This window comes from Monodon monoceros, unplaced genomic scaffold, assembly GCF_005190385.1.
Source record: "Monodon monoceros isolate NGI ecotype Baffin Bay Population unplaced genomic scaffold, NGI_Narwhal_1 Super_Scaffold_13, whole genome shotgun sequence".
In the NCBI taxonomy this organism is placed as follows: Eukaryota; Metazoa; Chordata; class Mammalia; order Artiodactyla; family Monodontidae; genus Monodon; species Monodon monoceros.
The window spans coordinates 6,185,403-6,255,178 of record NW_021703769.1 but is presented as its reverse complement, the minus strand read 5'-3'; the positions used below and the strand labels follow the sequence as shown (position 1 = coordinate 6,255,178).

General features: G+C 45.6%; 4 protein-coding genes across 9 annotated transcripts in view; 3 read left to right on the top strand and 1 right to left on the bottom strand.

Annotated features, from left to right (window-relative positions):
* CASS4 (Cas scaffold protein family member 4) overlaps positions 1-3,546 on the top strand; it is a 47,333-nt gene extending 43,787 nt beyond the window's left edge. For all 3 annotated transcript variants that reach the window (XM_029221976.1, XM_029221975.1, XM_029221974.1), the window contains one exon: positions 2,281-3,546. In XM_029221976.1, coding sequence (XP_029077809.1) covers positions 2,281-2,691 — 411 coding nt within the window. In that variant the 3' untranslated portion in view covers positions 2,692-3,546. The remainder of the gene's footprint in view (positions 1-2,280) is intronic.
* Positions 3,547-11,170: 7,624 nt separating this feature from the next.
* On the top strand, positions 11,171-51,189 carry RTF2 (replication termination factor 2). Of its 2 annotated transcripts, none has more exons than XM_029220446.1 (9): positions 11,171-11,340; positions 15,054-15,148; positions 15,986-16,079; positions 17,812-17,951; positions 21,594-21,672; positions 46,827-46,940; positions 49,742-49,796; positions 49,904-49,999; positions 50,813-51,189. In XM_029220446.1, the coding sequence occupies exons 1-9, from the start codon at positions 11,272-11,274 to the stop codon at positions 50,986-50,988; spliced, it is 918 nt and encodes a 305-aa protein (XP_029076279.1). In that variant the 5' UTR covers positions 11,171-11,271; the 3' UTR covers positions 50,989-51,189. The 2 variants fall into 2 exon arrangements, with proteins under 2 accessions (XP_029076279.1, XP_029076278.1); XM_029220445.1 differs by having other exon boundaries at positions 11,192-11,340; positions 50,810-51,189.
* Positions 22,105-41,241, bottom strand: GCNT7 (glucosaminyl (N-acetyl) transferase family member 7). Of its 3 annotated transcripts, XM_029220443.1 has the most exons (4): positions 41,180-41,241; positions 35,041-36,069; positions 34,009-34,104; positions 22,105-30,172 (listed from the first exon to the last, which is right to left on the bottom strand). In XM_029220443.1, exons 2-4 carry the CDS (start codon positions 36,008-36,010, stop codon positions 29,949-29,951), a joined length of 1,290 nt encoding a protein of 429 aa, XP_029076276.1. In that variant the 5' UTR covers positions 36,011-36,069; positions 41,180-41,241; the 3' UTR covers positions 22,105-29,948. The 3 variants fall into 3 exon arrangements, 2 of the variants coding, with proteins under 2 accessions (XP_029076276.1, XP_029076277.1); XM_029220444.1 differs by lacking the exon at positions 41,180-41,241 and having other exon boundaries at positions 35,041-36,267; XR_003793123.1 differs by lacking the exon at positions 22,105-30,172 and having other exon boundaries at positions 32,772-34,104; positions 34,318-36,069.
* A 1,828-nt stretch (positions 51,190-53,017) lies between the features above and the next one.
* On the top strand, positions 53,018-55,493 carry LOC114894121 (protein FAM209B-like). Its single transcript, XM_029220447.1, has 2 exons — positions 53,018-54,083; positions 55,013-55,493. The coding sequence occupies exons 1-2, from the start codon at positions 53,577-53,579 to the stop codon at positions 55,277-55,279; spliced, it is 774 nt and encodes a 257-aa protein (XP_029076280.1). The 5' UTR covers positions 53,018-53,576; the 3' UTR covers positions 55,280-55,493.
* Positions 55,494-69,776: the final 14,283 nt, after the last annotated feature.

Below are 69,776 nucleotides of genomic sequence, written 5' to 3'. Positions count from 1 at the left end.
AAGTTAAGAGGAAGGTAGAAAGGGCATAATGTGTGAAGGTTTTCTTTGAATAACTGAAGCCTGGGAACCAATGAACCCATTCAACCTCCTGGCTGATGGGGGCTGGGGAGGGCAGCATGGGCGAGAAGGGACAGAGATATCCAATGATGTGGACAAGATTGTTTGCCTTCTCAGAGGCCAACTAAGATAATAACCCAGGCGTCCTGATGCTTCGTTCTTCAAACCCCAAACCCAAAACTTGGGGCCTGTCAGATTGCTAAAAGTCATGCTATTTTGTTCAGCACGAAGTATGCCTTGGACCAGTGGTTCTAAAACCTGAGAGTGTGTCATAGTTTCCTATAGAGCTTGCTAAAACCCAGAGGGCTGGACCCCACCCCAGAGTTTCTGATTCAGTAGGTCTACGGAAGGGCCTGAGAATTTTCTTTTCTAACAAGTTCCCAGGTGCTGGAGGTCCAAGGATCACTCTTGGAAAAACCCTGCTTTAAACTGACTGCTTCTCAGTGGGGGTGGCAGGGGGACCACTGACCATCAGGTGGGCAGTTCTTCACTGCGTGGTACAGACTGTTCAGCATCCCTAGCCCCCTGTCCACTGGTAGCCTGTAGTGTTCCCTGGTCAATGTGGCAACCAAAGATACCTCCAGAGATTTCCAACAGCCCAGAATAAAAATCATAGTACATTTTTGTTTACCTACAGGTAATACTCCCAAGCCAAGATGCCAATATTCCAATGTCCAGATGGTTGCTCCTCATTTCTAGCCTCTGATGCATTCTTCTCATGGTCCCTGCCCCCCGAGAGTCCATCTCAACCAACACCCCAGGCTTTTCTTCCCTTTACCTGTCTATCTTAATCTGTTTGTGCTGCTACAACAAAGTACCATAGGCTGGGTGGCTTATAAACAACAGAAATGTATTTCTCACAGTCCTAGAGGCTAGGAATCCAAGATCAGGGTGCTAGCAGGGTCAGATTCTGGTGAGAGCCCTCTTCCAGGCTGCAGACTGCCCACTTCTCATTGTATCCTCACCTGGCAGAGAGCAGAGGGTGGAAGCAAGCTCTCGGGCAACCCTTGGAAGAGCACTAACCCCATTCCTGGGGGCCCCACCCACATGACCTCATCTAGTGCTGGTCACCTCCCAAAGGCCCCATCTCCCAATAACTTCACACTGAGGGGTAGAGTTTCATGATATGAATTTTGGGGAGACACAGTCAACTATAACACTGTCTGAGTGCTTCTGAGCTGGGTGTTTTAAGACCGTAGGTTGATAAGAGTGCACAGTTTAATAGAAAGAATGAGAGTTTCAGACTTGCTGACTAGGCTAAGAGCTCCAGATCTTTATTTTGCTAGTAGAGTGACCCTAGGCAGCCTCTTCTCTTCCAGAAGCCTCAGTCTCCTCACCTATAACCTAACAAAGGGGCTTTTTTTTTAAACTTTTTATTTTATATTATAGTTGATAAAAATGTTGTGTTAGTTTCAGGTGTACACAAAGTGATTCAGTTATACACATACATGTATCTATTCTTTTTCAAATTCTTTTCCTATTTAGGTTGTTATATAATATTGAGCAGAGTTCCCCGTGCTGTACAGTAGGTCCTTGTTGGTTATCCAATTTAAATATAGCAGTGTGTTTTATTATTACCTGGAGTAGGATTTCCACTAAGTTTGATGCTGAGAATCTTTCAACAGTGAACAGGCTTTGGTTCCACATTCCAGAAAATAAAATTCATGAAAGTAAACTTCTAAATAAAACTTTAATTAGCAAGTAAGATAAATATTTTAATCTTAAAGCAGATAAGTCAGTATATTTTTATTTCTTCTGGAAATTTGGGGGATTCAGATTTACCTCTGACACTGGAACTAGGAAGGGTTTTTTAAATGCTTTAAAACCTGTTCTTTGAGTAAATTTTTAAATCTCACCATCAAGTTTTCTGCATTTTTTTTTAAGTTATAAATTTAGTCATTGTCAACGAGTTTCTTAGAATGGGTTTCTAACAGTTTGTAGAGAGGATTGAATACGATTTTATATCTATCTAATATGAATGATTTTATATATATAATGCAATATATAAAATTATATACCTGAGAGATAATTTATATGTAACAGTGCTTTGAAAACCTTAACATTAATTTCTTAGGCAAATGTTGCACTGTGGGGCTTCCCAAACAAAACTGTACTTTTTCTTACAAAAAGGCTAGCAAATTGAGCAAAAACAGGAAAAGAGAGACAACCACAGCCTGTTGATCGAATCTCTCTCTTATCCATTGTTTCCTTTCTCTTCTCTAGAATCCTAGCTCCCTTAGCCCCCGACCTTTGAGTCAGCAGAATCCTGAGAAGAAAATCTGCCTTTCTGAACACTGCCGCCTCTATTTCGGGGCGCTCTTCAAAGCCATCGGCGTGTTGCACAGCAGTCTCGGCAACGGCCAGCCCCCCGAGATCTTCATCGCGCAGAGCAAGCTAGTCATCATGGTCGGGCAGAAGCTGGTGGACACGCTGTGCCAGGAGACCCAGGAGAGGGACGTGCGCAACGAGATCTTGCACGGCAGCAGCCACCTCTGCAGCCTGCTCAAGGACCTGGCGCTGGCCACCAAGCACGCCGTACTCCAGCATCCCAGCCCCGCCGCCCTGCAGCACCTCCAGGCTGAGGCCAAGAAGCTGGAGCGGCACACGCAGCAATTCAGGGGGATGTTGGAATGAGCCTCCTTCCTCCTTCCTTCTCCGTGTTAACTTCTTCGCTTCAGCTTCACACCCACAACCTGTGCAAGTCTATGCTCTGGGAAAAGCCAGCCTGGGGATACACCAAGGGGTGGCAACAGCCATGGTGCCCAAACCTGGTATTACCAAGTGGCTGAGCAACCCCAGGACATTGGCTTATCCCACAGAGAGTCAGGGAAGAGAATCAGGTGTGAACTAAGGACCAAAGTTTTTAGCCTATCATGTAGGGCCAGTGTGTGAAATGAAGTTATAGAAATCAATTTTTATATTGGCTAAATGTGTGCCTGTTTTAAACTCATTCATTCAGTACTTACTTATTGGGTACCTATTATATGTCAAATTCTAGGTGCTGGGCATATAGCACTGAATCAGACTGAGGCTTTGCCCTCAAGGAGCTTACAATCTAATGGGGAGACAGACAAATGATGAAGAAATACATACACAATGTATTAGGTGCTAGGGAGAAAATAAGTAGGAGAAGTGGGGAGAGATTATTTTCAAACAATTTCTGTTGCATCTGATAGAAAATATAATAAGTTTTTCATTTTGGATTAAACTAATTCTGTGAGATTGGTACAAATTATGTATCTGCATCTGACACCAAAAAAAATATATATATATATATATTGCTATTTTATCTGAACCTAGTAAAACAGGCATGTTATAAGTAGCAGTAAATTTGCAACATAACATGTTCTGTTGGGTTCCTTATTAATTTATTTTGTACATTATAGGTTCTGTGTTGATAAATTCAGTATGTTGGATCATAAAAGGTTTATACCTCAGTGGTCTCAAATGTGTTACCATTTATAATATTATGTAAATACAGTCATGAATTGCAACATCCTTTGTAGCAATCTTTTCTTTGGAAGAGTCTTTGATCCGTGTCAGTTGGGTTCTGGTACCAAAGCAACATGTTTACTTGTGTCATTTAAACGCTTCTCCCCAAAGTGTTCAAGGAGCTACAGAAGAGGCCAAGTTCGCATGCGCAAGGCTAGCTCAGGAAAAGCAAAGCCAGGAAGTGTGGTATAAACAGGATCCTTATCGCCGGGCACAGATCTGAGAGGGGCCCAGAGCTCCCCCCGCCACCCCCGCAAGTCAAACCACCTCCTCTTCCTCTCCTTGTAGCTGGGACTTTAGCTTACATTGCTATGGTTACATCATCACTTCAAGTCTTCATGTCTCCTACATGCACCTCAGCCGCTAAGCATCTCCAGGCTGGAAATCACCTGAAATGGTACTAGCTCCGGTTCCTATCTGCTACTTAGTAAGCTCTTTTAAATTGTTGACTGCCAAAAGACTAATTATTTTCATTGAGTTAGTCTCAGGGTCCCTAAAGAAGGACCCCATCTTTTTGAGGCTTGGTTCCCTACACTAGAATGGAGAGATCCACATTCTGGGAGCAGCTGTGATCTGTATCAGCTACGACTCCTTCTGTTACAAGGGATCAAAAACCATATCCACTCTCTCTTAAGCAATAAAGGGAATTTATTGACTCAAGTATCTTAAATTAATCCAGGGGCAGGCTGGCTTCAAGAACAGCTGGTTTTAGCAATCCCACTATTGGGCATATACCCAGAGAAAACCATAACTCAAAAGACACATGCACCCCAATGTTCATTGGAGCACTATTTACAATAGCCAGGTCATGGAAGCAACCTAAATGCCCATCAACAGACAAATGGATAAAGAAGGTGTGGTACATATATACAATGGAATATTACTCAGCCATAAAAAGGAACGAAATTGGGTCATTTGCAGAGACGTGGATGGACTTAGAGACTGTTATACAGAGTGAAGTAAGTCAGAAAGAGAAAAACAAATATCGTATATTAATGCATGTATGTGGAATCTAGAAAAATGGTACAGATGAACCGTTTTGCAAGGCAGAAATAGAGCCACAGATGTAGAGAACAAACATATGGACACCAAGGGGGGAAAGTGGGGGGGGATGAACTGGGAGATTGGGATTGACATGTATACACTAATATGTATAAAATAGATAACTAATAAGAACCTGCTGTATAAAACATTTTTTTTAATTTAAAACATTTTTAAAAAGAACAGCTGATTTTGGGTCCTCCAGCAGAATCATCAAGGCCCAATTTCTCAGTCCCACTCTCTCTGTGTTAACTCTCATGGTTGCAGGGTGGCTGCCCTGAGTTATGTCCTTCTTGGTTTGTGGCCAATGGGGAAGAGTCTTGATTTTTGCTTGGACTAGTTTAGATCAGATGCCTGCCCCTGAAAGCTCCATGATGAGAAGGGCATGTAATACCCAAGTTGTCCTAGACCTGGAATTCACCCCTACACACACATGCACACACACATGCACGCAAACACACACACACATGCACACAAACACACATGCACACACGCACACACGCACACACACACACTCCCATGTGTCCCGAGAGAGGTAAGGAGATGGATCTGACAAGAACTGTGACATGTCTGAGATTTTCTCCTACTTCAAATTCACAAGTTAGCCTGTGACAGTTTCATGAATGCTGAGAGAAGACACGAGACTCTGAGGTCAGAGGCTATGTCAGGGTCCCCAAGACGAGGTCCAGTGATTCGATAGGAGGATTCACACGTTCCCACATATAGCTGTGCTCACAGCTCTGAGCCATCACAGTGAAAGGAGACAAAGCAAAATCGACAAAGGGAAAGCGCACAGGTGGTGGGGGGTGAAGTAGCAAGGAAACCAGGCTCAAGCTGCTGAGAGTCCCCTCCCAGAGGTCACAAAGGGCACCCTTAATTCCTCCAGCAGCGAGCTGTGACAAACACATGGGCAATGTTGCCGGTTAGGGCAACTCTTGAGAGCCTGGCCCCCAGGGTCTTCACTGGGGCCGATCATGCAGGCAGCCTCTGTGTGGCCTGGACCAAAATTCCAGACTCTCCAAAGGAGAGCAAGCATCCAGCATGAATCACATCACTTGTACAAACAGTTTAGGCCCTGAACCATTCTTATCAACTCTGGGGATGGTGAAAACCCTCCTCAAATCCAAATTCCTATCCAAGCACCAAAGCCAACCTTGCAAGCAGGACTTTCTAGGGAGATTAGTCAGGCCTGTTATGTCAACTCTCCTGCACAGTCAAGGGGCTTTTCTTACAGCCTCAAAAGCAGCTTGTTTCATCTTTGCATCATTTCCTCACATCCCTCAAGTCCCAGGGGCAATGCAAAGGTGGGCCCATGTGATGCTGTGCACACAGTGGGTTTGCATCAAAGCCAAAGAAAAAAAACCCTGAACGTAGGAAGCCCCAATCTTTTACAGTATCTGTGTAAACCTGACCAAGCTTTGCCTCAGAGGGAGACTTTATCTTTACGATATTGGACAGCAAACAATCCCGCCCTTCTGCTCTGGAGGGAGAGGTTATCTCTGTCTTCCAAGGGAGTTTGTTACAAACATCCTGGAAAGGATAGCCTAGAAAAAAATGTCAAGTCAATGCCTCTGCTCAGAAGATGTGCAGAAACACGAGAGACCCTTGGAGCGCTGTGTCCCAGCTGGAGCCCCTAGCAAAGTTAGCAATGGTGTTAGGAGGAGGGGTTGCTCCAGGGAGACACCAATAATTGTTTACTCCAGGGGGCAAAATGATGTTTTACACATGAGTGATAACAGCAAGATGTATCTATTAAGAGATTACTATATTCCAGACACTGTTCTAATGCTTTAGATGTTTTAGCTCATTTAGTCCTTTAGAAGTGACATAGTCTCCAATAGGTAATGAACAGGTCCCAAATGGTTTCAGAATACTATGTATGTATGTATGTGAGTGGAGAGATCAAGCAATGGAGAGATAGAGCCAAAGAGAAAGAGAAAGACAGAGAGAGAAACACACACACACATGGATCTGGAGCTATATCTATATATATTTCCTCTTTTGAGAAGAGTTCAAACCAAGGACCTTTGTCAACAAAGTACAAAACCATTGGGTTTAAAATAATGAAAACTGCTGCTCTTAGCTAAATGTGTTTCCTTCCTTTTTTTTAAAAGAGAGCAGTTGTGGGATGAGTTTCCACTGATTAATTCAATAGGATAATTACTTCTGAAAAAAAACTGTAAAGTAGGATAAAATCGTATTTTTTAGCTTTCAGCAACTTTTGGCTAAGTATTTTTCTCTAACGTCCAGACTTCTGTACTGTTTCCTCTCCAGGTAGGAAGAGGAAATGGTGGGTGGTATGGTGGTGATGGTGGTGGTAGCAACTTGACCTCAATTAAGTTCAATTTCATCAGGAAGATGGAAATGGTAAGAAGCCTTGTTTAGAGATCTCCTAGTGTGATAAGCACTGTGGACCCAAGCACCCAGTGGCAACTATTTTTCTTAACAAAGCATCTTTTAAAAACTTTATGTTCTTCCCAGGTATGCACCCCATGTCTCCTGAAGCTGCCCCTTTGCAAAAGTTGCCCATTTATGTAGGTTATTTGCTAATGCCCTTTTCCTTTCATTCATTCAACATTTATTGAGCACCTCCTATCTGCCCAGGCCTCTGCTGATCACTAGAGGTGCTGCAGGGGCCAAAGCAAAGGCTCTGCATCATGCAGCTTTCATCCCAGCTGAGGGAGATGGAAAACCAGGGCCAGAACCGGGTGAGGCGAGTGAGGCACTCTCTTTGGATGGAAAATGTAAGGGGGGCTCCCCCAAAACTTAGTAATCAAGATAAATTATACTTTGATGCCATATTTTAAAAATCTAAATCAATGCAAAAAATCCATGGTGAACAAGATATCAAAATTTAAATTTATAACACGGTATCAGTGGTGGGAAGTGCAAGGAAGAAATTAAATCAAGGTAGGGGGTAGCATGATGGAGGAGACGTGCTCTTTTAGATGGAGAGGTCTGGGAAGATGACTCCGAATAGGGGACCAGGAGCTGAGTGATGCATCACTTAAGGGAGCTGGTCTGGCAAACATGGGGAAGAGTGTTCTGGAAAGGGAATAGCAAGGTGAGTGCCCAGAGTAGACGTACACCTGGAGAGTTCAACGGAGAGGAGCATGCCCGTGAGGCTGGAACTGAGTGAGAGATAGAGAAGAGAGTGACATGAGCTGAAAGGAGTAGCCAGGGGCCACTTCATGTAAGGCCCATATAGTCCTGGAATATTTTGTTTTCGGCCGCACCGTGCGGCCCGTGGGATCTCAGTTCCCCGACCAGGGATCAAACCCGCACCCCCTGCAGTGGAAGCTCGGAGTCTTAACCACTGGACTACCAGGGAAGTCCCTCCTAGAATATTTTTAATATTTCACTAAAACTGCAAACAAAAAGTAATTTTTGTCCTGAGTTATCTCAGCAATCAATTCCATTTTCTACTTTATTTTATTTTAACCATCTTTGGGTTATCCTCCCAAGTGTAACCTTAAATGAGGCTGTGAAATTCTTAAAGAATCCTAGCACAGAGTTGGTTTTTTTTTTCATGCTAACTCTTAAAGTGAGTTACTCTGCATATCAACTTTTTCCAGAAAGAATTCTTATTATTTATGTTATTTATTTATTTTTGGCTGTGTTGGGTCTTTGCTGCTGCACGTGGGCTTTCTGTAGTTGCGGTGAGCGGGGGCTACTCTTCGTTGCAGTGCGCGGGCTTCTCATTGCGGTGGTTTCTCTTGTTGTGGAGCACGGGCTCTAGGCACGCTGGTTTCAGTAGTTGTGTCACGTGGGCTCAGTAGTTGTGGCTCTTGGGCTGTAGAGCGCAGGCTTAGTAGTTGTGGCACACGGGCTTAGTTACTCTGTGGCATGTGGGATCTTCCCGGACCAGGGCTCGAACCCGTGTCCCCTGCCTTGGTAGGCGGATTCTTAACCACTGCGCCACCAGGGAAGTCCCTCCAAACAGAATTTAAAACTGCACCTCTGGAGAGCACATGGGCAGAGCTAACCAGAAATCAAACCCTCAACAGTTTAGAAGTCTGAAATATTTGGGAACTATAGTAACCCCCAGTAGAAGCATTTAAAGTATTGGTTCTTAGCCTGGGCCTTGGGAAGTCATGAATGAAATACATACACGTATAAACTGTAGCAAAATTTCCTACATGCTTATGGATATTCTTCTGCGGAATAAGTCCAAAGTTTTCATCAAATTCTCCAACAGGTCCAATGACCCCAGAAAGGTTAAGGAATACTGATTTTGCTAGAGTGTAATGTTTTTCTCTTTCATGATTTCATTCCTCTCCTGCCCTTCAAGTTCACAGTTTGATCCAAGGATCCTCATAAGGGAATATCCTTTACTGGTTCATTCAGCAAAGGCAGTGGGAAGAAGCAGCAGATAACGAACCTGCTGCCCGGTGCGCTGGAAATGAAATGGCTCAAATCAAATAAAGCACGGAATACAATGCCTGACAGCTCTCAACACAAATTAGTTGCTACTGATGATAATAATCAACTTAGCTGTGTATAGTCTGCAACAAGAAGTACCTTAGAGACCAATACTCTAAAAAAAGAAACCAAGGAGGAAGAGAAAAAACATCCAGCTGCCTGAACTTTAATGCCCTCAGAGTCATCACCACTGGGAGTCATCAGCAGCTTTGGGGGGAGAGGTCAAGGATCCTGGCATCTGTGGTCAGATGGGCCTCATTTGAGGAAGCCCCTTCCTCATCTCCTACTCCTACTTCCTTGATGTGTGACCCTGACCCAAGACACCTTGGACATCTGAGCCTCAGGTTTGTCCTTTGGGAAACAGAAGGCATTACACCCCCAACTAAGGTTGTGAGGACAGAAGGAAAGAATGTTTCCAAATCTCCCAGTGTAGGTAGAATCATGGTTTGATAAAGAGCAGCTATTTTTTTTTCTTTCTTTTTTTTTTTTTTGCGGTACGCGGGCTTCTCACTGTTGTGGCCTCTCCCGCTGCGGAGCACAGGCTCCGGACGCGCAGGCTCAGCGGCCATGGCTCACGGGCCCAGCCGCTCCGCGGCATGTGGAATCTTCCCGGACCGGGGCAGAACCCGTGTCCCCTGCATCGGCAGGCGGACTCTCAACCACTGCGCCACCAGGGAAGCCCAAGAGCAGCTGTTTTTGTTTTTTCTGCCCCAAATGAATTCAGTGAGGGGTAGATATACTTGTCAGAAAATAGCACTGGTTTGAGAGTCTGTCTAAAGATCCTTGGGTTTTTGCTATTCTCTGTCTGATTTTCTGTCCATTGCTGTAAGAGAAAACTAATCTTAGAACCCATTCCCAGCTCTCACTGACTAGCTGTCTGACCGTTGACGAGTGCTTCGATCTTTCCAGCCTTCTGTGTCCTCCCCTAGAAATGAGATTCTAGGTGTGCTCACCAGTTTTAGGGGCTGCTTGTCACCTCTCTCTGAATGAGTCTGTACTTTCTTTTGGTTTATTGACTACTGAATAGTGAGTGTGCCAAAGACTCTTCTAGGCACTGAGGATGCAACAGGGAACAAATCAAAGTCCCTAGGGAGTTTACAATTCTTGTCATGGGCATAAAAATAGATCATAAGCCAATGAGAGGCCAGCTGATTAAAGGGTTTATTTTCTTTTAATTCCCATTAATTGCAGTAACAGATAACCCAATCTTATAGCCCTTGAAGTTTTCATATCCACATACACTTTATTTTCTGTTCCCAAGTGGGGAATATTTTCTGTTTCACTTTGGTCAACGTGGTAACATCCATTCATAAATGGTCGGCTTTACTCGCAGTGGATAAACTTTCCCCTAATATTTGTAATAATTAAAGGAACAAATGGAGAGATGGTCAAGAGCATGAAAGCAGACAATCATGGATTTTAACAGGGGTTTTGCAAGGGATTTGTGTTCTCATTATAGATATGATACAGCCTGTCTCTTGGAAACATCAGTGTACGTTTTATAACTATACCTGAGTCTGTTAATTATACCTCCTTTATCCTTTAATTTATTTTTAATTTTTTTTATATACCTGCGTTTTAATAAGTAAAATGCTTTTGCCTGGGCTTCAGTCTGCTGTGAATGAAATGTATACATGTACAAACTGTGTGCACTATTTCATATGTATAAAATATACATGGCAGTATCAGAAAGTTTCAGGCCTTAGAGAATTTTACTCCCCCATAATCTCACATAATATCACTTCGAAGGATTTGTTGTGAGTGCTTAGGTCACAACTGATGCTCACTAAAAAGATACGTTCTCTTTTTGAACACATGAACGTTAACTGAAATAACAGTTCCATCCATATTCATCACTAATTGCACGAATAAAATGCAGCCCTTCCCGCCACGAGCTCCCCAGCCTACGGATGTCTGCCCAGAGTCAGACAGGCTGGGGCCCGACGGGCTGCCGCGAGGGAGTAGAAGAACGCTCCGCACCCTGCTTGGCACTCGAGGCCCATTCAGCACTTTGCAGCAGCTCCCGCCGTGGGGCCACGCCCAGCGCCTAGCGATGTTCTCCATGGCAACCAGGGCGGGGCAAAAGCCCCACCCACCCCACCCACCCCACCCCACCCCACCCCACCCCACCCCACCCCGCCGCGTTGCGACGGGCGTTTTGCGTCACTGCGGCGCGCCGGAAGTGACTGCTACAGTCGCTAGGCAGCCCGGAAGTTGCGGCTGTAGGGGTTTACTTTGGACTCTGATTCCCGGCTTGCGATGGGTTGCGACGGGGGAACAATCCCCAAGAGGCATGAACTGGTGAAGGGACCGAAGAAGGTTGAGAAGGTCAGTGACATGGGTCCAGTGGGGCCCGGGGGTAGTGGGGCACGCGGACGCCCCCAGGGGGCGAAAGGAGGTGGGAGGGGGAGCCAGCGGGTTTCCACACGCAACTGTGCTCATTTATCCCTTTCAGAGAACTCAAGATTAACCACAGTATTAATAACGGGCCTCTATTGAGTGCGTGCTGTTGCTATTCACCCGGCAGTGCGCATAATATGGGGTATCTCATGTAATTCTCAAAACAGCTCTACGGGTACATACTGTCAGAAGACATGGAAATTGAGGCTCAGGAGGAGAAAGTTGTAAAGCTAGTAAGTGGCAGAACCAGGATTTGAAGTCTGTCTGCTGCTAGTAACAGTGATACAAATGGCTGCTGTTTGTTGAGTTTTGTACACACTAACTTCGTTTTCTCAGTGAAGTCTTCTCAAACCGTTACCTGTGAGATCAGGTCCTCCTCTTTTTTTTTTTTTTCTCTGCTGCGCTGCGAGGTATGTGGGATTTTAGTTCCCCGACCAGGGATCGAACCCATGCCCCCTGCAGTGGAAGCGCGGAGCCCTAAGCACTAGACTGCGAGGGAAGTCCTCAGGTCCTCCTCTTTAAAACTATCTAACAACCATGTAGACTGCTTTCAGGTTGATTAATGTTGATCTCAGAGGATGGTAAGCTCCTGGTGGCAGAGCCTGCACCTTTTACCCCCTCTACAACTAGCACAGCTCCTGGTGCAGTAGATATAGTGGATAAATGAATGAGTGAATAATCCCTAATTCTCACCAGTAATTGAGCAAATTATGTATTATAATTTCCATGCTACTAACAGGGAAATTGAGTCAGTAGCGTGACCAAGATCATGCAACTGGTAGGTAATAAAGCCAGGATTCACATCCAGTTATTCAGGATTTCAAAGTTAGCACTAGTAATTACTTTTTAATAATAGAAGGTGTGTAAAGCACCTAATACAAGTGGCTGGCACATTGTGGATGGTCCATATGAGTCTCCACTCAGCAGCCAGAGAAGTCTTTTTTAAAGATAAACTCCACATATCAACTGTATTGAAACCACTCCAGTGGCTTCCCATTGTATTCAGAAAAAGAATCCCACAAGACCCTGTGTGGTCAGACAGGGTCTGATGTAATTACCTCATCTTCTGCCCTTCTCCAGCCCTTTCATTCTGTTCCAGCTACACAGGCCTTGTTCCTCAACCTGGAGTATAATTTCCTCAACCTGATATGTTCTTCACTGAGATAGTCATATCATTTGGGTTTGTTTTTTTTTTTTTTTTTAACATCAATCAGTTCTTTACTCAAATGTTATCTCAGTCCACTGTAGCCAAAATACATCTCACTTCTGATCACTCTATCCTCTTCTGCTGCTTTATTTTTCTTTCTTTAAATAAAAATTATTTATTTATTTATTTTGGCTGCGCCGGGTCTTAGTTGCAGCATGTGGACTCTTAGTTGCGGCATGCATGCGGGATCTAGTTCCCTGACCAGGGATCGAACCCGGGCCCCCTGTGTGGGGAGCGTGGAGTCTTACCCACTGGACCACCAGGGAAGTCCCTACTTTTCTTTATAATGATTATCACTATATTTGTTCTTGTCTCTTTCCTATATGGACAGGGTCCTTGTATGTTTTATTTCTGTGACCCCTGTGATGTGTCTGCCACACAGTAGACACCCAACAAATATGTGGAATTTGAGAGTGAATGAACACCCAGGAGGATGGAGCGTACCCTCTAATCATACCAACATGTGCAGACATTAATGCTGGGTAGTTACCACTTGTGTGCGAGAGCTTTTACCCAAAGAGTATTCAGCTCAGTTTTGTTAACTTGTGCCCAGAGCTGAAGAAGTAGCTTAATGAAAGGCTTGGCAAAGAATAGGTGTCAGAAGGGGATAGAAAAGAAAAAGGGTGATCTGAAACAACTAGAATGCCCAGGCAGGATGGAGTTTTATTATCCTTATTCACTCAACAAACACTTATTAAGTGCTTACCGTATACACCATTCTAGGCCCTGAGGATGCAGCTGGAAACAGAGTCCAGCCCTTGTAGAGCTTACATTTTCAAATAGGTAAATAATAACATTTGTTGATCACTCATGTGGTATGTTGGGTCTGGCCCAAAACATTACTCAAATTTGATACCTTGCCCTGAAAAGAATGACCCTAGAATAAATGTTTTCAGAAGTTTTGGGGGGACCAATTTTTAAATTCCTGGGCAAGGAGTAATCTGGAAAGTAGATCCTAAACTTGCTGAACATGGCTTTTTATTTTTTTATTTTTTTAAATTGATTTTTTTGTTAGCTGCGTTGGGCCTTCGTTGCTGCGCGCAGGCTTTCTCTAGTTGCGGTGAGCGGTGAGCAGGGGCTACTCTTTGTTGTGGTGCACGGGCTTCTCATTCCGGTGGCTTCTCTAGTTGCGGAGCACGGGCTCTAGGCGTGGGCTTCAGTAGTTGTGGCTCGCGTGCTCTAGAGCGCAGGCTCAGTAGTTGTGGTGCACGGGCCTAGTTGCCCCGTGGCACGTGGGATCTTCCTGGACCAGGGATTGAACCTGTGTCTCCTGCATTGGCAGGCAGATTCTTAACGATTGTGCCACCAGTGAAGTCCCCTGCCTGGCTTTTTATCCTAGCTCCTTGGTCTGCTTGTGTGTTTGTGACCTTGATGTGTAACTTAACTTCTTGGTATGTCAGTTTCCTCAACTACACAGGTAAACACCCTAACTCAGAAGGTTTTATGAGGGCTAAAAGGCAAGTCACTGAAACTGCTCAGCACAGTGCCTGGCACACAGTAAACACTTAAGTAGTTGTTCCTGCAAGAATTAAATCTAAGGGAATTTAAAATTGTTTCTTCCTGTTTTCTTTCAAATGTGCCATCCTGTTACATTATTCAGGTTTGACATTTTAGGAAGAGGAAAGAGTGGGACGTGGAATATTAAATAGGAGAAAATATCATTTGAGGGCTCTGGAAGGTCTCAGATCTGGATCTTTGTACTGTGGGTAATGGCTTGATATGCCACATAGTGAGCAGTTGGCAAAAAACACTTCTGTTAAATTGCTGATTTTATAAAGAATTATACAGTCTGTGCTGAGCTGTTTTTTTAAAAAAATGCCTATCTTCTCAATTCTTTGTCCTTAAATTCTGCTACAACTTTGGAGCCTTTCCCATCGTTAGGAATTAACCTGTACTGCTTGTTTTTTCTGTATGGCCTTCCTAACTTACTGTTAAGATACAGATATTAATATGTAACTAGCATAAGCAATATAATGACTTGATGTAAACTGTTTCTTTGTACATGTCATGTATAGAGAGGCCTTTATTTGACGTAGTGTCGGTTACTTGTGACTTTTTAAATCCCAACTTCGTGTGTCACTATCTTTGATTTAAAACACAAAAATCGTGGGACTTCCCTGGTGGTGCAGTGGTTAAGACTCCGCGCTCCCAATGCAGGGATCCTGGGTTCAATCCCTGGTCAAGGAACTAGATCCCACATGCATGCCACAGCTAAGGGTTTGCATGCTGCAACTAAGGAGCCCTCGAGCCACGACTAAGGAGCTGGTGAGCCACAACTAAGACCCGGCGCAACCAAATAAATAAATATTTTAAAAACAAACAAAAAAATTGTCACAGTGTGGTATTACTGAATGAGCCTTTATATGTGGAACTGTGGACCATGTGTCTTTCAGGGGTGAAAATTAATTGACAGGATTTTTTTTTCTTTTCTCAGGTTGACAAGAATGCTGAGTTAGTGGCCCAGTGGAACTATTGTACTCTAAGTCAAGAAATATTAAGACGACCAATAGTTGCCTGTGAACTTGGCAGGTATGGTTCCTTTACTTAATGGAGACGAGTTTTTATTAAATGATCTTAAAAAGAATTTTAATGTATAAATGCTGTTCTTGATTCATCAAATGTGAATGATCTCCAGCAAATTTGTGAAGCCTGGGTTATCATTCCCTGTCTCAGAACATACTTCTGCACTTTTCTATTCAGTTTGGTTTATTTAATCCATGGGTTGAAAACTCAGGGGCCATTAAGAGTTAAGTTATAAAGGTAAATGCATGAAGGACCCATGTGGAGTCAGTAGGGAATGGTGAGGACTGGGGGAAACTGGAGAGTTCACATCCTGTCTAAAGGGTAGCTGCAGGAATTCCCTGGTGCTCCAGTGGTTAGGACTGACTCCACGCTCTCACTGCCAAGGGCCCAGGTTCAGTCCCTGGTTGGAGAACTAAGATCCCACAAGCTGTGCTGCACGGCTGACAAAAAAGGCAAATTAAGGGTAGCTGCTATTCAGTTCCAGCCTGTTGTTACAGTTCAAGATTGTAGACTGATTCCAGAACATCTGGGTTTTTTTTTTCTTTTTTTCAGGGAAAGTTGAAAATGTGTACTTTTATATTAAACTTCCCAATTTAAAAAAAGCCTTGTTCAGGTCACATTCAGTCCTCAGACTGCCAGTTTGTAGCCCTTTATTTAAACTAGTTTCTTTCTTTGTATGCTTTGGAAATGGTTGATACAGGATTAAATTTACTTTTTTTTAGGAGTGCAGGGCATTTCTATTATCAGACGTAAATGACTTTGGATTGTACTCAATTTAGTCTCCTTCCTTTGGGTGAAGGTTGATTATTGCCAGAATGTTTTGACTGATCTTTATTGTTGCAGACTTTACAACAAAGATGCCATCATTGAGTTTTTATTGGACAAGTCTTCTGAAAAGGCTCTTGGGAAGGCAGCCTCTCACATTAAAAGCATTAAGGTAAGACAGGTGATTCTGAAGTGCTCCGGGGCTTCCAGTGGTTAGGGTTTATTTTATAGAATTCATGTAAATTTTAGACTGAACTTGGAAATTTGGAATTCCAGTCCCACCCAGCCACCTAATAAAGGTGTGATTTGGGGCAAGTCACTTGAAGTTCAAACCAGAAGTCCTCACACCCGTACTTCCTGGATTATAAATCTGTTGTGAGTTCATATGTGGGAAAGAAATTCAAAACTGTAGTATACAAGTTTCAAAACTTCGAAACTTGTATATTGTGCTATATAGGTTTTGGGGGGCATTATTTTTATAGTTAAAACTCAGCCACTCGAATTTTGGTTTGGAAGACACTTTTATAGAATTAGAGATTTTTGTAGGTGGATAACTATTCAATCATAGTGGTTATCTCCTGCTGATTAGAGGTTCTGAAAGTTCTTTCATAAAAGTGGAAAAACAAGCTTTTTAGTAAAGGAAGTTTGTTGAGAGGACAGAATCTTTCAAATCTGGTCAGTGGGAGAAAAATCAAAGTAGTGAAGAATTTAAGAACCACCAAGCTTGACAGGTGAAAACACTCGCTGTGTATGACATGTTGAGGCCTCATGGCTAGTCAGTGGGGCGCTTAAACTAGATCCAGAGCCCCTGACTCCCAGGCTAAGGCTTTGAGTTTTTTCCTCCTTCTGTTTCTTTTAAAATTTTTTTTATTATTATAATAGGCTTTTTGTTTGAGTTCTCGGGGTAATTACAGAATATGTTTATTTCAGACAAATTAGTGATTCTGAGATGTAGCTGTCGGTAGTGCTGTAGAGGTAACCATGCTGACTGTTGCCATCGTTTCCTTGGGAAGAGAATTCATTTCTCAAAAACCCATAGTAGCATAATTATCTTATCTCAAAAATGTGATTATCACTGAAATTAACTTATACAAGTCTATACTTAAAACACAATATATAATGTGGTTGAACTTTTCATTTTAATGCAAAATTTTTTTTCCAAGAAATCACAACTGTAAAGACAAAAGGATTCACATAAAACAATGCAAAGGTTATTATTACTGCAGTTAATAGTCCACAGGTACTCTGAGCAGAGAACTTGATGAACACACAAGCAGGAAGCCGACCCCGTGTGTGGTGGCTTTCTTTTCAAGGTGCTCAGCTGCTCTCTGGAGTGTTGAAATCAAATGGTGCGGTTAAATATGAAGAAATGCTTCAAATGCTAAAGTGGGGCTGTTAAGTCACTCCTTGTAAAACTGAATTTTGAAAACCGGAACAGCTGGATCTTGGAGTGTGACAGTAATCTCCAGCTAATATTCTGCCTTGGACTAATTAGACCATGGCCTCACAGATTTTACCGCCTAGTTATCTGTTAAGTAAACGTGGCTGGTCAGTAATATGAACAGCCTCAGTGAGTCTTCATCAGCCAGGGAAGAACGTGTTCCTTTCTGGATGAAACTAATACAAAGCTTTCTTCTCTTAGTGGGGTAAATTTTCATGTCTGAAGTTACTTTGCCTTATGTAGCAAAATGCTTGTAAAATAGAAATTAATTATTTGCTAGACAGTGCATTTAAAAAATTTTGTTTTCTATCACAACTTATGGTTTAATTTTATATCCATGTTAGTTGATGTTAAAGGAAAGTAGAAAAAGAGGTTTGGATGGGAAGGGACTAGAATAATAATTAAGGCCAAAGATGATCCATTTGTCAAAGGAACTCTTAAAATATTCATGTTTTTTTCACAGAATGTGACAGAACTGAGGCTTTCTGATAACCCCGCCTGGGAAGGAGATAAAGGAAACACTAAAGGTGACAAACACGATGACCTCCAGCGGGCACGTTTCATCTGCCCTGTTGTGGGCCTGGAGATGAATGGCCGACACAGGTCAGTAATGGGCGTGGGCAGGTGGTGTGGAGTCTGGGTGAGTAACCCCAGTGCTGTTAGGGTCTGTGCCAAAGCTCAGTAATCACACGGACTCCGTTAACGTGTCTTTTGGTTTGGGTAGTGCACAAGACCATGTTCATTCCCTACCAGCCACGTGTAACATGGCCTCTTCGTTGTCTGCAACTTTCTGTTCTTGAGGTTAGGAGAACCTAAAGTAAAGAGGGAGTTTAAAAATTTGTCTTGTGACACTTAAGAGACTTGAGTTGAGTTCTTTGGTCTTCTCCTATGGGAAAGAAAGTAAAGGACAGATATTTCCCATCAAACAAATCCCATTTCCTTAACAATTGCTTAAAACTCTGCAGTGGAAAACGGTCTTACAGAACGTGTGGTTGATCGGTCAGTGAAAGGCCCGGTTGACGATGATAACTTGCTTTGAATTTGTAGCTAACAGATCCTCTGGCTAGAGCACCAGAAATCTTAAGCTTGAGATTTATATTGCAAATGTAAGTAAGTAAGTATATTTCCCCCTTAAAAAAATACGAACGTCGAGTGGATTAGTAGGTGCCTTTTTATAGGATGTCTCACTTTGCCAAAGCTTTAAACTTCTTTCCCACCATTTAGAAATATCTTTAATAGCTGGTAGTCCAGACTAAATTTCACAAGAGGAATATTCTGGGGAATGAGATTCATGTACCTAACCTTGTCCTACTTGTGTGTGTGTGTGTGTGTGTGTGTGTGTGTGCGTACACATTATTTTGAGGTGAAAGTCATAACATTCACAATCTTTTTAAAGTGTATGTTTCAGTGGCATTTAGTACATTCTCAGTGTTGTGCAACCATCACCTCCATCTAGTTCCGGAACATTTTCAGCACCCCAAAGTAAAAACCCCCTACCCATTAAGCAGTCCCTCCCCATGCCCCCTCCCCCCAGCCCCTAGCAGCAAACAATCTGCTTTCTGTCCAGTGGGTTTACCTATTCTGAATATTTCATATAAAATAGAATCACACAATATGTGACCTTTTGTATCTGGCTTCCCACTTCTTTTTAAGAAAACCATGGTTCACCCCCAAAAGAGGAACATAGCAGAAACAGACTCAACTCTGGCGTCTTGAGCAGGGGTTACCTGTAGCCTGTTGCTCCAGTTGTGGCTTCCCCTAGTTTTTTCCCTTTCATTTGCTGGTTAATCTCTTCTCCTTTTTCTCTTCTCGGTTAATTGAGCTTTGCCTGTTTTGGCTTTGCCCTCTTGCTGTTAATAGGGCCTCCACACTAGAAAATTGATTTGGGGGTTAGTTTGTATATTTAATAACGTTTGTATAATAAAGATTTAAGTGTATAGAAAAATAGAAATAGGTTATTGGTATAATAAAAACATTTAGCCTTTGTTTAAAGAAAAACCAGTTCCTAAATCACTAATACTTAGTAAGCATTGATAAAGCAGGTTTTTTTTTAAGTGCTAAACAACATTTAATGAATATTAGTACAGTGTTATTAATTTGGTTTTCATTAGAGCAATCTGCATCTGCTATAATCCCTAGGATTAAAAGTTTCTATGGAGAAATTGGAGAAAGTTTCTATGGTGAAAAGTTTGGAGAAAGTTTCTATGGTGACATTTTTTAGAGGAACATAAGAATTAAATGTGAGGGGCCTCCCTGGTGGTCCAGTGGCTAAGACTCCACGCTTCCGCTGCCGGGGGCCCAGGTTTGATCCCTGGTCGGGGAACTAGATCCCACATGCTGCACTGAAGAGTTCACATGCCGCAGCGAAGATCCCACATGCTGCAACTAAGACCCAGCACAGCCAAATAAAAAAATAAATAAAGAAGTAAATTAAAAAGAAGTAAATTGTGAAAGCGCTTTTTGCACCTTTGCCCCACCCTAGCCTCCAGTGACAGCACTGTTAGCTGTTCGGTGTCTAACGCCCCCTACAGACCTCTGCAACCCCAACACACAACACACTTCCCTGCACCTCTGCAAGAGAGACACAAATAGACATGTATGCTTCCCACCGGCATGGAATCATATTACACATATTTTGTAACCTTATTTTTTTCTACTTCTCTGTCTAATTTAAACATTTTCTTGGCCATACATACAGATTTCCTTATTCTTTTTTTTTTAAATTTATTTGGTTCCATCGGGTCTTAGTTGTGGCAGGCGGGCTCCTTAGTTGCAACTCGCCGGCTCCTTAGTTGTGGCAGACAGGGTCCTCAGTTGCGGCTCGCGGGCTCCCCAGCTGTGGCACATGAACTCCTACTTGCAGCATCATGTGGGATCCAATTCCCGGACCAGGGATCAAACCCAGGGCTCCTGCCATGGGAGTATGGAGTCTTAACCACTGTGCCACCAGGGAAGTCCCACCTTATTCTTTTTAATAGCTGTGTAAAAGTTCGTATTTATTTAACCAGTCCTCTGTTGATGGGCATTTAGGTGGCTTCCTCTTCTTCCTTGCTGTACTACACAACTTCATAAATACATACTTGTGCGTGTGCACACTTGTGGGCATGTTTCTGTAGGAGAAAGTCTGCAGAGTGATGCTTTACCTCATACTACTGCCAATTGTCCTGAAATGTTGTACCCACCCACCAACAAATGTGCCTGTTTCCTCAGACAGTTTCCAGCTGGATACCTTCAAACTCTTTCATTATTGCCTGTTAAGTAAAACACTGTATGTCCTGTTTGAAATGCATTTCTGTAATTAAAAGTAGGGGTTAAGCATCTCTTATGTGTTTTGGCTGTTTATATTTCTCGTCAACTGCATGTTAATGCCCTTTACCCATTTTTCTATATTGTGTACTGTTGCTTTCATAGACCTCTTTGAATATTCATAAACTCTGAACCTCATATGTGTTTAAAATATTTTCTCCCTGAGTTCCTATTCTGTCTTTTGACTTTTTGTGGTGTTTTTAAAAAATGCCTTTATTTGTTTTTATTGATAGAGTCTTTTTTCCAAAGGATTATTGCAAGGGGGTAGGAGTGGAACTTTGGCCTATGTTTGTGGTTTTAATTTCAGCACACAAGTTTCTCCTCTCTCTGAAAAGTAGAGCTTTTCCTAAGTGACTAAGAAAACTTTCCTAAGCTGAAATGGCGTAAATCGAAGAAGCAGTTACCCTTAAGACACATCTTGCTAGCAGATGCACAGAATAAATAGGGATAAAGCACAGATGGTCACAGACACAGTTCAAAGCTATGGCGGCTTGACTCTGAGATGCTGGATGTAGTTCCTCTAGAAGGAGCTTGGGGTGCGAGCTGCCTGTATAACAGCTCGCTGCAAAACAAATGCTGAATGCCATTTTTTAGTTTTTGCCATTTTTCATAAAAGGAGAAATCCACTTTGGATTTCTTTCCATTAGCGAAAATAGGTACTAATGTAGGTCTTTCGTAAAAATGAAGTGGCGTAAGGCAGACTTTCAGAAAGCGGGGTGTGTGTGTGTGTGTGTGTGTGTGTGTGTGTGTGTGTGTGTTTTAAGTACTTTATTTATTTAGGACACACTGAATTTTTTTTTTTGATGGAATCAAATATAACCATTTTTTTCTTTGAGGTTCTTGGCCTTTGTGTAAACAAAACAAATGTTAATTGATAACGTGAGTAATGATTTTTAAATTGTTATTTAAGTCATTCTCCATGTTGGATTATTTCTCCAGGTTTTGTTTCCTGCGGTGCTGTGGCTGCGTGTTTTCTGAACGAGCCCTGAAAGAGATAAAAGCAGAAGTTTGTCACACGGTGAGTTGTTGACATACATCATTTGTTCCTTCCCAGTAGCTGAAGAAATCAGATGGTTTGGGGTCCCCCCTCCATGTGTCATTTCAGCATCTTTCAATTCTTTCTGAAACATGAATCTAATTAGTTGCTTCTCTGCATAAAACCTTTCTACTCCTGTCCTTGCCGGAAGTAGAGACTCAGACCGCCTCTTGTGACATGTCCCTGCCCGCCTGTCCTCTCCTGTGCCTTTGTCCCCTCCACCGTGACCTGCCAGCGGAAGGGGTCCTGCTCCCCGAACCTTAGTTCCAGAGCCATTGCTTCCTGTGTGAACCTTGCTGCTGTCTCCTTCCCTGTTCCCTGGGCACCTTATTATCCCACTGATCTCATCACAGTGTAATTGCTAGTTAGGTGGTGCTTTCCCTACTGGACCATGAGAGTTTCTTCTTCTAACTCTTTTTTTTTTTTTTTTAAGACTTTATATTTTTTTGAGCAGCTTTAGGTGCACAGCAAAATTAAGAGGAAAGTAAGGGGTTTCCCCTGTATCCTCTACCCTCACACGTGCCTCCCCCATTATCAGCATCACCCCAGAGCAGTGTACTCATTCCAGTTAGTGAGCCTACGTTGACACCCCATCATCACCCACATCCCCTTTACATTAGGGTTCACTCGTGGTGCTGTACATTCTGTGGGTTTGGACAAGTATATAATGACATGTATCCATCATTATAGCCTCACGTGGTGTATCTTCGCTGCCCTCGTGATCCCGTGCTCCGCCTGTGAGTGTTTGAGAGCGAGGGCAAAGCTCGTCCATCCTTCACCCCGCCAGCCTTGTTCTCCCCAGGGCAGGTCGCACGTCCCCAGTAGACGCCCTCGGGAGTGAGCGAACCCATCACGTGAGGGCGCGCCTGCTCAGCTCACGTGAGGGCGGTGCTGAGGGCTTTGCCCTCACGGGGTTGCTGCTGCAGCTCAGGATGTCTGTGTCTGGGTGTTCCGCCGGTCCGTGGGGAGCCTGGCATTTACTTTAATGTCATGGATACCAACAACTCCTGGCTGCATTTTCACCCACATTAATTCTGCTTGGATTTCCTTAGGCCTCCCGGTACTGTTTCTCCCTGTTGTGAATTATTCTTTGATCCAGTAGCTATCGTGGAACAGCTGCCATGGGCAGTACCGTCCTAGGCACGTGGGGTGGCGTACATTGTAGATAAGATTGACCCAGTCCCTGCCTTCATGGGACCCACATTCCAGTTGGAGAGAGAGACACTCAGGTAACCGAGCAAGGCAGTACCGCTTGTGACAGCTGCCAGGAAGGAAGCGCAGAGGGTGAGGTGCCGGAGGGCGAGGGGCCCCCTCAGCGGGGGTTGGCAGGGGCGCCTCTGGGGCTTTGAGCTATAAGACCCGAGGGTGGACGGCAGCCAGCCGAGCGAGGTCTGAGCCAAAGCTCAGGAGTGGCGGAGGACTTCGTTAGCTGAAGGGGCAGAGAGTGTGGTGGACAGTGGGGACAGGAGAGAAGTAGATGAGGTTGAGCGTGAGGCGGGGCCACCTTCTGTAGGGCCCAGGTGGCTGCGCTGGGGCTTGTGGATTTTACCCTAAGAGCAGTGGGAAGCTGGGGACAGCTTTCGGCCAGGCTGGATGTACCTTAGTTTCAGAACGATTTCTCTGTAAAGAAGTCAGACGTGGAGGAGGATACGCTCAAATGTGATTCCATTTATTTGAGACTCAAAGTCAGACAGAAGATGATTGGTAGTGAAGAAGTCAGGGAGGGGCGTGGAGTTGTTTCCAGTTTGGGGTGATTACGGATCAAGCCATCAGAGAATTTGGAATCTGTCTCATTAAGCTTTTGCCAAAAAAAGAGAAATTCAAAGAATGCTTTCAGGAATTGATTCATGTCGTTTATTGTCCAGTATTTATTATGTCTCCTGTGTTCGCGACGATGTTACAGGTGTTCCCAGGGAGGGTGGGATGCGAAGGAATCAGCGCCTGTGCTCAAGGAGACTGCAGTCGTGCAGGAATCAGGTTACATGAAAAATCATATTTTGTTTTGTTTTTTGAGGCCAGTTGCCAAGTGGATGTAAGGATGCTACTGGAGTTGAAGGGCCAGAGAACTTCCTGGCTGTGCTGGTGAGAAATGGCTTTATGGGAGGAGACAGTTGTTCTAGGCCTGGAAGGCAGAGCGTGTTCTCACGGGTCAGGCTTTCCCAGAGAGTGGGACATGGCTGCTGGCATAGGCAAGTTGGTGTGAGGGGTCCACAGACAGGACCCCAGACGCCCCTGTGAGACATTGCACAGCAGGACGGTAGCTCCCATTCTGGCGCACCTTCTGCCTGTGCGCCTGCCTGCCTTGCGGAGAAAGTCTCCGTTTGCTCCTCGGATGGTTTTAATACATCTCACTGAGCTCCCGAGAGAGCGGAGCTTACGCTCAGAGCTTTGGCAGGCAGGGCCTCGAGAGGTATGTTTGCGTTCTCTGCGTTTGTACGCTGTCTCTACATTTATGGCAGGGCACTGTTTTTATACACATGGCAGGAGTACAAAGTCAGCATTTGAAGTGAACTTAAGTAAAAACAATGGGTAGATTTAACGAAAAATATTAAGATACTGACGGTACCTTAGGCAGGGGAACGCCTGAAGTTTGAGAGACGCCCTTGTCAGTGATGGTGGGTGCGCTGTGGGCAAAGGGAACGTGTGGGAGAGGAGAGCAGCCGTCACACTCAGGGGAGGAAGTGCCGGGGCAGCCTGTGAAGATGGGGCCTCAAGATGTAGTCCTGCCCCAGCCGCTCAGGAGCAGGGAGAGGCCAGAGATGTGAGTCAGACTGCTGGCGGAAGCTCTGAGTGCCAGGCAGAGGGGCAGCTCGGGGGGCATGCAGCAGGCGGCCCTTGACGCCTTTGCAGCAGCACAGCGCCTGGGGAGCAGCGGGGTGTAGGTCTGTGCAGTATGGGCAGAGGGAAAAGACCAAACAAGAGCAAGAATCTGACAGCAGGTGAGGAAAAGGAGCCTGAGAGAGAAGTATCGTGAAGGAAACGGCTCAGCTGGCCTGGGCTTCCTGCGAGCAGGAAAGGAACCTCGCTCGCATTTGTTCTGTGTCCAAGTGTGTGCGTGTTTTCACAAATAGTGGGCGAGGCGTTGTCTGAGTGTTAGACACATCCGCAGGCACACTGAGGAAATTTACTTGAAAGGATATAAATATGAGAAGGTGGGAAGTGAAGCTGGAATTTATTAAAGCAGCCAAGTGTCCTGAATCAGTGGTTCCCAACCCAGGCTGCACTGCAGAATCCCCACAGTGGCTTGCTAAGTTCCCACTCCCCGCCTCAGACCCCTCGTGAGAGTCTTCAAGGTTGGTGTGGAGCCCGCACGGAGTTCCACTTTATATAAGCTCCCAGAATAATTCTAAGGGGCAGGCAGGTCTGGGGGACTCGGGGCTCGAAAGCAGTCAGGCTTCTTTCCCCGACCCACAGGGATAACTTTCTTAGATTGGCGTGCAGTTGTCCTCTGCATTGGCTGACCCCAGGCATCCATAACCATCTTGACAGACTTGAAGCAGAATAGGAGTGTCTGCTCACAGCTCTGCAGAGAAGTTGATTTTATTTCATGGAAATGCAGCATTGCAAGGGAACTCTGAAATCATTTTGTTGGTGTCTGGGAACAAAGTGCTAGTAAACGTCTGAAAGTCTACGTAGAGCGCTTCAAGGGAAAGGAAGCAAGTAGGAGGAAAGGGGAAGCAACTGCATCAGGATTGCGCAAGAAGCCAAGACCAGTTGAGGACCGGACACCGGCTCCTCCAGCCTCCTAATGGGGGCTGCCGGGGCTGTTGAGACCACCTGCAGTCAAGACAGGACCCTGGCTGGAGCCCAGGAACACCTCAGGAACAAAATTCTCTTAAAAATAAATCTGATATCAGAAGAGTAATATTTTACTCTTTTCACTTGTATAATCTCCTTAAAAATTGCCTTTGCAACGTAGCTAGATTGAATACTCTGCGTATTAGTTAGCTAGGGCTGCCATAACCGGGTACCACAAACTGGGTGACTTAACAGAAATTTATTTTCTTACAGTTCTGGAGGCTAGAAGTCTGCAGTCACGATGCTGGCTGGGTTGGTTCTTCCTGAGGGCAGTGAGGGGAGGATCTGTTCCAGACCTGTCTGCCTGAGTTGTCGGTGGCCGCTTCTCCCTGTGTCTGTTCATATTGTCTTCCCTCTGTGGAGTTTGTCCCTGTGTCCAAATTTCCCCTTTTTATAAGGACACCAGTCGGGTTGGGTTAGGGCCCACACTAGTGACTGCACCTTAACTAATTGCACCTGCAGAAGGTGACATTCTGACATACTGGGGATTAGGACCTCGACATTTGCCGGGGCGGGGGAGCATAATTCAACCGATAACACTATACAATTGAGAAAATCAGAGCATGGGACAGTCAGTCAGTGGCACACTTGAGTGGGAGTCATTCATTCAGGCACTCACAGGACCGACATTGAGAGCCTGATATATATCAGTTTTGGTTCACACACCAGCACTGGCTGGCTTGGGAGTATAAATCACTTCACCTCTCTGGGCTTCAGATTCTAGTATGTAAAACAAAGGAATTGTAGTAAATTTTTGGACGCTTTCCTTTTAGACCCAAATTCCAAACAATGACATTTTTAAATGAAGAAAAAATCCAATGACAAATTCGTATACTCTCATTAGGAATCAAGCTCGTACTTCTAATTTCAAGTCTCTAAAGTTTAGTAATACTAAGTGTATCAGTCAAGGTTGGCTACGTCCTGTAACAAACAGCCCCCCAATTCCAGTGGCTAATAACGGTGAGGGCTCCTGGTTAGGCAGCTTTCTTTTAAGGGAAACTCAAGGACTCAGGCTTCTTCTGTCCTGTAGGTCTGACCTCCTCTGGTGTTTAGAGTATTCTCCGTTCAGTTGGCTGATGGGAACAGAGAAGGAAGCATCTAGCTTAGGAGGTTTTTATGGGCCAGGCCTACTTAATGCTTCTGTTCACATTCCATTGGCCAGAACTCAGTCACGTGACCACAGCTACATGCGGGAGCCTGGGGATTATAGTCTAGCTGGACGCCCAGGAAGAAGAGGTGAACAGGAGCCACTTCTGCCAAACTAGCAAAAGGAAGAGTGATGGCGCAGTTTCAGGAGCTGTAGTGCATCGTGAAAATGTGAATGAGGGAAGATTAAGGCCACAGCGTCAAAGTCTAAAGCAGATATTTTCATTTTTTACGTAATGTCTGAAATTTAGAGGAACCAACATCATAAGAACAGTGTCAGGGACTTCCCTGGCGGTCCAGTGGTTAAGACCACACTTCCACTGCAGTGGGCATGGGTTCAATCCCTGGTCAGGGAACTAAGATCCTGCATGCTGCGCGGCACGGCCAATGGAAAAAACAAAAAAAGGAAGACACCTTCCCATGGAAACAGAAAGGAATAAACAAGTAAACAGACACGATAGAATGTGATATTTAAAAAAAAAAAAAACGAACAGTGTCAGGAACCTCCGTGATACTGAGGGTGTGCACGTCCTCTGCTTTTTTCCCTGTGTAGTTCCATCGACATTTGGCTTTTCAGTTCCCTAGAAGAGACTCCAGGGTTTGAAGTAGCTCTGGTTCTGTGTCTAAAACACATGGTGTGCACACTTGATTTCAGTAAACAGAGCCCAAAGAGATGTAGTTGCTAGGTTTCTTTGTTTTCACTGTCAGCAAAGCACCAGCCGAAAAATTAGTTGTATTCCCCACTATGTTCTTCCCTTTTCGTAATAAGAAGAAACACATTGGAGTAATCACAGGTTGCAAAATAAATGATGTGCTTGTTACTCAAAACACGGTCCATGGTCCTGCGAATATTGACATCTCCTGGGAGGTTTTTGTATTTTTGTTTTTTAAGAAATGCAGACTCGCAGGCCCCTCCCCAGACCTGCAGAATCAGAAACCGCATTTTAACAAGAGCCCCAGGGCACTTGTATGCACAGTAAAGCTTGAGAAGCTGATCTGGGTGTTAGAGGTGTGGGCAGCAGTATTTGACTTGCTAGCCTTCTGGCTTCATTTATTTAGGCTTTGTGACAGGTGAGTGCGGTGTGGGGATATTTTAAAGTCAGAAGCGAAACAAAAATTTACACTCGTATACCTTTTGTTTGTTTGTTTTGAGTACTTGTCATGGAGCGGGTGGAGTGGAAAGGGGAGAAAATAAGGAAGGGGGTCTCTTCAAAAGCGGTTGGCAAATTCTGCTGTTCGGGCCCAGCCTCCTTCACGCTTTTCCTTTCTACTGTCTTTATGGTCTTTGTGAATATTAAGCCTCAAGAAATCATATACAGCACAGGCAGCTGTAAACTTCTACATGAAAGAAAAATACAATAGAAAAATTGAACAGTAGACTGCGTGTTAGCGAGAAGGTTCTGTTCCCCAGAAAGTTAGAGAAATCATCCCAGTATCCCTGATATCCTCAAGGTTGCCTTTAAGTTACAGTCTGTAGCAATGTGTTTCAGACGTGTTTTACATATGATTTAATTTTGTTCTTTTACTTCATGAATGAGTACAGTCAGAGGCTGAGTCAGGGTAGAGAGAGCAGCAGCTTCTTGCTGGTTCTGATCCCCACGGAGCCTGCTGCTTTACCTTGGCCTCCCTGGCCTGTCCCCTGACGCTCCACTGAAACCCAGCTTGTGCTTCCCTGAATCTCATGCTGCTTCATTCCACCGTGCCTTTAAGTTATTTTATTATTTTTATTTTATCTCACTGTTACTGAAAGGGTTCACTGAGATGACTTCTTCCATTATAATGTTTGAGCCCTCTGAGGGCAGGTATGTGTTTGAATTTGGGTTCTATGAGTTGACGTTGAAATGAGATGAAGGAAGGCTTATCTTTTAAGTAATTTGAAAAGATGTAAGCTTCTCCTTTATTTTTTATTTTATTTAATTTTAAAAATGCAATGGGGTGTGCACTTACTTGCAAATGAGTTGTGATGAAACGTAAGGGACATGATTGTGGTGAACCTGAGCTTTCGGAACAGCCAGTCAGAACACGGCCGTGAGCTGTGTGTCTGCCTGTGAGCAGGGAGGCTGCACCGAGCTGCCTGGGGCTCTCATGCCCTTCTCTGACGGTCTTAACCCCCTACTGTGTGTTCTCCCTGGGATTACGTATCTTTGGGGAAGAAATGTTTGTTTAAACAGAGATTTTAATATGCTGTGGTTAGCTTGGGTTTGATTTGTGGGCTGTGCTTTCAGAGCCTCTTTTCCTTCTATGTAGTTTTCTTGCTTTTCAAGGGCTATTTTCATTGAGTGGATTTCATTTCATTTCTCTGTTTGGGAAGCGTCAGTTCACTGAGGGGTTATACTTCGCCCTTGAATTACACATTTATTTCTTTAGTGTCCTCTCCTGTGGTTCCTGCTTTTCCTTTATTTTAGTTGTTTTAAGTTGTGCTATTTAATAGTTGTATATTTCCAGCCTTGTATGACGCCGTGAGCTCTTTTTTAGAAAGAGAGTATATTAAAAGTCCTCAACAAAACAACAAAGATTCGCGGACTTTTGGCAGACCTGAATCTGTGAGTAGAGAGAATTAAGACCGTTCATGCCTTTGACCTGTGCTGTTCTGTATGGTAATCGTCAGCCACATGTGACTATTTAGATTTCAATTAATTAAAATTTTAAAAGTTAAGGTTCACTTACAGCCACTGCAGCCACGTTTCAGATGCCCGGCTCTCCCCGTGGTTGTTTCTGGTATCAGACTGTGCAGACGTAGACCACTGCATCATCACAGCTGCACGGCTGCAGGGACCTAGGGCGGCCTTTGTAGGAAGTTGTGTTTCAACTCCAGAATTTTATTTTACCCAAAGGAAATAGACTCTTCCATGCTTTTCTAGGATTTCCAGAAAAGTTACATTGTTCCCAGCCAGAGATAAGCATATTTTCTCCCATTTTCTGTGGGAGTTTGTTCTTTTTTAGAATCTCATCCACAGTAGTATATCTTTAAGACAAGATATGTTCTTATTCTAACCTGAGCCTGAATCTAGGTGTTTGGGGGACTTTGATTTTCAGCAGCTGTTAAGTGAGGCAGTCGAGCCTCCAGGTCACTTACCCAGTCACCAGTGGGACTTTGAGTTATTTTTTCTCTTGTGATTTCTTTCTCAAAGCCGTAAAAGTGGCCTATAATCAATAGCAGAGTCTTGTTGGTAGCACGTTTCTAAACTCATTTCAGGACTAACTTGTGTCAAGGAATTATTTTCCCATTCTTTTTGGTTGAATGTTCTCTGATTTCAAGTTAGGGAAACAGAATTATACCAGTAAGAAAGCAAACATTCTCTATAACTTCCAGCTCACCGGTTCAATTTCACATTAAAATGACTCTCCCGTTTGAAATGCCAGTGTGGTTCCACAGGGACCTCCGCCTGCCCTAGAACTTTAAGTCTGTGCCACCGCTCCAAGCATGAGACCACAAGAGGCTCGGTCGAGTCAAACTGGTTGGCAAACAAAGAAGGTGATTGAATGATCCAGGGCAAGTCTCCTGGTCCATACACACAGGCGTCCTGGACATAGTGGCCTGCAAAGGGAACACAGAAACTTAGCTGCCTTTGTTTCCTCGTCAGTTTACATCCACGTGGAAAAGTGATGCACTTCTAAGGTCATCTGTAAGGCCTCTCTGCTTCATGCCAGTTCAGATTAAATGGGGTTTCCATGATCGCTTTGACAGGGGCTTTTATGTTGAATTTTGAATTCATGATGGAAGGGAAGCTTTCATTTGTTTGGTTAGTGATTTCTGAAATGTTTAATGGCTACTTTAGGTGAATACTGTAGAATTTTAGCTAGTCATGAACACGAGGGGGAAGTAACAGCCATCATTTGCCAGATAACACCTAAGTTCTGATAGCTGCTGTTTTAAGTTCCATGAACTTTTCAACTATTTTCCTCGGTTGTGGGTAGTTCATAAGAGTTGTGTTGGTTTTAATAACCAACACATTGCTTCAGCCTTCTATTGCTTCAACCTTCTTTTGGTTTTGCAGAGTGAGTTTGATATAAATAGAAGTAATTAAAATTGGAATTCTAGTTTGAATCCAGTACTGATTGGACTCCTTCGAGGTGAACTCAGTAGCACGTTTTATGTGTCTGACACTGTGCTTGACCCTTCCTACTCTTTTTTTTTTTTTTTTTTTTTTTTTTTTGCGGTACGCGGGCCTCTCACTGTTGTGGCCTCTCCCGTTGCGGAGCACAGGCTCAGCCGCTCTGCAGCATTGCAGCACGTGGGATCCTCCCGGACCGGGGCACGAACCCGTGTCCCCTGCATCGGCAGGCGGACTCTCAACCACTGCGCCACCAGGGAAGCCCCCTCCCACTCTATTTTAATCCTCCCACCAACACTGGGAGGTGGTTTCTGTCATCACCTTCAGTTTGCAGAGGCAGGAGTGCTCAGTTTGCGTGTAAGGGAAATTTCTGTTCATTTTGGAGACCTTGCTCTTTTCTCTGCTCAGTGTTGCCATGCTCTCTCCCCCCTGCTGATAACTGTAATCCTACTTCCAGAAACTTAAGGAAATATTATTTAAAAGGGTTGGAACTGCATGCATAGAAATGTCCAGTGTTGTTTGTAAGACTGAAAAAAATCAAAAGGAATCTTTTCCCTGCCAAGCGTGCATTCGTGTAGTGAAGGGCCTAGAACTGGCCCATGGTGAGCATTGTATGCGTGAAAGCTGTTATCATGATCAGAATCTTTTTAACTGATAGACTCTTGGTGCAATGTCACAGAATCTCAGTAGTATTACATTTAACCAGTTGAAAGTGTAAATATGAAGATAGTATGAAAAGCTTAGGACATAGTGAAAGAGGAATCAACTGCACCTTGACCGTAACTGCATACTCCGTAGCTTATGTACGTATGAACTGGAAGGGAACACAAATAAATGGAACTTTGTCAGAATTGCGTTAATACTGTTTTGGTGACTAAAAATAAACAAACTCTTTGTTGCCGATAGCAATGGGATGGCTCTGCACTGTGTGCAGAGCTGGGCCATATGCTCCCCCAGTGGCGTGGCATCAGGCAGCCGCACCTGGTTTGAGACCCAGCTCTGCCACTGCCTTTGCCACTTCCTGTGCCATGTCCTGTGACTCTGGGAGTGACCTCACTTCTCTGAGTCTGGGGTTCCTCGTCTGTAAAGTGTGCATAATGATAGTTTCTACCTGCAGATCGCTGTGAGCATCGACAGCAGGCCCAGAGCCGGGTTCCAGAAGGGTTTACCACAGACCCTGCAACAGTGCTTGGCCTAAGTCGGGACTGACTGAATGCTGGCCAGGGTTGGCCCTGTACTGCTTTGCTAGTAGAACCATTTGCACAATGAAGCTAGGGATGGCAAGAACTTTCTGAAGTGTTTACTTGTAGGGAATAATGATTCTCGTTAAGACTCGCAGTGACTAGGTTTTCTTGCAAACATTATTAAAATACTCAGATTTTGCTACTCTTAAGAATTTGGAATCACTTTATCATTGACAGCCACAACCCTTCATGACATTTTTGTTGTTGTTGTTGTTGTTGTTGTTGCGGTACGCGGGCCTCTCACTGTTGTGGCCTCTCCCGTTGCGGAGCACAGGCTCCGGACGCGCAGGCTCAGCGGCCATGGCTCACGGGCCCAGCCGCTCCGCGGCATGTGGGATCTTCCCAGACCGGGGCACGAACCCGTGTCCCCTGCATCGGCAGGCGGACTCTCAACCACTGCGCCACCAGGGAAGCCCCATGACATCTTATATACCATTGGTGAATCACTTTTTCAGGAAGAATCTGAGCCTCTCCTTTTCTGAGCATTTATCCACCAGTCCTGTCAACCCCTGTGAGCCACTTACTGTCTGAAGAAAGGCCAGGGTTGTTTGTTAGTCTGTCGTTTAACTGTTACCTTCTTTCTATGTGACTATCCCCCCAGCTGAATCATATCTACCTTTTAAAAAATACTAGAAAATTATTCCAGTCCTTCTGTCCTGGTACCTGTTCAGGAGGATGGCTGTGCACATGGCAGTGGGAATTGTTTGTCTTTGAACTGTTCTGGTATTAGATTTTCCATTTTTTGTTTGTCCACAACCTGTTTCTTTTAGGTCAGTCTTTAAATCAGCTTGGAAACTGGGCGAACCTAGTTTATTTTGCATTATCTGATATACTGTATTCAGACCCGAGGACTGTACCCAGATGCCTTGTGAAAATAGGTTATGTATCTCTGCAGTAGCTCCCGTGGTGGTTAGGGAGCTGCTTGTAGACAGACAGCGCAGGGCCCAGGTATCCCTGGAGAGCACGTGCTCTGCCGGAGCCACCTTCACACACGGCTTTGCTCCAGTCTTCCCGCGTTCTCTGTCCACCACCAGCTGTGGCCCCAGAGACGTCAAGCATGCTCTGTTTTCCTTCCCCGGAGTACACCAGAGAACTTGCCATCTTTCTACTGGACTCGTCCGTATCATGCTGCGAATTGTCTGTCATCCATCGTTTCCTCCCTGAGACTGTCTGCTCACACTGGGGGTTCAGGGGTGCAGAGCGCCGGCCCCAGAGAGGAGGCACGGATAACTTCCCGGGAGCCAAGTTCTAGCTCTTCGACTCCGGAGGTGTTTTCCCCGAACCGATGCACCTGAGAGCTGCTCTGCAGCCAGCTAGTTCTCTTCCAGACTCTTCACAGAACAGAGATGTCCTCTTCTCCACCCCAGATCTGGCTTTTGTGTATTGCCCTGGTCACTAAAACCTCTGGCACACAAGACAAAGGGGCAAAAGAATTCACAGTCCCTCAGGGAGAATCTCCTGAGGGCAAAGCAAAGAGACCTTTTTTCAGCAAGAACTGCGTAAGAAGTATGGGGGCAGCTGGCTGACCCCACCGAGGAGCATATACCTGTGTTACTCAGGCGTCTGTTCTAGTAAAGAGACCCAGGGAGACAGAGAACTCATTTTAAATAAATGTTAGGGTTTGAATTCTAGGAGCAGGTGGGACAAGCCAGATAGCTCATGTGTTTTCATCTTAAAACTTTAAAAGTTGCAGCCCTGTTGTGTGTTCACTTTGTGAAAATTTATCGACTCAAATACTTAGAATTTGTCTACTTCTCTGTCTGGATATTATAATTCAAAGGAAAGTTTTTTAAAAATTGACACCGTGCTAGTTGGATCATCACTAATTCTTCCAGATTGCAGTAAATATAACTGTCAGTCTTCTCCCACTGTTTTTGAGGCAGCAGTTGTACAGTTTTTATAAAATTTAAAGGCGTTTTGTGGCTTGGGTTTTGTTTTTATTTTTGTTTTGGCCACGCTGCATGGCTTGCAGGATCTCAGTTCCCAGACCAGGTACTGAACCCGGGCCCCGGCAGTGATAGCCCAGAATCCTAACCACTAGGCCACCAGGGAACCCCCTTGGGTTTTGTTTTTACCTTTGCAGCCATCATGAACAGTTCCCTCCTTGTTTTTCCATTTAATGGCTCGAACGTTTCCTTCCCATCCAGTGTTTGGGGTGGAACCTGGAGCATCTAAGGGAAAGGACATGCAGGCATACAGTGAGCAGATGAAGGGGAAGCCCAGCCTCATTCAGAATGCATGTTCTCATCTGATGAAAGGCTAACGCTTCTGGGGGCGGGGTGTGTGCTGCACCTGTGGTAGTATCAGGGTGGAGCGAGGTCCCGTATTCCGTCTTTGTGCTTAGATTTCACTTTTCATCCCTTCCACCATCCCTAGTAACTCACCTAGTATTGACAGCGTGTTATGTTGGGTTTCTTTGGATCGCGTTTTCTCCGCAACAGCTCTCTGGGGGTGATTTGAAAGGATTTTCAGTGGATGTGAGAGGTTTTAAAAAGCTCCTAATCCATTTCTGCTGGCTTTCATTGTTTGCACTGTCGCCTGGACTGACTGATTCGCTTAGCTGTTCAAGCTTGAAGCCACATTCGCAATAAGAGCCAATCAGCTTTATAGAAAGAGCAAATAAGCCCATTTAAAGCAGTGCATCAGATTTCCCTCTACCTCTAAGAAAACCTATCTGAAGTATCATATTAGCCACAAACAAAATTACTAGTTTTAATATTTTCCATTCTTAATGAGCCCCTAGCACGATACCTGGCACTAGTAGGTATCCAGCAGTATCTAATAAGTGAAGGAAGAAAGGAAGAACTTTCCAAAGATCTGTGCTCAGAAGTTTCAAAAGGCTCTATTTGAGGAGTGCTTGTACTTCCTTCTGGAGAGGGAGCAAAAGCAGCCAGCCTGACTGATGTGGGAACACGGCGCTCTCTCGGCAAACCTCAGATCCCTAAAAGCAAAGACCCTCCTGGACTACCCCAGTGGAAGGTCTTACAGAACGCAGAGCTGTTTACCAAGGCAAAGAGCCGAAATAGAAAGAATCTTCAGTTAAGGATACACTTCTCCTGTTGTTGCCCCTGGCCTGAACAGACACTGTTTTGCTGGATTGTTCTTACCTTTCAGTCGGTTCAGAGTTACCCAGTAATGTCGCTCTGGGCCGTGGATGTCTTTAGACCACCGAAGCATGTCTTTTGCGCGGGTGTCTGTTAGTACAAACTCCACAAACTTCCTTGTTAGTACATAGTAAGCACTTCCAAAATAAATTGTTAAGTTATGGGGTGGTTCATCTTTGAATCTTTCATTTGGAGGTACATAGATATCTTCTTCAGGGGTGAATTCGGGATGGCTTTGACTCGTCTTGGATTTAATGTTTGGTGGCTGGATTACTCCAGGAGTTATATTTTTATCATTCCATTTGCTTCTGATGTAGTGTATGATTTCTCTGTTAGTTTTGATTGGAAAATCCTGTCCACAAAGATTAATGACATGGTTCCATTGAAATTTGGAATGGACTAGATCTTTCATGCAATTAATATCTGCCTGTAGTCTCCTAAAGCCAGTGTAAGCCATTTTCTCTCTCGTTGATGAAATAAAAATATTTTCAAAACAATTAACCAGGGATTGCACAGCAGTCTTATACTTCTTGGGGGCCTTTTCATCAACATGAATACAGTAAACATTTTGAGGCACATAAATAGCTCTGAGAAGCTGCACAAACATAGCCAGCTCCTTATGAATAGTTATAATATATGCCAAAGGGAAGGTGCCCTCTTCCGCAGACAGGGGTCTGGTTATGAAATGCAACTCCTGGGATATCCTGGAACAGTTTCCTGGTCTGTGTAGATGAGCAAGTATTTCAGATCCATGAGGGTTTTTACAGAATTTTGCAATTTGGGGAGCCACCTCTTTCCCTTCAAACAAAGCCGAACACAGTTCATCTGGATAAAAGCCACATTCCACTACTGCTGGGTAGGTGGGTTCCTCCTCTGGTTCCTCAGGAGTTGGATTCCTTAAATAAAGAAAAATGAAGACGCAGATGGCTACGCACACGAGAAGACCTGGCTTTGTGGCTCGCAGCTGGCTCATGTTTTGAGCTCCAGTCGCCTTCTTATTACCATGGTTTGAAACGTTTTCCTCTAAGCTTCCTAAAAGGACAACAGGCAGAATTTAGGGTGTTGTTAACTCTATTCCCCCCTGTCCCTGCTAACTCTATTGGTGTACACGTATTTAAAGTGTATGATTTGATCAGTTTTTATATATGTGTATACTCATGAAACTGTCACCACAGTCATGATAACAATCATTTCTTTTACCCCTAAAAGTTTTCTTGGACCCCTTTTACTCCATCCTCCTTCCACCATTGTCTCTGGGCAATCACTCATATGCTCTTGTCACTGTAGACTAGTTGGCATATTCTACAGTTTTATATAAACAAAGTTATACGTATGTACTTTTTTGCCTGGATTTTTTTTCACTTAGGATAATGATTTTTAAGATTTCACCCACATCACTGCATTTATCACCATTTTTCCCTTTTTATTGTTGAGCAGTATTCCATGGAATGGATGAGCCACAATCTGTTTATCTGTTCATCTGTTGAAGGACACTGAAGTTGCTTCTAGTTTTAGGATATTACAGGATGCTGTAAGCATTTGTGCACAAGTCTTTGTGTAGACCTTTGTTTTTGTGTCTCTGGGGTAAATACCTAAGAGTGAAATGGCTGGCTCGCATACAGGTATATGTTTAATTTCTTAAGAAATTGCCAGGTTTTTTCCCAAAGTGGGTGTGCCATTTTACATTCCCACCAGCAGTGTATGAGAGCTCCATTTACTGTACATCCTCACCAACACTCGGTATGGTCAATTTAAAAAACTTTACCCAGTCTAATAGGTGCATAGTGGTAATTCATTTTGGTTTAACTTTGCATTTCCCTGATGACTAATTTTCGTGTGTTATTGCCCTTTTATTGGCAGATAAAAATCTCAAATATTTATTTTGGACATAGATACTGTCCTGTTCTGCGTTACTCAGAATTTATCTTACGCCATTATTCTGTATCGTGTTATGAGAATATATCTTTCCAATAAAGAAAACAACAAATCAAGAGAAATTTTGCGATCACATAATTCAACTTGTTGAAATGAGTTTATGAATTGTTTTTAGAGAAGGCTTCAGTGATTAAAAACAAGATATCTTTATCTAATAAAATTATTTGACAATAATTTAGTTTCCTCTCTTGAACTCTACAGAGATGCATGAAGAAGTATTTTAATTAATTAATTATTATTGGCATGCAAAGACCATCCTTTGGAATTTAGGGAAGAAAATTGATCAGGTAAAATGTCTATATTGTTAGTAGTTTTTTCCCTTGTTTATGAATTTTGTCTCTAGGTTTCTGTAAAAAGTCACATCATTGCTTGTTCCTACTTCCTATTTTAAAAAAAATATTTATTTGTTTTATTTTTGGCTGCGTCGGGTCTTAGGTGTGGCACGAGGGCTCCAGAGTGCATGGGTTCTGTAGTTGTGGCGCGTGGGCTCTCTGTTGTAGCCCTTGCGCTCAGTAGTTGCAGCGTGTGGGCTTAGTTGCCCCACAGCGTGTGGGATCTTAGTTCCCCGACCAGGGATCGAACTCGCGTCCCCTGCATTGGACGGCAGATTGTTAACCCCTGGACCACCAGGGAAGTCCCCCTACTTCCTGTTTTTAAAAACCCATTTACTTTTTTTTTTTTTTTTTTTTTGGGGGGTACGCGGGCCTCTCACTGTTGCGGCCTCTCCCGTTGCAAAGCACAGGCTCCGGACGCGCAGGCTCAGCGGCCATGGCTCACGGGCCTAGCCGCTCCGCGGCATGTGGGATCTTCCCGGACCGGGGCACGAACCCATGTCCCCTGCATCGGCAGGCGGACACTCAACCAGGGAAGCCCCCCATTTACTTTTGACCAGTGTTTATCTCAGATTTGACATTAGTCCCTTACCTTTCCACATCATTATTGCAAATGCCATTTGGATAAAGCATTAACAAGGCAGCATTTTGAGTTATCCTGTGTTCTTAAACTGTGAGCCCATAAAAACTGTAAATGCTGATTGTGGATTTTAAAAATGTATTTATTTTCATTGTATAGTTTCTTTTTGCCCATCATGCTTCAAAAATAAAACAACCACTGCCCAAATATGTCAGGTTACGTTTTACTCTGGTTCGGTAAATGTTGATTGCCCCAAGCATAAAACGTTATGGCATAATTTTACAGGCATTTTTATAAATTACATAATAGCTTTTGTAAGCACAGTCATCATTATAATTAACACATTTCATATCTGGTCTCTAAAATAGACACAACATGTATCATAAAAACTGAAATTCAGTTGGACGGAAACACCTTCTTGAAATGAAAATAAAGCTTTTAACTGCTTCTCTGTTAAGAATTTTGGTGAAAGGTAAACCATGTACCATAGTTGGTTACATTTTCTCCTGTGTTTAGCTTTTGCATGGGAAGGGGGTTTGGGGGGTTTTTGGGTTTGTTGTCTTGGTGGTTGTTTTTAAGCTTATGGTCAAAGTGTAAAACATGCTGGTCTCATCACAGAAATGTTAGCCCCACTTCACTGACAGACTATATACCCCATGCAGGGCCCAGGGGATTGGGTATTTTCAGTGTTTTATGATAATTAAGTGAAGACACGTCCCACGTGTAGTGCGTTGTCCTTCAGGGCAATATGCTGGCTAAATGCTTTCCCTCCCTTATTTATAGAGAGACAGGCACAGGAGCTTGCTCACAGTTAATCTGCTGCCTTTCTGCCTCGTGTTCTGTTAGTGCAGTGCTCACGGTTGCCCGGTTAAATCTTCCTTTTGGCTCAGGTTCACTCTGAAATTTAGAAATCGGTGTGGCTAGAATGCCATGTTGTGGGAAGGGCCACCAGCTTTATTTTCATTGTCTCAGTACAAGCTTTTCCAGGTAGTCAGGATAGCCTTGTAATGAAGCCTTTGGAGACTCCACTGCTGCTGAATTTTACATAGTTCTTGCTGTGGCTTTAACCTGCTTCTGGTGGACAGTGTGAAAACTCCCACAGGAATCAACTCTTTGGGGCCTGGCAGTTTTCCCTTTTTAAGTCGCGATGAGCATCATTTTCAGCTTTGCAGACATTTCAGTCCTTGGTGATTTGCTGTCGTGGTTTTGTGGCTATAATATGACATCAACTTTTGTAGGCATAATGAAACTGTAATTGTTAAACATGTGCCTTTTTATCACTAAATTAATTTCCAAGAAATGTAAGTGATATTTTCCAAGTGAGAGGAACATGCAGCCCATTTAAAAAAAGTGCAGTCTTACTGATTATTGAGCAATTTTTTTCCTCCACAAAACGTTTAAATTTTTATTTATTTTAAAGACTTTAGAAAGAGTGGCAGTTATCATTATATATCATGGAGCAGATACAAAAGTTCTTTATTCAGACCAGACCCATTATTTTACCATTCCAGTGTTCTATTTCCTCATGTACTACTGAAATCACAAATGATTTCTAAAATTATTATTTTGTGTGTGTGAGAGAACATCTTAAGGCTTTTTTCGTATAGTGTCATTCCTTAAATTATCTTTCCTGGCCCTTATATATTTTGATAATCTTTTAGCTCCTCATATCTGCAGCCTTTGGTGAGTAGCATCATTAAAATATGTATAGTGTACAGTAGAATTGAATAGCTTCCAGACAGTGAATAATGTTTTGAAGATTACACGTTCAGTTGACTGAGGACATATGACATCCAAGGGATTTTGTAGAATATCTTTCAGTAGCAGTAATTACCAAAGTTACGGTTAAGGATGGTATTAAAATTTTTTCCTTTTCGTGGTACTAGAAATCACAGATGATTCCCAGTTACAGTTCTCAGAATGGAATTATTTTACCTTTTATTTAGGTTTTTGTCCAAGCATAAAATATTGCCAAGGAGTTGTTTCAAAATACATTACTATCCTAATTATGAGAGCCGGCGAGCATGTTTTCCTTCTTCCTTTCTGCCTTCTTTATCTGTCTGTAGTGCCCCTCTCCCACCGCCCCTACTGCAGGCCTTAACAGCCAAGAACAGAAGTCAGCAATATGGGTCTGGTACTATGTGTTGCCACTAGAACACTTAAGGGCAGTCATTTTGAATTTGTTATGACGGGATTTAATTTGTTATATAGGCTTTTCAGGGGGAGTTGGCAACATCCTGGATAAATTAATTATTTTGCTAAATCTTTTATACTTTGTGGGTTTTGTTTTTTTTTTAATTTGGTTGCACCGGGTCTTAGTTGCGGCAGGCAGGCTCCTTAGTTGTGGCTCACCGGCTCCTTAGTTGTGGCGTGTGAACTCTTAGCTGCGGCATGCATGTGGGATCTAGTTCCCTGACCAGGGGTCGAACCCCGGCCCCCCTGCATTGGGAGTGCAGAGTCTTAACCACTGCGCCGCCAGGGAAGTCCCTCTGGTTTTTTTTTAAAGGTAATTCCTGTTAGTAAATAGAAAATGGGCATCTTTAAAGATGAACTTGTAATATTTTGCCATATATTCTGTAGACTATTACTGTTTTAGAGTATTAACATTAGCTTAACCAGATTAAACAATCTAGTCTTTATTTTCTGGACTGCAGATGGGGGTGAATGATAGTACCTGCCTCATGAGGACACCGGGCTAGGGGTGTGGAGCAGATGGCTGAGCGTTTCCCCGCTCAGCCTGGCCCGGGGCAGCGCTCAGTGCTTGAGCGGGGTGGGGCTACTCGGTACCCGCCAGTCCCGGAGCAGTGAGACCCTCAGACCAAAGAAGTCACTGTAGCTGCAGCAATGAAAATTTTGTGCCTGTTATTTTTGTCGTCTCTGGGCTCAGAATGATGTCCAGAGCACCCTACAAGTGAACAGTTTTTTCTTGAACTATTTGAGCTTTATCATAGTAGTTAGACTGATTTCGAATTCAGACCGTCAGAGCTGTCCAGTAAAATAGATGTCTTAATCACACATGCTTATTCCTAAAATGTGTATACGTTTCTTCAGCCACTTTGATGTGAAGGGGAAAACTACATTTTGGGATATCTATTTAAAACAATCACAACAAAAACATTTTTATTAGAGGACTGTTTTTTGAGAGGAAAAGATGCCTGCTACTTCTGCATTTTATAAAATTACTGATATTCCAATAGTTCTATTTTAAAACCATGGAGGAGGCACAGAAAAACATATTTTAGTAATAAGACCTGCTCAGCCTGTGCCATTCATGATCTCTGCATAGTTAACTTACCGGGAGAGGCTCACATACGGGGTAGAGGTCCTGGCCGTGTCCGCGCCCAGCCTGGCTGTTTTTTCCTTCAGTTGCTTCCTTGCTGTGGCTCTGGCTGAAATCACATGAACGGAGTTGCTTGGCAGGTTTTGTTACCCTTTCATCCCTGGAGGATTTTATTCTTGTTGATCCTGACACATGGGTTGGAAACTAGAACCTGCGTATTTCTTCAGGGCTGGCCCCCTGCCTTACAAAGCAAACAGCAGAAAACACCCAGCCCAGGTGAAGGGCAGCGCACGGTAATTGTTGGATTCTGAAAGCTGGATGGAATCCTGGCAGTCCTGGGTCAAATTCTTTAAATGTCTTTAAAAGTAGGAGGCCAAGTTTGGTTATCGGACACTTTTTCATTAAAGGGATAAATAAAAGTCATTTTAAAATCTCATTTGATTCCTAAGTAGCATGCGGAGTGCTTCAGTGTGGCTCTCCAGAGGCCTGACTTCAGGGAGGCAGGTGCGCCCTGCCGTGCCCCGTCCTCCCGCGGCCGTCTGTGCATGGTTAGTAACGACTCCCTTCCGTTATTCTCCGATGGATACTTTTCCTCCTAACATCCTTCCTTTTCTGGTTTAAAAGGTCCTCCCGCTCGCTGGACCTCTCTTTAGGTTTATCCCAGATGTGTCTGTCGAGAATAGTGAAGCCAAGAGACGTGAATCACACCCTGCAGAGACTCTCACCCTCGTGGGTGTCCAGACACCTGAGCTCTTTATTTAGTCAGCCGAGTTCAGCTTTTCTTCACCTGCTGCGGTGACTCGAGATACCTGTTGCTCTTTTGCAGAACAGATGTTGCTGTGGCCCTAGAAAGATTTCTTAACTAGGCAGATAGAACCTAGTCTCTTTAGTCTTAAGGGGACGCAGCATTGCTGCACGTGTGACATGTGTGCCTTTTATGTAAAAACAGGTCCGTGCAGCCTTTTAGTGGGGAGACCCTGTATATGTTTGCATGGGGTTGTTCACATTCTGTGAGTTGAGAGACTAATTTTATCAGACAAGAGTCAGGAAAGGAAAGGCCACCCTGTCAGCTGCTGAAGTGTTGCTCCAACTCTGCCCCAACCCCGAGGGCTTGTTTTAAATTGTCCTGTGAGTGCTGCTGAACTGGCCTGGCAGGTCCGTCCCTGGGGGAAGAGGATTGGCGCTGGATTTCACCTGGACCTCACATGCTTAACCTGGAAAAAAGCAGTGGAAAAACCTGAGAAAATGATGCGGAGATTGCCTGCGTGCAGCTTTGTACTCCCATAGCTCTAAGGGAGACACAGTAAAACCAACCATGCTGAACGGAGTGTTGTAATAAATGGACCAAAAAACAGGCTTAATGTATCAGCTTCTTTTATTTTTTTAAAATTTATTTATTTATTTTATTTATTTTTGGCTGCATTGGGTCTTCGTTGCTGCACGCGGGCTTTCTCTAGTTTCGGTGAGCGGGGCCTACTCTTCGTTGCGGTGCGCAGGCCTCTCATTGCGGTGGCTTCTCTTGTTGCGGAGCACGGGCTCTAGGCATGCGGGCTTCAGTAGTTGTGGCTCGCGGGCTCTGGAGCGCAGGCTCAGTAGTTGTGGCGCACGGGCTTAGTTGCTCCGCGGCATGTGGGATCTTCCCAGACCAGGGCTCAAGCCTGTGTCCCCTGGACTGGCATGCGGATTCTTAACCACTGCGCCGCCAGGGAAGCCCTGTATCAGCTCCTTATACTGATGTGATTCAACTAAAATTTTTGAAAGGTGAAAATCCTAATAAATAAAACAGGCATAGAGCGTAAACATGTAAATTACAAAAGAGGCGCTGTGAATACAGTGGGGTGTTTTATGTTTCTTAAAGCCAAAAAGGAGCTGTCTTCTTCTGCTTTTTAGATTAGCATAAGTTTTTTTTCTCCTTCCTTTACGTGGTATGATGGGCATTCTCACATGTTGTAAGGAGTGTGAAGTTCATGACCTTCTAGAGGAGCTATTTGGCTTTAAGATTTCACTCCCTTTCATCCTGGTTTGAAATATTTCTTTAGGTCCTGTTCTCATTCCTTCATTCAGCAATTATTTACTGAGCATCCACTGTGTGCAGGACCCTGGGCTTAAGACTCAGCTACAGCCATGAAAGATAAAGACAAAAACCTTCCCATTTGGAGCTTACAGTGTGACAGAGGGAAGCCCTATTTTAAAAGTCAATACACACATACAGGCATACGTTCATTTATCATAAGCCATGAAATACAGGCAACAGGGTTCTGTGATAGAGAACGAGCAAGTCTCAGAAGTGGAATTTGGTGGTCAAAGATGCATGTAATCAGGTGTTCACCGCAATTATTATTTGTAGGAGCAAAGATTGAGAAACCACTACTCCACCTGTTTGTGATATAAAACACAGACATGGTAGCATACTACTCTTGATTCTGTTTCCTTCAGCCCTTTCCTACTGGCCTTTTTTTCAATATTTAAAAAAAATTAACATCCAGAGGTCATGTAAATATACAACGTCTAGTCTGCTTTTCTGTTTAACATATACTGAGCATATGCTGTGTTGTCGAAAACTCTTAACATAACTGTATACGCTTCCTTTTTAGGAATGTATTATGATTTATTTAGCCATTTCCCACCTTTTTTGGACATCTGAGGTACAAGTCATAAAAGGAAGCAAAACTGAAAATGAATATGTGATTTCACCTGTACGGGAACAGTACACATAGAAAAATGGGAAATCCAGGTGTTTTCTACTTTGTGTACCTATTACTTTTATAAGCAGGTCAGTCCCTTTGGGCCGCTGGCCTTTGCAGCAGCCCCCCCTCCCTTTCTAAAGCCCCCCTGCCCTTTAGTCCACGGAGGAGAGCCCCTGTCTGGCAGCTGACATCGTGGCAGAAACCTGCTTCCTGCCCTGGTTTTACTCGCCTCCAGGGACAGGCCGCTCCACGCAGGGCCCTGGGTTCCAGCAGAAGCCTGGTGAGGTCAGGCATGACCCCAGAACAGGTGCTGGGCCCGTAGCTGGAGGGAGGGCCACGTGCTGCCGTCCCCAGGGGCTGCCCGCTCAGGTCCAGGCAGTTGAGGCCTTGAGGGGTGGGTTTGGTATTAGTGGATTTTTTGAATTTTGGAGACAAAGAGCAAAATATCTCAAGTTTTAACGTGCAAGGTTCCTGGCTCAGTGTTGTTACTAGCAGCTGATTCAACTCTAGGACTACAACTCGGGTACAACACACCACAGCTGTAGGCAGGACTGGGCCCACCGTCAGACGTAGACAACTAAACAATCGTGTGCAGGGAAGGAGGCTGCGGACCACTGGCACGATCAGTCAGACCCGGGCAGCAAGAGTGGTGGAAAGAGGCACAGAAAGCCCGCGGGGGAGGAGAGTGAGGGCTGTGACGGGGCAGGGGAGCAGATACGCTAAGGAGGGTTATTGACGCCAAGGCCAGAGCCCCAGCCCCAAGCCCCACCGGGCCTTATCTACCACCTGATTCTGTTCCTGCAGATCCTTTTTCCTTCTCTCTCCAAGGAGGACAGCCCCCAGGGGAAGGCTCTGCCCCAGTCTCCCACAGCCCGGGGCTTCCCAGGTGGCCTTCCCCTGCAGAGGGGCTGTTCCCCTCCCCTGGCCTCCTGGCATCTCTGTTCTCCAGAGGCAGCCCTCGCCAGACGCCGTACCAGACGCCCCCTGTCTGTGCACAGAACTCCTCTCTGTGGCACCAACCTCAGGCTTTGTGGGTCTTTACCACCTTAGAAAAAGAGCCGACTTTGACCTAGAGCTGTGGGTTTTGGACACAGAACCACAATAAATAACCCAGCTAAGGCAGCGGCCAAGGAGAGTCAGCAGACGGTGACCAGCTCCTCTGTGTGTTAAGAGGTGCTGGGAAAGCTGTGGCAACTTTTAAGAAAGAGAGCAGTTGCGTGGCTTTTCTTGTGCTGAGAATGTTTTGTATGAGAGAGATACTGGGCGTGGACTCGGCATACGGCCATCCTCACGGCCCAGGTTTGTCCAGTGATCCAGCAGGGCTGTGTAGCCCTCAGATGGTAAGGGGCAGAGACCCAGGCAGAGTCTAGAGGAATCCACGTGAGGCTTCCTTATGCTTTCTCCCTTCCACGAGGGGGCACAACTCCCAGCGAGGAAAATGCAGCAGCGCGTACTGTCATCCCTCCCTGTCGGTTGGGGGGCTGGGGGGATTGGCCCAGGACTCCCGCATATACTGAAATCCGCACATGCTCAAGCCCCTTATATAAAGTGGTGTAGCGTTTGCATATAACCGACACCCATCTTCCCGTTTACTTTAAGTCATCTTCAAGTTACTTATAATACCTAATACAATGTAAATTCTATGTAAATGGTTGTAAATACAGTGTAAATGTTACGTAAATAGTTGCCGGGACCTGCACTGGTACGTGGCAACTATTTATATAGTATTCAAGTGTTGCTTTTTGGAACTTTCTGGAAAATATTTTCTTCCCAAATATTTTCTGTCTGAAGTTGGTTGAATCCATGGATGAGGAACTCAGGTTATGCGATGCTTCTGCCTAGGGAAGCTAGTTAGAGACACGATGCTGAGGGCTGGAACTTGGAGCTCCATCCGTGTTAGGAAAATGCAAAACTGGTGATGGTTGAGTGTTCAGTGCCCAGCTCTGGGCTCCATTCCCTACGGCGTTACCCTTAATTCTTGCCTCAACCCGATCATGCTGGGAGTTCAGTTTATCCCCATTTAACAGATGCGGTAACTGAGGCCAAGGTCTCGGCAGAGGGACTCTGGAGAACCCACAGGAAGAGGGGAACAAACCCCCGAAATGGATGCTGGCCCAAACACTGTCCTCAGCAGGGCTGGCTCCCCAGGGAGCAGTTGAAAATGCAGATCCCCTGTGGGCATGACAGTGGGCAGCTGCAGCCCAGGAAAGAGCCGAAATGCAGGCTGTGCCTCCGGAATGGCCCTTCCCCTCTCCTGCTGGGATTTAGCCCATTTACCCTAATTGGCCAACTTCCTAAACTCTAGAACAGTGGTTCTCAAAGCCTGGTTCCCCCACAGGCGGCATCTGCGTGACCTGAGAAAACAGTAGAAATGCAAATTATCGGGTCCCGCCTTAGAACTCCTGAATCAGAAATGGCGTGGGCCTCGGGATCTCCCTGGAGACGCTGATGTAAGGTCAAGGCTGCGAACCTCTGTCTGGAATGTGAGATCCCCGGCCTCTTGCTTTTAGCCTTGGCTCAGCTGTGTGTGAGTCTCACAGGCGCTTATTAAGCCAGTCCTCATGAGGTGAGCCAGCAGTAGGTGCTCAAGAAGTATTGTTAGTGATCCCTTAAACAGGCATTTCCTAAACGTCCACCCTGTGCTTGGGTCTTTGCATGGGGCCCCTGGAGGTCGGGTCCAGTGGGGAGGCCTGTAAGCAAAGAAGCCCAACACAATTAGGAAGTGGGAATCCAAGTTCCTAGACACCAGCCAGGGCCAGTCTGGCAGGCAGGCCTGCTATGCTACCCTGTACACAGAAACTTTCCCAAGCAGGGCTTGGGGTCAAAAACTGGCCAAGCCAAGGTGCAGGCGGGGAAACAACAGGAATTTCCCAAGAGCTTGAGGACCAGTGGTTGGGCTAAGAGTGAGGGCCTGAGGGTAGCTGCTTTCCGCGTGGTGACGGAATCTGTCGTCTTCTCTCTTTCGTCCTCTTCAGTGTGGGGCTGCCTTCCAGGAGGACGACGTCATCGTGCTCAATGGCACCAAGGAGGACGTGGAAACGCTGAAGAGAAGGATGGAGGGGAGGAGGCTGCGATCCAAGCTGGGAAAGGTACCGGAGTCCTAGGCTCAGTTCCTCACCTTCCCGAGTCTGGGCGCAAGTCAAGTCTGCAGGTTCTGCTCCAGAGCCCATCGCAAACCCGCCAGCTGTGCTGCTGGTGCTGGTTCGGGGTTCTCTGCGATCGAGGTGTTTTTTATGACCAGGCGGGCCTGGGCTCTAGAAGATTCCAGGCGGCCTCGCTGGGTCGAGCTCAGTGCTCTGCTCTGCGCTCAGCTGCCTCATCGGTGAAGGGGGGCGGGGGTCACGCCACCTGCGGGGGGCGGGTGTGGGCAGGAGGGTAGAAAAGCTCAGGCCTGTGAAGTGCGTCCGGAGGGCAAGGCGGCCACCACGATTGCTGCGCGGGCACTGAGTGTAAGAGGCTTGGTGTCACACCTTGTAAAACTGAGGAGGAGTGAAAGACACCACCCCAGCACCTCTGCAGAGCCTGTGCGGCCCAGGCTTGAACGTCCTAGAGATGTGGGGGGAGCCCGGGGCCTGTGCTTCCCACCCACTCCTGGGACTGCAGATGCAGACGCGCACACGCGTGCAGCCACACACGCACACGCGTGCATGCACACACACACACACACACACACACGCACGCACACCCCCTCCCTGCACTCCCTGGAGCGAGGAGACAAGCAGCCTTCCCCCCATGGAAGCCGCCTGGCCGTCCCGAGCCTCCCCTGGCCGCGGTCTTGAGTGGCGCCCCGGCGCTGCTTGCTGATGCCCGGCGCTCTGGGTCAGGGGTGCTGGGGTGAAGGCTTTGCTTTGCGCCCCAGGTTTAGAACCACCTTCCATAAGCAGTGGAATCCGTGCTTAATGATCTGATGTGATGAGCAGGCTCAAAACAGTTGATCAGCTAAGAAATCATTCAATGTGTCATTGATTCTGGATCCAGTAGTAAATTTTGTTATTTCTTGAGTACTTGAGCCATGGTCTTTTTTTCTTTCTTTAAAAAAAAAAAAAAAGGTTCAGGGTAAATGTGGGAGAAACTTCATGCCATCAGAACTAAGGCAAAAGAATGCCTAAAGTATTAGAAAATTAGTTTCAGTATCCTGAGGACATAAAATTGTGAAGAGAAATAGCCTGCCTGGTTTTGTGCTACTGGCGTGCATTTACCAGTGATGTAATAACTAAAGATTTTTCAGGTTTTAAAATCATAATAGAGGAATGTGCAAGACCGTATCACCCTGGAATGATATATAATTCATGGTCATGAGGCTTTAAAAAGCCGAGAATATGATAGCAGTATTGTTATTGTGTGTGGGCCCAGAATTCTCAGAGCCAAACCACTGGCATTTCCTCCTTTGATAGCTTCACTTAGGTAGAAAATAGATAATGTGTGTGGATGGTTCTATAGTACAAGGAATTGTGCCCAGCTTTTGTGATCAAATACCAGTAGAAGTGCTCCGTGAAGCAGTCTTGTACAAGGTTATTGCAATATTCATGAGAAAGAAAGAGACGCTCTGTCATTTAAAGGGGTGAGTTCGGGTTTAGAAGCGAATAGAAGTTTGAGGTATTTTTGACGACATTTACCAACTTGTTCTTTGTTGCTACTATTGATCAAGTTCAGTTTTTAAGAAGCACAAAAGGGAAAAATTGTATTTTAATGGAAACTCCTAGAGACATTGGTATGGTCATTAGCCTTCTTCTTACTTTAGTGAGCTGTCTCCTCTGTCCCAGGCTTCCTGCCAAGTTGTTCAAAGCCCGGTGGAGCTAACACACCCCTCTCCGGAGGCAGGATACTTCCCAGACCTTCTGGGAATGCTTCCTAGAGACGGCTACCAGGAAACCAAAATATTTCCCCAGTATACCCGCAGCTGGAGACAGGGCATAGCATTTCCTGTCTAAGGCCTCGTGCTTTTCAGATAACCTCAGCTCTGAATGGAGGGCTTAGAAATAAGCAGCTTTCTGCATTTTTTTTTTTTGAAGGATGACGTGTTACCCTCACAAATGTGAATGCATGTCTTGCATGTGTGAAATGAACAGGATGTGTTTATGTTTTATGCAAGTGTTACAGATCACGTAGCATATACATATTACAGGTTCAGGGCCACTGCCTGAGCAAGGTCTTTGATGTTTTCTAGTGATGGGAGCCTTCAGAAACGTTTAGGCTGCGTATCTTTAATGCCACCTTTTGCATGCTTAGGAAAACGGCATGGTTAAAGTAAATTCTCTGAGTGAACATAAGTCCTGTTTGTCCTTTCTGTGATTGAATCAGCTGTGTGGTGTTAGAACGGTTTGTTTCATTTCTTAAATTTTTGCTGACCAATTTAACTATTATGAGCGACAGAATTCTAACAGAAGTGATCCAGAGCTGAGGAGAATTGGCTAAAGTGTTCTTTAGTACAGGCCTCAAGTCCTTATAGTTAAATACACAAGTGTCAAAGCAGTTGGACAACTTTGAAGAAGTCTTCCTGGAAAGGTTGAGATTCGGTACTGGCTGGACTTATGTTATCATCCAGGTAACCGCTCTTTTGTGTGCAGTTGTCACCATTACCACTGACTGTTACCACTGAAACCTGTCCTCCTCATTTAGATTTTTTGAGGATGTGGTTTTGGAATGTAACTATACAGCTGAGCAGATCTCTGCGGATGTATGTCATGTGAGGCCAGAGTGCACAACTGGAAACACGTGGGGAGGCCCGAGGTTTAGGGCAGAGGATCAGAGTCCTCTTCAGCGGGAGGCCTGCCCTGAGTGACCCATGTTGGCCTCTCATTGGGCTCCCGGACTGGCGGGAGCCACACTGACACCGAAATCAGTGCATCTGAGCACGTGTCCGCCCCCTCCACCCCCTTTCTTTTTACAGAAAACAAAGAAACCCAAGGTGGCAGAGTCTCTCTCAAAATCAGATGTCAGTGAAGGTAAGATGCTCAAAGAGGTCCTTATTTTAGCAAAAATAAGGCCATAGGCCTGTTTCCTAAATAAGTTCCTGATGTTGTTTTGTTTTGCTTACTTTGTTCTTTCACAGAAGCCCCAGGACCATCAAAAATGAAGACAGGGAAGCCCGAAGAAACCAGCCTTGATTCTCAAGAGAAGAAAACCACCTTGCCTCCCAGAAGTGCAGGTGGGTCCTATTGAGATGGCAGTGGGCCACTTAGACAGCTGGGAACCTGCGTGGGTACGTCACGGTTTTCCTGGCACAAATTCGAGAACTCAAGCTCGTCCTAATGGTGTCTCTGAATAGTTCACTGAGCTCTCTTGGCGGGTAACTAAGAAACAGTTGATTCACCTTAGAGCAGGAGCCCTCTCGGGACGGAAGGGGTGCGGGCACAAATGCCAGTTTTCCTGTGGAGTCTGCACTTGGTGCCAGGCTAACAAGGGGCGCCGAGGCCTGACTCAGGCGTTCCCTAATTTAAGGCTGGGGCTCGCTGTGCACCACGTGTGCACTCGAGCCGGCCTTCCTCCACCTGCTCTTGACGGAGAGCCATTCCATTTGGTGCATAGTCCAGAATTTAGTGCCTTTCTCCGGAAACTCACTACCTTTAGCAAAGAAAATAGTATTTCACAAAGAAGAAAAGCACAGATTGAAGAGGTAAATAAAGGAGTGTGTAATCCTGTGGTGTAATCGCCCTCCAGAGTGTTCATGGGTTCCAGTACCCCGACACACATCTCAGCCACCTGGCCTCGGGATCTGATGTACGTCATCCCCGGAGCTGGGACCAGTGCCGAGAATATATAGCAAGTCGTGATGAGTGTGATTTTAAATACAGTAGCTTCATTTGTTTTTAGGACTTGGCGATTGAGATAACGTATTTCAACATTCATCCCCAGAAAGCAGGAGGGAAGTTCCTGGGATTAATGAATTTTTGAGGATGTGACGTCTGGAATGATCTGTAGTCCCAGCTTTAAAGTTTTGGGCTTTTCATTTTTCCAGCAGCACAGGGGAGCTCTTCCGGAAAAGCCGGGAAGCCTCCGTGTGGAGCCATGAAGAGGTCCATCGCCGACAGCGGAGAGTCAGAAGCTTACAAGTCCCTTTTCACGACCCACAGCTCTGCCAAGCGCTCCAAGGAGGAGTCGGCCCACTGGGTCACCCACACATCCTACTGCTTCTGAGGCCCGGGGTGCGGCCTCAGCGCACCCCACAGCTCGGAGCCGGCGTGGCAGGGCAAGACGGGGGCTCGGTGACCCTGCCGGCCCCACCCCGTCACCCTCTCCACTCACCTCCTCCCCCAGTGCGCGTGGACCCGCCCACGGCCGAAAGCATGCTGGCCGCACTATTTATGCTTAAAATAATTAAAGATGCCAGATTCCTCACGGGTATGTGGTTGGCTCATTTTGACTCAGACTCTCATGGTTTTGCTCGCGGTGGTTAATTAATTAAACAAGCCAAGTGAAACCGAATTTGAGGAAGGGCGAGTTTGAAGTGCATTCCGCCTGCAGGGCTGTGGGCTGTAGGAGGGGTCGTCTCGGCGCCAGGGAGGGGACTGAGGGGGCTTCCTTGCTGATCGCCTTGATGAGAGAGGAGGTTTAGTTGGCACCCGATGATTTCGTACGAAAATAAAGTAAGTCTAAAGTCTGCTCTTGTTCTCATCTCTGTATTTTTCTCCTTTCTTCCCCGAACGTTGAGTAAGAAAATTGCAGCCATTGCACTGATAGCGATTGTAGTTCTGTGACATCATGTCAGTTCCACTTTCTCTCTCAGCAGAAGATTATAAAAGGGGGAAATTGTGCATAAAATTGGTGTATCTTATCCATAAAGTGTATTGAAGTGAATAATTAATGAAATTCTCCTATGAGACTAAGAATCAGGAACATCCAGGTTCAACACTGCCTTTCTGGAGACAGTTGTATCATTCAGATGGTTCTTTATACCAGATCCAGGGCCCTGGTTTCCATGAAAAAGCAGGCAAAGGAGCTGGGCGAGGAAGGTTGGAGGCGGGAGGGAGCAGCCTCAGAGGGAGGATTCTGGGGAGGGGGTGGAGAGCCGAGCGCAGCCTGCTCCATCCCGGGTCCTGTGCCTCAGTGGGGTGGGAAGTTGGACCTGAGGACGTGTTGACATTGTGAATATAGAGGAGTTTTATCAGAATGATACTAACATCAGTGAATTTCTGTTGTGGACTTTTCCAGAACAAACCTGAAAATTATCTATTTTCTTTCCCAGATCAGCATTTATATACCTTTACGTACAGGTAAGTCTGGTTATAATAGCCGTGCCTATTTCCTAATCAATTCTTGGGCCTCGCGCCCCCGTAAGCCCTGCACAGATGCTCTTGGCAGGGAGCCCCACATCCCCACCCCAAGCTGGGGGAGCATGTGCAGACTGCAAGGGCAGTCTGTGCCACCGGATCCCACTCTCCGTCTCTCCTCCTGGTCTCAAACCATCTCACAGAACTTCATCACTCAACACAGTTAGAGGCACAGGGGAGGCACCCAGTGGACCCTTGGTTATATCCAGCAGAAGGCTTTATTCCCCGGGAATAAGTGTGAATCAGGTGACCCAGCGGAACAGGTATAAGCCCTGCGTTCCATTAGTCGGGACTTTTTGTTTCATGTCATTTTTAGAAACTGATGGTTTCAAGTGCACTGGCCGTTGAGCCCTGGCTGTACTCCTGGCAGCGGCCTCTGTTGTCCTGCAGGCTGTGTCCCTCTCGCCTCAGAGCCTTCACACCTGCCTGGACGTCAGCTACTTCCCCATCTTACCCAGCCAGCTCCTGATCATCCCACACGTTCCACCTGAATGTCTTTTTCAGGAAAGCCTTCCTGCCTGAACCAGCCTAGAGCTGCCCCCTTGTGTTCTCTTAAAGCTCTCTGTTCTTATCACAAATGTTATTTTTTTCTTTTTTGGCCACACCGTGCAGCATGCAGGATCTTAGTTCCCCAACCAGGGATTGAACCCATGCCTTCTGTTTTGGGAGCATGCAGTCTTAACCACTGGACCACTAGGGAAGTCCCCTTATCACAACTTTTTTTTTTTTTTTGCGGTACGCGGGCCTCTCACTGTTGTGGCCTCTCCCGTTGCGGAGCACAGGCTCCAGACGCGCAGGCTCAGCGGCCATGGCTCACCGGCCCAGCCGCTCCGTGGCATGTGGGATCTTCCCGGACCGGGGCACGAACCCGTGTCCCCTGCATCGGCAGGCGGACTCTCAACCACTGCGCCACCAGGGAAACCCAGCCTTATCACAAGTTTAATGAAATAAATGATACTCTTAATTAGCTCGGGCATTGCACACTCAGGTGAAGGCAGTGAGCATAACTGTGAGGCGATAGGGAGTGGTGGGGACTGTGGAGAAAACACAGCCACCTAGAGGGGCGGTTGCTACTCCACTCCAGCAGAGAGGGGCCCCCGTGTTACCAGATGGTCCATACTTTTCAAAGGACACTTAATTTCCTTTGAAATCTGGCCTTTTTAAATGAAGCCCTCCCCCCACCGACATTTAAATATTGGCAAATAATCATTTTCAGAAACAATGTAGGCCAAAATACATCAGTGGCTCCTAGTCTGTAGCCTCTGTTTTTTTGGTTGGTTTTTTTTTAGCCTCTGGTTTAATATCTTTCTTTCCCACTAGGCTCTCAGCTCCACAGGGACACATGCCTGGGCTGCTCTGCTCACCACAGCGTCTGCAGTCAACAAATAGAAAAACAAAAATAGATGGACTCTCCCAGTAGAGCATGAGGGTCAGAAAGAACATAGTGGCAAGGAGATGGCCTTCTATCACTCCCCCGCCTCTCTTTTTATTGCCCTCTGGAAATTTCGCTATTTCCCTTTAAGCCCTACTCCCAGGCAACCCCTGCGAGCCTCTTTATCCTCTGCCCTGAAGCCGTCACAATGGCCAGAGCTGGTTCTGGCTCAGGGCCTCTGTGACATCACCAACCGCCCAGCCCAGCCCTGGTTCCCAGTCTCCGGGTGCAAGGGCAGACCAACCCACCATGAGCCACTTTGTCCCCCATCTCTGCTCACCATGCGGACACTGAAATGGTTCTTGTTCTTTCCTCTGTGCCTCTCCTGCGGCTATGCCTTTACGTTTTCTTCTCTGAGAGATAAAGCCAGAGAACCCCAGGAGAAGGTGCCTTGCGGAGGGCACTTTCGAATTCGGCAGAATCTCCCAGAGCATGCCCAAGGCTGGCTTGGGAGCAAGTGGCTCTGGCCTTTTTTTGTTGTCGTGTTGTATATGATGCTAAAGTTTCGAGGAGATAGTGAGACGGGTAAGGTAAGGATGGCTCCGTTTTTCACACCACATTGATTCCACCTCAGAAAGTTTAGACTCAGAGGAACACGTACTCTGGTTGTTACAGACAAGACGGTTAAGTACAACGAGTTTGAATACAGAGTACCTACTTCTGGTCCTGAGAAACGTTGGCTAACTCATTTCCCGACGTGTCCTTAGGGAGGATGGGAGATCTTAACTCACAGAGGTGGGGACTCATAGTTGAAGACCACCTTCTGTTTACTGGGCAACTAAAACCTTGGCTCAATAGTTAGCCTGTTAAATCAGATGTTCCAAATTGAGGATAGATTCAAGAACTTGGCGTGTTTCAGGTCAACATTATTTATGGAGGCAGACTCACTGCCCCTGATTTTTAATTTCCCTAGCGTTTGAATCATTACAAGTTGCTGAACTGAATGGAAATGGTATCATTTCCCAGGTAAAGGGAAAGACCTGTCGTAAAGCGCCAGAGGTGTAAAGAGGTAACAGCCTGTCCATAAAGTGGCTGAACAGCTCTGAGAAGAGGAAGGGAGAGAAATACGGCAGCATGTTTGCTCCTGGACAAACCCACCGCTTCAGGATTCTGTGTCCAAACTGATGGGAGCAGGGGTTGGCAAACCTTTTCTGTAAAAGGCCAGATAGTTGATATTTTCAGCTGTGCAGCCCATTCAGTCTGTGTTGCAAGGACTCAACTCTGCTGTTTGAGCATGAAAGCAGCCATAGACAGTATGCAAATGAACGAGCCTGGCTGTGTTCCAATAAGACTTTATTAACAAGAAAAGCTGGTGGGCCAGATTTGGCCATCGTTTGCCAATCCCTGGGCTAGATCAATGCTAGAGCCAACTTCTCTTAGGTGAGCCCAGCTCTCTTAGAATTGTGTCAAAACCAGCAACATCAACAGTATTATTCACCCCGAATATCTTTCTTGACAGGAGCAGAAGAATCCTCCGGCCCTTCGAGGCTGTTCATTACGCTCTCCAACAAAGAAAAATCAAAATGCGTCCCCCAGCGAAGACCATGCATTCAATATCCTAACCCAGCTCGAGATGGACCTTGTGAAATTCATGTCCAAGGTGCAGAATCTGAAAGCCGCCATGGCAGCAGGCGGTAACCTCAAGCTTCTCAACTCAGAGATGCCTGCAGCCCCACACAATAATATTACAATATATGAGATATGGGGAGAAGAAGACTCCGAGTGAGTGGATTTGTGTGTCAGAGTAGGAGAGAAAAATTTGAGTGTTTACAAACCGTAGGCAAACTAGTAAAACTATTCTGAAGAAAAAGAACTCTCGAATTTGGGGCCTTTTTCCTTTCTCTTTTTTTAAGCTTGAAAAAAGTGTGAGGCCAGTAGCCATAGCAGTTATTGTTTTGTTTAACTTGTTTTTTGTTTGTTTGTTTGTTTTTACATCTTTATTGGAGTATAATTGCTTTACAATGGTGTGTTAGTTTCTGCTTTATAACAAAGTGAATCAGTTATACATATACATATGTTCCCATATCTCTTCCCTCTTGCGCCTCCCTCCCTCCCACCCTCCCTATCCCACCCCTCCAGGCGGTCACAAAGCACCGAGCTGATCTCCCTGTGCTATGCAGCTGCTCCCCACTAGCTAGCTATTTTACGTTTGGTAGTGTATATATGTCCATGCCACTCTCTCGCTTTGTCCCAGCTTACCCTTCTTCCTCCCCATATCTTCAAGTCCATTCTCTAGTAGGTCTGTGTCTTTATTCCTGTCTTACCCCTAGGTTCTTCATGACATTTTTTTTCCCTTAAATTCCATATATATGTGTTACCATACGGTATTTGTCTTTCTCTTTCTGACTTACTTCACAGACTCTATGACAGACTCTAGGTCTATCCACCTCATTACAAATAGCTCAATTTCGGGCTTCCCTGGTGGTGCAGTGGTTGAGAGTCCGCCTGCCGATGCAGGGGACATGGGTTCGTGCCCCGGTCCGGGAAGATCCCACGTGCCGCGGAGCGGCTGGGCTCATGAGCCATGGCCACTGAGCCTGCGCGTCCGGAGCCTGTGCTCCGCAACGGGAGAGGCCACAACAGTGACAGGCCCACGTACCGCACAAAAACAACAACAACAACAACAAATAGCTCATTTTCATTTCTTTTTATGGCTGAGTAATATTCCATTGTATATATGTGCCACATCGTCTTTATCCATTCATCCGATGATGGGCACTCAGGTTGTCTCCATCTCCGGGCTATTGTAAATAGAGCTGCAATGAACATTTTGGTACATGACTCTTTTTGAATTATGGTTTTCTCTGGGTTTATGCCCAGTAGTGGGATTGCTGGGTCGTATGGTAGTTCTACTTTTAGTTTTTAAAAGAACCTCCATACTGTTCTCCATAGTGGCTGTATCAATTTACATTCCCACCAACAGTGCAAGAGGGTTCCCTTTCCTCCACACCCTCTCCAGCATTTACAGCAGTTATTGTTTTGTTTTTGCCTTCCTCACTTCCTCTAGAGCTGAGGGTGGTGAGAAGTGCATGGACAGTGGCATTAGTGTAGGGTGACATTCTTGGCCACTGTGCCATGGCCCTTGTAGAATAAGGCTTTTGGGAAATTTGGGGTAAGATGCTGATATTATTTTCTTAATAACTATCTTTACAGTAGCTATTTTTGCAAAAGACAGAACCTTTTTTTATCTTTATGATTTATTATATTACAAAGGACAACTTTATAGGTTTTAAAATGAAATAAAATAAAAAATTATTGTTAGGAGGTGTGTGTGTCAAGGGGATGGTGGATTCTAGAATCATTTCATTTTCTTACCACCAGAAAAGTCATCTTATTCATTCTGTCTCATGGGTCCCATGCATTGACTTTTCTACTACAAAACTAACAGTTACATGTGTCTAAGTGGATTCAGAGAAATGGAGAACCAAACCGTGTTTTTAATGTAATTCAGATATAGATGAGCTAACCAGGGGTTCCCAAATTGGTCACTATGAATATTCTTTATAATACTTATTTAAAATATGGGTATTTGGGCATGTTTGTATGGCTAATGGAAACTACACTTACTCCAGGCTGTTCTGTTAGCTCATGACCCCTAATCTAGGCCAGCCTGGTAGTTTTAGAGACATGCAGGGACTTCCCTGGCAGTCCAGGGGTTAAGACTTCGCCTTCCAATGCAGGGGGTGTGGGTTTGATCCCTGGTCAGGGAGCTAAGATCCCACATGCGCCTAGTGGCAAAAAAACAAAACATAAAACAGAAGCAATATTGTAACAAATTCAATAAAGGCTTTAAAAAGAATGGTCCACATCAAAAAAAATCTTAAAAAAAAAAAAGAGAGACCTGCAGGTGCAGGCCTGGGCAGAGACGTCAGCTATGCGAGACCATGGAAATTCCCTTATTTCCACTTCAGTCCAAATTAAAGTGGGCTTGACTCTCCATCACCTTCCTTCCCAGCCACAAAGAGTTCATCCTCATCGTCGGAGCACAGTCCTCAGGGTCAGTCGCACATACGTGTTCGGGAAGAGACCTCAGATCAGAGCCGGCCATCTCTTCCCCTCTCGTAACTGTGACGCTACCTTTGAAAAGTGGTCCCTGAGCCCTTTAGTTTTTGCCGAAACTTCAACTTCCAGGATGTGGAAAAACTGGAAGGAGCTGAGACGCCTCCTTTGTGCCTTCTGTTCTCTTTCTGGGTGTTTTCAAGCAAATGGGACTATGTGAGTTATTTTCACAGCACATTCTGAAGAAATGCAGATAAGGAAAATAGACTTTGGTTTTAACCTGTGATGTCAACATGGGGCACATTTTAGATTAGAATAGAGATAACGTAAAGGTTGCCAAACCATGGCTCACAGGCCAGATCAGCCCACTGCCGGTTTTTGTACAGCCCATGAGCTAATAATGGTTTTTATACTTTTAAATGGTTGAAAAAAATCAAATGATGAATTGTATTTCATGACATGAAAATTACATGAAATTCGGGAACTCCCTGGCGGTCCAGTGGTTAGGACTCTGCACTTTCAGTGCCGAGGGCCTGGGTTCGATCCCTGGTCAGGGAACTAAGATCGGCAAGCCACGGGGTGAGGCCAAAAAAAAAAAACCGAAAAATTACATGAAATTCACATTTCAGTGACCATAAATAAATTTTTATTGGAACACAGCTGTACCCATTTACATATTGCCTATGGTTGCTTTTGTGCTCTGTGGCAGAGTTGAATTACTGCACAGAAACCATTTTGGTCCCAAAGCTGAAAATATTTACTAACTAGCCCTTTACAGGAAAAGTTTGCCAATCCTAGTTTATGCTAATCTTATTTATATGTTAACAACCAGAAAAGGTGTTCATCGAGAACCAGTGTATTCGATTACCTTCACAAACAGCCCCTCTTTGTCTGATGGGCAAAAATGTAATTTCGTATCATATTTTTGTGTCTACTTTTGTCCAGGTCACTACCAGCTAATGATGGGAATCCTAAGAAAGAGCAGAACATCAAAATGCCTTATAGCAAGTGGATCGAGGACATAAATGAGAACGAAATCTGCTGTACAATTGGATTTAGCAATTCCCATAAAATAGCGTCCCGGGTCTTTGCCTCGCCCTAACACAGAGCTTTGCAGACCTCGGTGTTGCCTGGAAAACAGTGTTTCCTCACCCCAGTCCATTTCATGCAATATTTTCAGGCAAAAATGCATTAGATATAGATGGAGAAGCCAGAGCTCCACAAGGCTGCTCGGCTCTGTTGTTCCAGGGTCAGCTCAAACCCCACTGTTAACCACACTCCGCAGTGACTCAGCAAATCGTAGCCGCTGGATCGCTGTAGTTGTCTGCACCTGCTGTCTCTGTCAGAGGAGGTTCACTCGGGTGGTTGGCAGAATTCGTAGACAAGACCCCTCTCCTGGGGGCCTGAAGAGGCCACTGCCATACGCGAGGTGATGGGTCGCGGGGCGGAGACGTGAGGGCAGCCTTCAGGATCCAAGAATGGTCCCCAGTCAACAGCTAGAAAAGAAACCCGGAATCTCAGCCATACAACTGCAAGGACATGGGCTCTACCAGCAACCAGTAACCTGGAAGAGGCCCCCGAGTCAGAGGGGATCCCAGTCTGGTGAGACCCTGAGCATATGAGCCCACCTACCAGAACATAGACTCCCAACCCACAGAAACTGTGAGATAATAAATGTGTGTAGTGTGAAGCCACTAAGTGGCTTTGTGGTAGTTTATTACACAGCAGTAGAAAATCAATACAGGACACACACACACTCTTTCCATCTGCTCTTTCTGATGCTTTGGATGACACATCCACGCTCCCTCTGGCCTAGTCACCAGCCTGTGAACCAGGGGAATGGGACCAAAGGAAATACTGGCAGAGGGTCACGAACAGGGCTACCCTGCTCCTGGAAACCAGAGGTTTCAAAGTGTTGGCTCAGGGACCAAACCTCCCCCCACCCCAGCATGTTTCTTTGGCCCATAATCATATTCTCTAACATTTTATTTTGAAATTTGTAGATTCACAGGAAGTTGCAAAAGTAGCAGAGTATCTCCTTAGACGCTTGGCCTAGTTTTCCGCATTGGTTTTCCCCAGCGGTTACATCTTACTTGAGTACAGTCACAAAGCCAGGAGACTGACATTGCAACAATGTGTGTGGCGAGTTCTGTGTTGTTTTATCCCGGGTGTGGAGGCGTGGACCCACCACTCCACCATCCCAGCAGAGACCCCCAACCCCTGGCAACCACCAATCAGTTTCCATCTCTGTGATGTTTTTAACATTTTGTTTATTATTTTATATTTATTTTTGGCTGTGTTGGGTCTTCATTGCTCCGCGCGGGCTTTCTCTCGTTGCAGCGAGCGAGGGCTGCTCTTCATTGTGGTGCGCGGGCTTCTCATTGCAGTGGCTTCCCTTGTTGTGGAGCACGGGCTCTAGCCACGCAGGCTTCAGTAGTCATGCCTCGCGGGCTTAGTTGCTCCACGCATGTGGGATCTTCCCGGACCAGGGTTTGAACCCGTGTCCCCTGCGTTGGCAGGTGGATTCTTAACCACTCCGCCACCAGGGAAGTCCCCATCTCTATGAGTTTTGTCCTTACAAGAATGTTTATGTGAATGAAATTATACAGCGTGTGACCTTTTTTTTTTTTTTAATATTTATGTATTTATTTAGCTGCGCCGGTTCTTAGTTGTGGCACGCAAGCTCCTTAGTTGCAGCATGCAGGCTCTTAGTTGCGGCGCGCAGGATCTATCTAGTTCCCCGACCAGGGATCGAACCCGAGCCCCCTACATTGGGAGCTCAGAGTCTTAACCACTGGACCACCAGGGAAGTCCCCTACAGTGTGTGACCTGTGAGGCTGGCTTCTTTCACCCGACATAAGGCCCTTCAGATCTATCCAGGTAGAGTCTCATGTGCCAGCACTTCGTGCCTGTCTGCTGTTGAGTCCATGGAACCCTCTGCCTGCCGTGTGGGGGAAGTTTTGGTCTCTTGTAGGTTTCGGTTATAATTACAGAGCTGCTACAAAGAATCGTGTGCAGGTTTTTACATGAACACGCATTTTCATCTTTCTGGTATAAATGCCCCGGGTTGCGGTCGCCGGGTCACATGGGAAATGCATGTTTTGGCTTCCACTAAGAGTCAAAGATTTAGAAGAAGATACACGCAGGGAACTGCCGCTCTTTCCTCATCCCGGCTACCCGGATCCCACACCCTCCTGCCCTCCACGAAGCCCTGTAGTGATGTGATCAGCCTCTTAGTTTCTGTTTTGTCCTTCCTTTCTCTTGCACAAACGAACAGATGCGTGTGTATTTTCTTATACCCCTTCTTTCCGACGTGAAGGACAGCAAGCTTTCCAAATTCTTTGGGGCTTTGCTTTTTCCACTTAACAGAAGGTTCTTGGAAATCCCTTCGAAGTGGCTCTTAGGGGGTCTTTCTCATTCTTTTTTTCCCGCTGCAGAGTGCGCCATTGTGTTTGTTCAGCCCCTGTCTTATATGCGGACATTCAGGTAGCTTCCAGGAGTTTGAAATGACAAATAATGATGCAGTGAATAACCTTGTGCTATAGTGTTGGAGATGTATCTTCAGGGTAGGTTCCTAGGAGTGGGTTTGGTGGGGAGAAGGGTGAACGCATGTGTGGTTTTGTTAGGCATTGCTAAATTTCCCTCCAGAAGGGTGGTGCTGAGTCGCGTTCTCATCAGGGATGCCAACACAGCGTTTCAGCTGCCCGAAACGCCCGTCTTAGAACGCTTTGCCTGGCTTGCAGTTACTGAAGATTTCCACTAGGTGGCAGACAAAGCCTGTCACAGGGAACAGCGCTCTAGCTTCCCGAAGATTTCGTTTTCAAGGGCCCTCGATAACAGTCACGTGTGAGTTGAAGTAGTAGCTGTCATAACACTTGTATCCCAGTTAGCAACTAGCATTCATTGTACTGGTAGTAATGAAAACATTACTTTGTATTAACAATGAACATTTGTCGTTTGATTATTCACTCATTCATTCAAGTATTTGTTCTATGCACTGTTCCAGGCTCTGGGCATGAGGAGATAAAAAGAAACAAACATCTTGCAGGCACAGAGCTTGCATTCCACTGGGGAAGAGACAAGAAACACGTACATAGTCCAACATGTAGGCTGTCAGGTGGGCCCATGTACTACAGAGAAAGGTAAAACAAGGAAAGGGAGCAGGGTTTGGGGGTCAGTGAGTGAATGGTTGTTTAGGATCTTAGTGTGGTCGGGGAAGGGTTGCTGAGAAGCCCTTACTGGAGGGAGTCAGCCCTGAGGACCCACGAGGAGATGAAGAGGACGTGGGAAGAGGAAGTGCAAAGGCCCTGAGGCAGGAGCGCCAGGCCTCAAGGCGAGCTGCTGGGGGTCCCGTGCTTGGGGCCGAGTGAGGGAGGAGATGAGGTGGGACACAAGGAGCGGGTGCCTCGCAGGCCACCGGCAGGACTCGAGTTTCCCTCCTAGAGAGATGAGGGCTGTGGGGAGACTGTGGAAACCCTCCTTCCCCCACTCCCCGGACAGAGATGCACCCATCCCCCAGGAGTATCCAAACGGCCCAGCCCCGGCCACACCTGATCTGGGCTTTGTTGGTCTCTGTTCTCAGGGGCCCTTGGGGGTGGGGGATATGGGGACGACAGGTGGGGGGAGATGAGGCTTCCTGTGGGAGACAAGCACCTTTCAGGGGCCCTGCTGTGTGACCTCTGCCTTCCATCGTCTTTGGGCCACTTAACAATTCTGTAAACTGTAGAAAATGGGTAATACATGAAGCCTCGTTGTTTATCAAAATGCAGGTGCATCTCACGTAAGGGACGTTAGTTGTGCAGCTCTCTGTCTGTCTGTCCTCCCGTCGGCTTCCGGTCCTTTGAAGCCTCCTCTGAACCTGCTGTACCGTCCTACCGGCCCCTCCTTAACCAATGAGTTGAGTCACGTTTTTGACACATGATCGTCTTATATTGCATGAGTCGTGAGTCTGCCGCTTCAAAAGTTCCCTTTCCCGGTGCCCCGAGCCCTTCTCAGCCATGGTGTGGACATGAAGACACCTCTAGCACGTTACCCCAGGAGGGGAAGAAATTAGATTCCCTTCCATTTTGAAAACCCATAAAAAGGAAATGTGATGGAGAGGAGGGGGCAGTGGCTGTGGGAGGACCCGCTGCGGCCCAGGCTCTCCTGTCTTCCATTCTCTAGGTGTCAGGGACACCCAGGGGAGGGGGCCCAGCGGGGACCTGCCCGAGGGTGGTGACCCGGGAGATGCAGCACCCTGGAGGCAAAGGGGAGGCTCTAAGCTCCTGAGGGCAGAGCCTGGTCTCACCCTGAGCACCCCCCGCTCCTCCCAGCAGACCCTCGCTGCCCGTGCAGGCGAGAGGGAGGCCTCCCCAGCCCTGAGGTCACTCCTGGCGCCCTCAGGAAAGCGCCCGCCTTTACTGGGCAAACCTCCGGGTTCCTTCAACTTGAAGAGCCTGCGAGTCTGCTCAATACGTTTCCCTCCCCGGCGTGTGTGGACTTAGACATCAGGCAGACGCTGCAGGAGCTTTGCCTCTCACTCGGACCAGTGCCTTCCGGCCACTTCGTTCTTCCAGAAACACCCTCTCCCCTCCACTCACTCATCCTTCCTTCCGTCATTTATCTGCCCATCATTCAACCAGGACTCCGGAGCATCTCACTGTGCAGACATGGCAGTGGGTGCTGAGGATACAGGGATGAGCGAACGTGGACCACAGGGAGACCCACCTCACACACCTTAGAGGCTGCTCTCGAGAAAGAGACTGTAAAATGGTGCAGTCACTGTGAAGAACGGTATGGAAGTTCCCCAAACACTTAAAAATAGAATTTCCATATGATCCAGCAAATCCTCTTGTGGGTATAAAACCCCGAGAATTAAAAGCAGGATCTGGAAGAGATGTTTGCACACCCAGGCTCACAGCAGTGTTGTTCACAACACCAAGAAGTAGAAGCAACCTCAGTGTCCATGGATGGATGAATGGATGAACAAAATGTGTCTTATACATGCGTTGCGTATTATTCGGCTTCAAAAAGGCCAAGCACCCTCTGGGCACCAGGAATGCAAAGGTAATCAAATCCTACAGTATTATTGGGGGCTGTCAGACAATTAGGAAAAACAGACAGTGGCTACAAACACATAAAAATATACAACAGCATTCAGGAGTGGGTAAGTGCTGTGAAGAAAAATACTCCAGAGGAGGGGTCTCTTGTGCCAGATGGTCAGGGAAGACCTTCCAGAGGACACTTTGAACAAACCTGTGTGAGGTGAGGACCCAGTGATGGGAAAAGCAAGTGCAAAGGCCCTGAGGTTCTCCTAGAAACCCACCCCTTCCTTCAGAGGGCTGACCTCCATCCTTAATTATACCTTCATTTGTGTTGTAATTGGGTCCTTAACGGATATGCTGTCCCCAAATGTGCCACTTTGGCATAAGGATTATTTTGAGCTGAAGGCAGCTGAGACAGGAAGAGTTCTCCACCCTCCCCTTTTCTGCCTAAAAGCAGGACATAAATTTCGCACTGAGGAAGGTGCCCCCCTTCCCCGCACACCAGGGGGAGAACAGTGACTCTTATCATCAAAGACTAGAAGTCGAAACCGAGATGCATTTGCATAAACAGACCTGACTAGAACAGTCCTGTTTTCCATTAGTTTCCCCCATATATTTCCTAGTCACTTCCCCACAGTCTGTCCCTTGAACCCTAAACCCTCTTTCCTTTGTTAAAATGGTATATAAGCCCCTGAGTCTACCTGCTTCTTTGATTGTCACTTCTGTGAACTCCTGTGCACACAAACAGTAAAAATTGTCTTCTGTTCACCTTTTATTAGTTTAATTCAAAAACCCCTATTTACTGAGCATAAGAGAGTAGAGGAAAAGCTTTCCTCCCCAACATTTTTTTGTCTTTTTTTTAATTTTTTTTTTTTTTCAGTTTTCTTTTTTTTTCTCCCCAACGTTTTAAATTCTCCATTTTTAATAGATTTTGGCTCTTCTTATTCTAGAGTTTGGATGTACCATAATTTAACCAGTTCCCTACTGGTGGATGTCTGGGTGCTCTCCAGTGTTTTCTTATTACGAACACATATGGTACCTATTTCCCTAGATCGGGCAGGATTTGATGCTTCCCACTTCAGGCCGTACAACCGCCATCTGCCAGTGTTTGGGTTTATTCCACAGTCAGCAAACACAGAAAGCGCAGCCAGCCAAGGCACTGAAAACAAAAACCCTGCAGTGGCTTTTTACACGTGACTTATTTTAGAATTTCTAAGCACAGTTAAGTGATGACTCATCCCACTTAAATTCTGAGCTGTTTAAAGGGCCATCTGGTTCATCAGAATATGAAAGACTCTGCCCAGCAACCTGGAAAAGCACCCAAGATGAAGACCCAGCGCTTTTTAACCACTGACAGTGAGTCCCAAGGAATGTCAGCCGAGTGTTAGCTCCTTGAGGACAAGAATGTTGTCAACTAAATAACCTGCATAATGTCTGGGCCTATTTTTGTAAAAAATGTTTCCTTTTTTTTTTTTTTGATTACATAGGCAATGCAACCCAAAGCACAAGTAACCAAAGAAAAATAGATAAGTTAGACTTCATCAAAATTAAAAGCTTTTGCGCTCCAAAGGAAACTATAAGAAAGTGAAAAGACAACTCAGAGAATGGGAGAAAATATTTGTAAATTATATATTTGACAAGGATCTAGTATTAAGCATATATGAAGAGCTCACAACTCAACAGTGAAAAGAAAAAAACCCAACTGAAAATGGGCAAAGGACTCAAAGAGACATTTCTTCAAAGAAATGTACAAATGGCCAATAAGTACATGAAAAGGTGCTCATCATCACTCATCAGGGAAATGCAAATCAAAACCACAGTGAGACACCACTTTGCACCCCCTAGGATGTCTGTCATCAAAAAGGCAGACAAGGGCTTCCCTGGCGCAGTGGTTGAGAGTCCGCCTGCCGATGCAGGGGACACGGGTTCGTGTCCCGGTCCGGGAAGATCCCACATGCCGCGGAGCGGCTGGGCCCGTGAGCCATGGCCGCTGGGCCTTCGCGTCCGGAGCCTGTGCTCCGGAACGGGAGAGGCCGCAACAGTGAGAGGCCCGCGTACCGCAAAAAACAAAAAACAAAACAAACAAATAAAAAAACCAGCCTCATACCCATTAGCACTCACTCTCCATCCCTGCCCCGCCACTGATAACCACTAGTCTACTTTCTGTCTTTATGGATTGGCCTCTTCTGGACATTTCTCATAAACTGAGTCATACACGTACAGCCTTTTGTGTCTGTAGCATGTATCGTGTTCCTTCTCATGGCTGAATAATATTCCATTGCATGGATGGACCACATTTGGGTTGTTTGCACCTTTGGGCTATTAGCTCTCTCATTCTTAATCATATCACCTTACCTCCTTCATCGTTATTACGCCATCATCCTACTTGTCTACCCATATCTGTTTGTTTTCTCCCTCCCTCACAGCACTGAAGCTCCAAGCAGGCACAGAGTTTTGTCTGAATCACTGCTGGGTGCCTGGCCCACAACGATCAGTGAGTGATTGGAATTGGGCCTGCTCCCACTGAGTCGGGCCTCTGGGAAGTGAGGGCAACATGAGCTCAGGGAGAAGAAAGTTCTCATAGTTTCCAGGTGTGGCCTGGAGACGCTGCTTTTCTCTTGGCCACCGCGGCCTCTGCTTTGAGAGTCTGCACCATCAACTTTATCTTCCTCTGAACCTTTCACGTAAAGGGGAGGTGTTGGGACAAGTGGTGGAAACGGGTGCGCTGGGGGGAGCGGGGTGGGGGGTAGTTGGGGTGGGCGGGGCCACTATCTTCTGGGAACCGATTCCTGAAACTTGCTGGTTCTGCCGAGACACCAACCATGCAGTGGTTTCAACCGTTACCCCATGGAGGGAGGTTCCCACCTGTGATCAGCTGTGCTAGCCCAGAGGAGGATGCTGATAATCCCCTCTGCTCAGCATTTATTTTATTTTATTTTTGTAGTTTGGGGGAAATTTGCCAAATATACCCTCTTTCCAGGAAAAGGAAATTTTTATTTCCTTTTTTTAAAAATAAATTTATTTTATTTATTTATTTTTGGCTGCATTGGGTCTTTGTTGCTGCGTGCAGGCTTTCTCTAGTTGCGGTGAGCGGGGGCTACTCTTCGTTGCGGTGTGTGGGCTTCTCATTGCAGTGGCTTCTCTTGTTGCGGAGCACGGGCTCTAGGCACTCAGACTTCAGTAGTTGTGGCACGCGGGCTCAGTAGTTGTGGCTTACGGGCTTCGTTGCTCCGTGGCATGTGGGATCTTCCCGGACCAGGGCTCGAACCCGTGTTCCCTGCGTTGGCAGGCGGATTCTTGACCACCGCACCACCAGAGAAGCCCAATTTCTATCATCTCGACTTCATTCTCAGACGAGCCTTCCCCCGTGCTTGCAAAAAGGCTGCCAGGAGCTCCTGAGGCCACCGCCATGGAGATCTTTCCTTTGGCTTCCTTTTCAAACGTCCCATGGCCTCTCATTGGCTCTTTCTAGATCATCTGCCCATCCCCGACCAATCGCAATGGCTAAGGTGAAAGCAGAGTGCTGATTGGCTTAGGCCTAGGTCACAAGCCCCATCCTCGGCCTGGATGCTCAACTTGGGGAGACATGTGGACTGGGGGCAGGGGCATGGAGGAAAGCGGGGGCACTTGTTTCCAGAGGAAGGATGGATGGAAAATGCGGAAGGAACACCGAATACCGTCTTTATGAGAATGTAAAGTGAAAGCCTGGAGTGGTGGGGTTCATACTCAGGGATAGCTGGGGCCAGATCAGGGAGGGCCCAAAGGGAGGTGCTTGCAGCTTAGATGCAGGGGGCGGGGGTGGGGAGGTGTGGAGGATGTGAGCCAGCATCCCGGAGACAGCAAGTCTCATCCGTGGGCTGCCTGGCTCAGGTGGTGATGGTGGCCAGTGGTTTCCCTCTTTGAGTCAATTCTTTCATCTTGACAACGATGAAATGCTGCTTCTTCTGAGTTCCTTCCTTCATTGACTTGTAATCCACCCAGTATACTCAGAGGTCCACACACTTTTTCTGTAATTGGCCAGAAATAGTAAATATTTGGGGCTCTGAGGGCCATCTGGTCTCTGTCACATCTGCTCAACTTCACTGTTGTAGTGACAGCAGCCATATTATTCGCATACTGCCTGTGGCTGCTTTTGAGACAATATGTACCGCAGAGCCTAAAATTCCTATCTAGCCCTTTACAGAAAGTGTTTGCCCACCCTGTCATATACTAGGAACGTCTTCCAAGGGAGTAAACACCCTTCCTCACCACCATGTTTAGTGACTGCATTTTGCTTCCCTTCCATAGACTTTTCCAAAGCTGCTCTACTGAAGACCTTTATTTCCCTGGCAAATGTTCTCAAAAATGAGTTTGTTAAGGAAGACACCTGAATTTGAGAAGCAGTGGGACAAGCGTCCCCAAAGCCCCGCCTGACTTCTCTCCCGGCCCAGCCCTGGTCTCTAAGCTCTGAAGGGCTGAAAAACGGACATTTTCTCAGGTACGTCTCCTGACTCAAGAACTTGCAACTTTGCAAACCCATAAAGTGGGCCACCTACTCAGGAATCCCACTGGCCCTGTCCTGATAGTACAGGACAGTCCCCGCTGGTCCCTGCAACCTGGTCCCAACCACATCAAGCTGTTTACAAGGAGCTCCTTGAAAAATTTCCCCCTTAATTACAGTTTAAGCTGTGCTAAAGAATCACTTGCTTGCCTGGGGTCATGATACATCAAGCTGGGCAGGGGTCTTCTTGTTGAATCAAGGAGGTGGATTCAAGACAGAAGCTTGAACCAGTTTTTCTAGCTCCCAGGCACCCTCCAGATTCTCCTCTGGGTTTACTTTTCTTAGGTAGAAACCTTACCTGGATTTGCAGAGAACATGGGGCTCTTTGTCATCCAGGATCCCTCAGGGGCCCACGGGCAAGTTAATTGTTTGGAAAGTGTTGCCTCTTAGGCATTTCTTTTTTTCATAAAAGAGGAATTAGAGTCTTTGGGTCCTATAACCTTGGATTTCTGCCAAGTTTCCTCATAGCATTTTCACCTGAAAAAGATAAGCCTTTCCCCTCCTGAGCCAGGAGAGTGTTTCTTGTACCTACAGTGGTGTTTGAAAAGCCCAAACTCTCAAGCCTGGCTATACCCCTGCATTTATCATGTCAGACATCCCAATTGCAGGTGTCATCTCCCAACCAACTTTTAGATGGATTGGAAAAGCCAGAAAGAAGCAAGAGGCAATCATTATAATCATTTTTCAGACTTATAGCATTTTTGCCTTTTAAAAAAATGTTTGGGGGGCTTTGGAGTGTGTTTAAAATTTATTTTAAACTTTTTTTTTTTCCTGTGGTTGTAAAATGATGCATGGTCATTATAGAATCAGGAAATCTTAGACTGGGCAAAAAAACAAACATAGCCACCAGCCCACGGTCAAGGAGGTAAACATGAATAACCCTGTAGGACGAACTTGGGCCCGGTATCATGCATTCTCCATGCAGTGTGGTGTTCAAAGACAGAGTCTTTCAAGAGAAATGAAAAACAGGAATATTGTTGCTTGTCGTTACAACAGGTACGTGGAGAAATACACACGTAACGCAACCCCCATGCAACCATTTTAAAAGTAATTGTCCAACAAAAAGAGATCCAGAGGGAAATTCGGCCAATCCTGGACTATATGGATGATTGGTACCTTATAAGAAAGATATTCTGGCAGGTGATGGAATTCTTCATTTTATAGCTAGGCTTCTTTGCATCATAAATCAATGATTCCTAATTCTGAGGTTAGCCCAGGAGGGCTACATAAAAGTCACCTAGGTTGCTGATGAAAAAATATAGATTCCCACCTCCTTCCTTACCTGAGATTCGGATTCAGTTGATCTCACCTGGGAACCTGTGTTTCTAAACAGGCCCATGAGGTAATTCTTATATACAGCCAGGACTGAGGATAATCAATATGGAGTGTCAACATCCTTTCTCACCATCCTTTTAGTGTCTACCTCAAAGTCAAATCTCCTTCCCCAATTTCAAAGAACCTGATTGACTCTGCTTGGGTCACATGTCCCACTCCTGGACCAACCACTATGGCTAGTGAAATGAGACACTGTGATTGGCCAGATCTGGGACTTATGCCCTTCTCCATGGCCAAGAGGATGGGCTATTGTGATTGACAGCAATGCTGAATCATATGACAGATTCAAGGAGAAGTGTTTCCCCAAAGGAAGTGGCAAGGGCCCC

Bases quoted from the DNA above. Each gene is read 5' to 3' on its own strand.
- GCNT7 (XM_029220443.1), bottom strand. From the start codon at position 36,010: ATGAGCCAGCTGCGAGCCACAAAGCCAGGTCTTCTCGTGTGCGTAGCC. The intron at 34,105-35,040 runs GTAAGAACAATC...CCTTTCCCTTAG, and splicing joins AACTCTGAACCGACTGAAAG to ATGCTCCAGGTTCCACCCCA. The intron at 30,173-34,008 runs GTAAAAACAAAA...TTCCCTTTGCAG, and splicing joins TGTTCATGATGGCTGCAAAG to GCCACTATGTCCAGGACGCC.
- RTF2 (XM_029220445.1), top strand. From the start codon at position 11,272: ATGGGTTGCGACGGGGGAACAATCCCCAAGAGGCATGAACTGGTGAAG. The intron at 15,149-15,985 runs GTATGGTTCCTT...TTATTGTTGCAG, and splicing joins GTTGCCTGTGAACTTGGCAG to ACTTTACAACAAAGATGCCA. The intron at 46,941-49,741 runs GTACCGGAGTCC...TTCTTTTTACAG, and splicing joins TGCGATCCAAGCTGGGAAAG to AAAACAAAGAAACCCAAGGT.
- LOC114894121 (XM_029220447.1), top strand. From the start codon at position 53,577: ATGGCCTTCTATCACTCCCCCGCCTCTCTTTTTATTGCCCTCTGGAAA. The intron at 54,084-55,012 runs GTAAGGATGGCT...CTTTCTTGACAG, and splicing joins GAGATAGTGAGACGGGTAAG to GAGCAGAAGAATCCTCCGGC.